Source organism: Lissotriton vulgaris, chromosome 6 (genome assembly GCF_964263255.1).
Source record: "Lissotriton vulgaris chromosome 6, aLisVul1.2, whole genome shotgun sequence".
Classification (NCBI taxonomy): Eukaryota; Metazoa; Chordata; class Amphibia; order Caudata; family Salamandridae; genus Lissotriton; species Lissotriton vulgaris.
The window spans coordinates 1,446,288,180-1,446,360,268 of NC_141694.1; the positions used below are offsets into that span (position 1 = coordinate 1,446,288,180).

At 43.2% G+C, this 72,089-nt stretch overlaps 1 protein-coding gene across 3 annotated transcripts; it reads right to left on the reverse strand.

Annotated features, from left to right (window-relative positions):
- Window positions 1–3,062: 3,062 nt before the first annotated feature.
- ZBTB2 (zinc finger and BTB domain containing 2) lies at window positions 3,063–32,541 on the reverse strand. 3 transcript variants are annotated; one of them, XM_086927576.1, is made up of 4 exons: window positions 31,257–31,558; window positions 21,412–21,552; window positions 20,474–20,655; window positions 3,063–7,280 (listed from the first exon to the last, which is right to left on the reverse strand). In XM_086927576.1, the coding sequence occupies exons 3-4, from the start codon at window positions 20,644–20,646 to the stop codon at window positions 5,915–5,917; spliced, it is 1,539 nt and encodes a 512-aa protein (XP_086783702.1). In that variant the 5' UTR covers window positions 20,647–20,655; window positions 21,412–21,552; window positions 31,257–31,558; the 3' UTR covers window positions 3,063–5,914. The 3 variants fall into 3 exon arrangements, with proteins under 3 accessions (XP_086783702.1, XP_086783703.1, XP_086783701.1); XM_086927577.1 differs by lacking the exon at window positions 31,257–31,558 and adding an exon at window positions 32,228–32,541 and having other exon boundaries at window positions 3,071–7,280; XM_086927575.1 differs by having other exon boundaries at window positions 3,071–7,280; window positions 31,172–31,539.
- Window positions 32,542–72,089: the final 39,548 nt, after the last annotated feature.

The following is a 72,089-nucleotide window of genomic DNA, read 5'->3' on the forward strand; positions in this document are numbered from 1 at the left end:
GTGGGAATGTCCAACCATCCGCTCCTTCTGGACAGAAATCTTGTCACAAATCAAGGACATACTGGGTTACCCTATCCCGACACTCGTGAATTTGCACTGTTCGGTTTATGACACAAATATTTGAAATATCAACCTAAAGGTGATAGAGCTCTCATGCGGATCTGCCTTGGAGCGGCTAAACTTGCAATTGCAGCTGCATGGAAAAGAAGAAAGGCTTCAGCTACGACTCAGTGGCACGCCCGCCTATTGAGGGTATTTATGATGGAAACAATGGCAGACACATTTAGGGACGATTCCAACTTTGAATACTCCAGGGGCCCATTAATAGCATACCTTTCGTAGGACATTGCTTTGATGGCTTGTTCCCGGACCACAAGGGAGCTGCTCCTCTTCCAGTTCTGATCCTTATTGCAGTACCTAGAGTTGCTCTGCTGACCCTATGCTTCTCCATACCCATAAGATTCCGAGACTAGATGTTGCCATCCGTGCTCTACCCCATTTAATTGGTTTCAATTAATGTCTTTTAGTTTGTTAGGGAAAAGAGGGACATTGGTGGTAGGGGGAGCTCTAGCTATTTTGATGTTTGAGAGGTTGTTCACTGTTGAGGAAAATGTTAGTACTGCATCATTTCCATAATTACTTTGCCACTGTATACTCTGTAGTTCTATGGTGAAAACAGCGGGAAAATGTTGTGACGCATAAAGTAATTTATACTAATTTATTCAAGGGAAGAGATGCACACCTGGTGATCCCAGTTTCATTTCCTCTTAAACATATTTGTTTGTAACAGCGTGCATTAACCTGCTTTAAGCTTCGTCTCGGTGCGCTGTATCGAATTAACTTTCAGAAGGAATCCCCGTTTCCGATTCTGTCAGGTTGCACAGCCACATTTGTAAATTGAATCAAATGAATCAATGTTATATAAGCTTCTCTCTTACTCGTTACTCGTTAATCATAGTTTTATCTGTTTCAATTAGTTTCATCTCATTTTATAGTAAATTCATTTTACTCAATGTTTGATAGACGATGAATGTACAACTTTGTTAAATACTTTATCACCTTTAAAATCAAACATCATCCATTTTATAATCATGACTGGTATCCCAAACCATTCAAACAATGATTACTCCCACAGTCACAAACATTCCCTTCTTGATTTCATCATTAGTTTAAAGCACTTTGTAAACTAGTAATCCTAACCCACTGTGTGCTACACATCGTTATTGTCTTATAAACTAATTTGCGCTTACCATGGTGGATGGGTTCCCTAGATACTTAAAATCGACCAATCCTTCATGCTTTCACAGCGTGTAGAATCGCTTCTGATGCAGATGAAATTTACTCACTGCAAGACTCTTTTCTTATCTTTTCTAAAATGGTCCCGCCCATATTCATATAAGAGTCTTGCAGTGAGTAAATGTACTTTCCGAAATGCATTGGGAGATTTTAATAAACATTATGGAATGTGAAACCTTATGGGACCCCAAGCTTTTTTGAAACATTCATCGTCTATCAAACATTTGAGTAAAATGAATTGACTATAAAACGAGAGAAAACAAATTGAAACAGTTAAAACTATGATTAACGAGTAAGAGAGAAGCTAATATAACATTGATTAATTTGATTCAATTTACAAATGTGGCTGTGCAACCTGACGGAATCGGAAACGGGGATTCCTTGTGAAAGTTAATGTGACGCATAAAGTGCCATCGTCAGTAACTTATGGAAAAGCAAAAAGAAGTTTGAGGGACAAAAAACGTCTGAAGACCTCTGCTCTAAGGATTGTTTTTGTGCAGGAATGTACCTGCTCTTGCACAAAAACAATACTACCCATAATACAGACACCCTTGCACCATGGTACAAGGGTGCCTTCGCTGGCGCAAGGCTGCCTGAAATGTGCCAGTGCTGTGAGAGAGCAGAAAAGCAACATAACTTCGATGTAGCGCATTCCTGCTCTCTTCTGGTTACGCAGTGCGGCAATTTGCCTTGCCATGTTGCGTGAAAAGGTAAGTAAATTTGGCCCTTGCTCTGTACACTGACACGTGTACCTTATCTTCCTTTGCTGATGCTGCTTCATTTCAAATTGTGCAGACAGAGCCTAACTGCCAAGTGATTGATCGATAAGTATAGCACCCAAGCTGCCATCATATGAACATGTTTTAAGAATTATTCATAGTTAAAAGATCAGAAATGATTCAGTATGGATGATTTGTGTATTGACTTCAGTGACATCAGTCAGAATCGAGACTGACTTCCTCAGCAACAAACCAAATTGGTCACATCAATACTGTCTAACTAAGGGCGCAGATTGATCCTTTAGAAAAACAGTCACAACCACTTGCAGCTTTCATCTTAACCCAAGATAGCATCATGCAGTTCTCTATGTAGAATACACATGTGCGGATTCCACATTCAGGGACTATATTGGGACTAGAGCGGAAGAGGATAAAAGAGCACCCTCCTGAGAGCCATTCTCCTCATCCAGCTCCAGGCTCTCTAGCCCACTTTGCCTCAACTAAACTGCAAGTTAAAACATCAGATTTTTGCCCAGTTAGGAGACAAGTCTATAGGGAGGGAGAAGAAAAAATACAACAAAGCGACACTACACTCACTATAATACAGTCATGAAGATGAAGCAAGACAGACATCGGTCCATTTAAACTAGAGTTTTCATGTCCAAGTGAGAAAGACAACCCTGAAATTCCAAAACCCCTTGATGTGGTTCTGGATACCTACTTTAGTGCTGAAGTCCAGAAGAGGCACAAATGTAGAAATATTTACACTATGTTAGGCACATTCATTTTCATCCCAGCTTTTAAGGTTTTGGAAGATCCACTTCAAAGCTGAACGCTGAGACCAGTAGTTTCTATCTAGAAAACAATTAAATGATTTCCAGAAATCCACATACTGTAGGCAGTCCTCACATAACAATTGCATTCAAAAGAGTAATTCATTGCACGAGCATTAGAAAGACATCATTGATGCATGACTTGTCATACCATAAAGCAATTCGCAAGGTGACTGTGACAAACAAATAAGAGAAGACGCTTTATACATCTGTTATAAAATACATTTCACAAAGTTCAGTTTTTATTCAGAGATACAATGTATAAAAAAGATACAAATCTGTAAATTTGAATGTACATAAATGGACAAAAAAGTGACATTTACTTTAAACATATGCATTGAGAATAGCTATATTCTGTATAACTATCAAACGCCTTTCCTATCTTTTTACTATTTTAACTTCAGGAAAATTATACTTTGACCCTCCCCCCTTCAACGCTTTATGGCAAAAGATGTACTAGAATTTTTTATGTACTGCTAAATGTAGATTACTAAGGCATACAAAATAAAAACATCTTTCTGTTAATTCCGTCTCTGCTTGCGCCAAATAATTAAGCTGGAAGTCAGTAAATCAGAAACGTAATATTTCACAAGAGAAGTGTCTATCAAGCCCATATTACGAAGGCACAGTCCTTTAAACCAATTTTTCTTCAGCTGCCCTACTACTGCAATGTACTTTGATGGAACTAACTTCTACAGCAGTTGAAATGGACAATGTGACGACTAAGTCTTAAAATCTCACTGAGACAAATAGAATGCCCGAATGTCTATTTATAAAGATTACATTACGAACACTTAAGCGAAAGTGGATTTGAGCAAATAATGAAAAGGCCATTTATAACCAGCATAAATGTCATTTTGGTGTAACAGTACACGTTTCATACAACTTCCAACCGGGATCAGCTCTGCTATTGATTGTACCAATGTCACACTGAGCTGTAAGTTCAACTTTTCTTTTAACTCACTGAATATTGGAAACTGAAAGGATTCACAATGTCGATTTTGCATTTTCTAAGAAATTATGATTTTTGTTTTATCTGCAAGGAGACCGTTGAACAATATCTTCTTGCTTTTTATTAAAGAAAGGTAGGATTCAAGACTCTGACCGCACTTACAGAACAAGACTAAAAAAAAAATGATGCTTTCTAACGTTTACCACATTCTATCTGCACCTTCCTTACCAGACAAAGCCTCAATTTTATACTGAAATATGGAACCATCCTTACAGAAGAATTACAGATGAAGCCAAATCTGTGTAGCAATAAAGACTTCAGTAAAAACAAATGACTGGTGATGTAAAAAAAAAAACTAGAACAGCCTGATAAATTCAGTATTCATTTTGACCCTTAGATTCTTGAATTTTAAGCTTCAATCTTAATAATTGAAGAGTTTATCTACAAAAGATCCAGTTAAATTAACTGCACTTTCTGAGTAAAAATAAATATTAGTTATCTGGAGGGAATCTGTAAATGGTTATCAAAGAAAGATACCTTTTCTCTTCCATCTGTGTATGCCTACATGCTTGTAGAGAATCAATTTCTAGAGGTGCCCAATGCACTCAATAAATGAAAGGACAAAACGAGTTTATAGTTTGGGTTAGTGATCACTACTTCATATCATATTAAGGGTATTGCCTTTATATTAGCTTACGTTTTGAAACGACTACAAATCAATCAGGTTGCTGAAAAAATCTTGTTTAACTGTACTTCAGATTCAGAGAAGACTTTGTTTTCCTTCGTCTACAGTCTTAAGATCCAAGACTTGTAAGGTCAATGTTAAACTATAACTGAGCCCAGGTTTGTCCCATGCTAGGTTCTGGGTCTCTGGGAATTTGGACACAAGCGATACTGCAGCTAAAAACAAACAGTGCTTAAAAGACATTGGCTGCTCTTCCTGCGTGGATCAATATAACATCCCTTCTACTCTTTACAACAACAAAAAAAGGATATGTTTAAAAAAATGATTCCGTCTTACACAGGCTCAAAAAACAAGCAAAAAGGATTTAAATGCATGTTTACAACGAATGAAAATACTTTTGAGATGGTATACATTCTTTTACATAAACACAAATTTGTTTAAGTAACAGGCTTCATGCAGTAGTTAGTACGGTAGTATTCTTGAAGAACTGAATATTCAGGTACAGGATGTGAAGGCAAATTAATAAGCACGAATAATCAAATATCCTGTGAAAGTCCACTTGCTTTAAACACACCTAATTGTTTATAAAAATATTCAACATGGGCAACATACTTTTTTTTCATCATGGGCCACAGCTTCAATTTCACCTAATAAAAGGCTACTATTTTTTTTTACCATACAAAAAGTAATTAAAAATTAACAATACACCTCTGGATGTTTGGATATAAGCATATAGTAAAAAAGGTTACATTAGAAATTAATATCACATTATTATGGCTAGTTTAGGCAAACTAATTTTAGCAACAAACTTTTCAAAAATATAATGTAACTGAAATGAAAGGTACCAAGAAACTTTAATGGACACTGCCTACTACTCTGCAGACATTCAGACATTTTCCCTGCTGTTTTATTCAGCTTGTGTTTTAACTTGAAGATGCACATCTATAGCATTTGTCGGGTCTTCTAAAAAGGAAGACAAAATGAGGCTACATAACTTCAATTATATATATATGTATATACAAACACACACATATATATTAACCAAAATGTTTTTGGAAGTACTTTTTCCTAAATAGACATTTTATTGAAACACTATTATTTATAAAAATCCACGATTTACTAGTACTGTTGACAATGTTAGCCAAATGCTCTGTACAGTATCCTTCAGATTAAAACCAAGTAGATTCTAATGCCAAGGCTGTTACTTTTTTCTGCAGGGGTGGAGGTACCACATTTTCCATAATACTAAGAAGCTGTATTTTATCTCAATGTCTGGTATGGCGTCAGTAAGCATGTATAAAGAAATAGACAAAATATATATTGGAGTGTATGTGTATACATCTGTTACTCATATATATGACACATACATACATTGTATATAGATATATACAAATATTCATAAATGACATATACACATACACACACTACTCTAATCCAACAACACTGTTTCGTCCTCCCGCTTAATGGATGTTAACATAGGATTTTCATTTTCGTTGGTTTCAGAGTCCCCGCTGCTTAGAAGAATGGATTTCCCTTCATCATCTAGGTCAAAGGCATCGGAATTTGGGGTTTGGCACGTGTGTTTGACCACCTCGTTGGGAGTTGAAAAAGTTTTTTCGCACACATTGCATTTGTAACGTTTGTTTGTCTGTACCATGTTATCAATTTGGCTGCTTTCATCAAAATTACAGAGTTCTAGCGTCTGTTTGTCCACTACGGTGTACGTGTCTGCACTTTTCAGGCACACATGCCTGGCAGCCTGGTTGGCTCTGCAAAAGCTTTTGTCACAGGTGCTACACTTAAATGGCTTTCCTGTGTGTATGTACATGTGTTCCCTCCAGTGGCTCTTCTGAATGAACTTGCGCCCACAGATAGAGCACTCATACTTGCGCCTCTTCACTTCTCTTTCAAGGTCAACCTGCTCCAAGTTATCAATGTCTGCAATGTCTGTTGGAGGTGGCGTGTCCGGTGGCTGATTTCCATCGATCATTGGAGAATCAGAATTCTGTGCCAGTTCACTGTCACTGAGAGCACCTCCATCAGCAGCATCCATAGAATCTTTTGTCAGTTCTGCAGCATTGCTACAAAAGGAAGGAGACATACTGGCATCACCCTGGTTGGTAGAGGTAAAGGGTATTCCTGTGTGGAGCTGGAGATGGTCACGCAGACTGCTTCTCAGATTGAATCTACGTCCACAGAGATGGCAGGCATAGTATTTTGGAAAGCTACCATTCCTTTTCATAATACTTGGTTTGACATGAGCTATTGTGAGTGATGAAGGCTGGTCTTCAGAAGGCGAGTCTTCCATACTATTTTCCTCCACTGACGGAGCAGTGGGAAGAACAGATGTCAGTTCTGGAGACAAGGGAGGCTGCAAAGTGTCTGAGAGGTTTGTGTTTTTCTGAATGGTTTGTGGCAAAATAGTACTTAGCCGGGATATTGAATTACCCTCTGGTGCTGGATCTTGGGGTATTCTGGACGGTTGCTGCCTTTGCTCCCTGCCTAATTTGTCAGCAGCAGGGACTATTTTATTGGGGTTTCTGATTTGATGGTCAGCAATTTGAATACCATATAACGAAGATGCTAAGGGAAATACTTGATCAGGATGAGAGAAGCCTCCATGGCTAGCAAGGCTTGCCTCCTGGATGAGCGGATATGCATGAAGAAATTTTATCCCCTGCTCAAGGCGGACTGGATCAATAAGCTGTGGTGCCATCTTCCCAGTGTACATCAAATGTAGGAGATAACTGAAGATGTCTGGTTGAATGTCGGTTGGTTTTAAACGCACACATTCACTGTAAAGTAGAAATGAAAACGTTAGTGCACAGAAAACACTTATGTTCATACATAATGTATCAGGATAGTGAAGAACAAAATCCTCCTATTCCTATTCCTGGATACGTAAAATTCAGACTATGACAAAATCTGGCCAGATAATCATTTGCCCTACGTTCCTTTGCTAAATAAAAATCTTTGTATAGTTCAATTTGTAGAGTTGAAGGATTCTATATCAATAACAAGTAGCATTTTCTGTTTTAAAATGGATGGCAATATGACAAACATTCAAGTAAAAATCAAATTCAAAATTTGCTATGCATATTTCTATTAAATTCACCTACTATGTGCTTCATTCTGCTGTGTGCTTATTTTCCTGCATAATTTATGGTTTAAAAATGCTTCTTGCTTTGCAAATAAAATAAAAAGTCTTGCAGCCTTCATATTAGCCTAGCTGACTTTTCATTCAGGCTACTTTGCAATAGAGACTAAACTCCCCATAAAAGATGTTTTGCTAGTCTTGATTTTAAAAAAGAAGAATTAAAAAAGAGAATATTTATAAAAGCATGAATTGGTCATTTATATATGGATATCAGCTTGTATAGTTGCAAAGACAGATGTATTGGTAAGGGAAGACAGAAGGATAGGAAAGTGAAAAAGTGGTCGTAGAAGGTTGTATGTAGAGCATTCAGAAATACAGGTATGCAGGATTTTCTAGCGCTCAACTGAATACAATTGTTGGGGCTTCAAGCTTATAACGCCTCTGTTTAGAGGTGCTCCAAAAGATGTGTATAACTCCAACTTTTTCAGTAGGATGTTTTCATGAATCAAAAATATACGATGATCCAGGCGGTTGAGCGAGAGCTCTGGCTCCAACAGCATGTTAAGCACACACAAGGAGGCACAGGGTCAAGACCGATTTGCATATTGCTGGGTCTGAACCGGGGTGGCGAAGTGAGCTAAAGAACGATGATGGATTCAACCCAGATCTGTGACTGAGGGTGAGTGTCTGTAAAGTTTCTGTGCTCTGTCCATTATCTCCTTGTGCTTGCTTTGTTTGCCCTAAGTTAGCAGGGTATGCCCAGACGTGGGTCTGTGCTCACTTTGCCACTGGATTCAAGCTATCCTGGCTGATGAGGGGTGTTAACCCGAAACCGGTCCCAGGATGCTGGTTTACGGTCCAGGGTAGACCTGACTTGGCAGTTCGGACTGGGCTGTTCCCATGAGGCACAGGGCCAAGACTTATTTGCATATAGTTGGGTCTGAACTGGGGTGGCGAAGTGAGATTAAAAATAATGATGGATTCAACCCAGATCTGTGACTGGGGGTGAGGGTCTTAAAAGTTTCTGTGCTCTATCCATCATCTCCTTGTGTTTGCTCTAACACAGCATGTGCACAAGCCAAGCCTTGAAAATATTTTGCATGTAAATCATGCAACAAACGTGGTATGGTGCCTTCTAAATTTAAAAAAATGTATTTCTTTAACTTGTGAAAGGGTTTTATTTTAGCGCAACAGATTATATCACTGATTTATGAGTATTTATTAAAAGCTATTACTGAACTGAGAGGCAAGTCCGTTGTCATGTGTACTCTATATATGCCCTAGATTCCTATTACAGTAAAGGCTATTAAGTAAACCACAAAAGGGTTTTTTGTACAAAGCACACCCTGAATTTACATGTTTGAAGGTGCCCTAATATGATAATGAACAAAAAGGAGGCTCAGTAACAAAGTATAAGCCTAGAATCACACATGTTGACCAAGCAGCGAAGTTGGAATTGATCCCAGATTTTCCAACTTTACGCTTTGAAATTTAGCCACTAGATGGATCGCTCTTGCTGACATCAATGGTTAATGTGTTGTCCATCATCCTTAGAGGATGATACTAGAAAGAGGATGAAGTGTAGATTTTATTTTGACAGTTTTATATAGCACAAACCTTACCGAAGGACATAAGAGAGATTCACAACACATACAGACTATGTTGCACATTTAAACATTTTCTTTTTTATGGCACAAAGAGACCTGCTGAGATTCTCAGGATCCTGAGTCAAGGACAGGACTCAACTGGTTTCCCCATTTCACGTGGTCCGCAGCTATGGCCACTAAGCAACATTGCCTCTGTGAAAGTTTGTTTTAAGCTTGAGGGTGTAAGAGGACCTTGAGCTGAACCAGAGCTAGGCATCTGGCTAGATCATTCAGTGGCTTGCTTACATTCACATGAACTATATACTGCTTGTCAAAGCCTGTGCTACACAGTTGTTTTGCGTGTCATATAATGTGAACATGAAACATTTAGGGAGTAACAGCCCAATGCTTGCATGAACATGCACCATCGACAGTTCCACTGGTTTGATACGTTTGCCCAATACCAAATAGATGGGCTGAAGAGAGCTGCAAACAGGAGAAAACTTATGGAGTATGAGTAACTTAGTTTGATGTTCTTCACTAGGTCTGAAGGTTATGAAAATAGTGAGAGTGGCATGAATGGTAGTCATCCCACTTATTCACTGGAGGGACAGGCTTTATGTCGCCTAATAGAAGGCACATCAATAGCATCTCCAGAGATTGCAGGAACAAAGAGAGAGGTAAAGATTGCCTCAAAGGTGGATTTCCGAGGCAGGCCATGAAGATAAGAGGCATTTATCCCAAAGTCCAGAAAAGGGTTATAGGGAGTTAGGCCAAATCGACAGAAAGGGTACGTGGGATTGAATGCTGATTAAGAGAGGGGAGTGTCAGCATTACTCGCTCTGGATATTTTCCTTCGCACAGTGCAGCAAAAGTGTGAAACTGAGGAGATATATTTTGTTTGCCGAATATTGGGTGGGCATTATATTTAGCATTTTTATATAGTGCAGAGCTCTAAAAGTCTTGTTAGCGCTTTACACAGGACAACAAGGATACACTGTCTACAGGACTTTACTCTTAGGACAGCTGGTAGTGAGCTCCATAAGAGTGGGGCAGCACCTGAGAATGATTGCTGCTGAGCATGTATGGTTATGAAAGTAAAGAATAGGTTTTTTTATTTTTTATTTCTTGATTCTCTGGGCATCCCTGATGGGCATCCCACAAATGTCAAGCCTAGTGAGAATGACGGGCTGAGATGCTGATTTAAGAAGTGGAGGGGATAACAGCGGTTTCCATTTCTTTAGGGCATTTAAGTAAACATTAGCTTATCTGGACAGTTGGTCGACCTTGAGAGTTTTGTGTCAGTGTCAACAGCGTCAGTATAACAAAATAGTGTCAGTAACGCTGGTGGTGCTACCAAGAGTACTGTTTGGTTATCAGACTGTACCCATATTTAATGCCAAACAAAACCTAAATATGAAACAAGAAAAATGCTTCAATTTCGAATGGAGATGGTAAGAGGATTAGAACAACGACTGCAACAGAGTGCACACAGAATGTGTGAGTCCCTATTTTACAACTTACTAGCAGGCAACTCAATTGAGATAATTGCTGGACCACTCCAGGGAATACCATCTAAGCCATTTGTGTTTCACTGATGACACAACAGGATACTCATGAGAAGTACCATGGGCGCACTATGGGGCCAAACAGCAGTACAAATCCCTGATCATGTGTACCATGTTGAAGTTTTCAGATACTCTAAGGGTGCAAGGGGGTCTCTCCCTTCATGCTGTGACATGGTAGATGTGTGAAAGTGAAGGACATGTTTGCCAATAAGCAGATTAAGCAGTTCAAATATCTGAAAAAAAGATTGTGGCTTAGGAAAGGCTTAACAGTCCCAATACATGCAAATCCAGCACAGGTTGCTATTCGCCACAGTTAAGAGAAGGCTTTCTGCGACCTGAAGCCATTTGAGAAGCTATTGCACAGACCAACACAGTACATATAATCTACAAACTTAGTGAAGTATGGATAGCTGAAAGATGAAGTAGCATAGACTGCCAGGAAAAGAGAATCGGGTATCTCTCTTGAAAATAATCAGTTAAAAAGCAAGTAGAAGGGCCACCTATGCAAAAGGGTTAGAATCATGCTTTACATTACAAATGGCATTTCCACCCCAACTTCATGCCACAGGAAACAAGCAGTCTGATGCTAATTTTATTTCTATTTTTTTTAGTTTGGGAGTGGATCGATCACACAATATTATGACACTGTTCATACCCGATGGACTTTTTGTCTGGGGTGCTGACTGATATAGAAAGGGTCACAGAGGTGATTAGCCATGTGGGACCCAATGGAATTTGTACTACGATTATTACTAGAAGTGAAATGGATACTAGAGGTGAAAGGGCAGAAATGCAGAGGCACCCGGAAGCTTGATGATCTTATGTAACGGTCAGCAAAACAAACATAAGGCAAGTGGGGCCTAGCTGGACTGGTATCATACAGTATTGTTTATTTTGGGAATAAAACATTTTTTCATGATCTAGCTGGGACAGAAAACAGTTTTTTGCAGACTTGGGTTCCACAGGAAGAAACTTTAAAGACTTAACATGCCCACAGACGCTGTCTTATGAGAGGTGGCTTCCTAGAGATATCTTCCATGCAGCAGGCCACAGCATTTCCTAGGGGCTGCCACATGGTACCCAAGGCAGGTGGAGGTATGCACAGTGCCTGCTTAAGAGGATATGTGGCACAAAAACAGTACATTTATGTGTAGACGGTAGGGATGACCAGTTAGATGTGGCTATGTGCGTCAGAAGGAATGGAAGAGGTTACGCCACATGGGAGTTCCAGGAAGAGAGTTGGAAAGAGTACCCCATTTCTCATTAGTACTTTCAGTTTAGCACTCATTTTCGTTTAAATAACTTTTTTTTTAAACAAACTGAATCTCCGCATGATTTCGCTGGCATTAGCATGTCTCCGTGAGAAGCAACCAAACTTGTAAATGTACTTTGTGTAGCTTCAACCATTTGACCCAATTAGCCATGAGTGAGGGCAGCTCTTTCAAGAAGGTTGTGTTAGTGCCTCAATTGACAGCCCTTGAAGAAATTTAGCCAGGACTGAACATTTCTTTTTGGTAGTGTGCAAGTCCTCTGGCACATTCATACTGCAATTATCAGTGTCTGGGACTGCCAACCTCAGCGCCTTGCAAAGACTTTCAAGTATAAAGACCCTGCTTCAATGTCCAGAGCTTGCAATTGGAAATTGGCACAAAGAGCACCAATACAAGTGTAGACATCAGGGCTGAAAGCACCAGAGCCACAGTGATCAGTACAAGTTCCAACACTGGTGGTGAAATGAGATGCGGTGAAACCAGAGCTGCCACTGAAAAATTATCTTATAGCCCTTACTCTCCGTTCATTTGCAATTGGTTGTCAATACCTCCAAAACAGATTATAGGTGGTACAGGCATTCCGAAATAGGTGAGAAGGAGGGAAGGAATGAGCGATTAAAAGAAGCAAAATGGACAAGATGAGTTAAAAATCACATATTGCTGTACAAAAATCTTGACCTGACCTCAATAATCAACAACTCTCTACAGCATGACAACCATGTTCCCAGAAGTCAGTAAAACTATGTTCTGCAGGCCTTTAAATAAAAATAAAGAAACACAAACATGAATATTAGAGTATATGGAAAATAGTAGTCTTAGGCACAAGGTATAACCAACACCACATGAATCAGCACAACGCCGACAGGTGTACTGTGCAGAGGGCATGGTGGAAGACACCATGAAAAGCAAATGCAGGCCAACTACTGTTGGCAGGGGTACTGTGAGCAAAACAAATACGTAGTAGTGTATGGTGCTAATGGAGTGCTGTGTATGGAGATACCAAAGGGGTACCACAGACGAAGCTCAGCACACAAGGTCATGTCAAAGTATCCCTGGAGCACTGCGGTGTCCTTCAGCTATGGGTTTCTGTAAAAACTGCAAGAAATCACAGAGGACAGACCGTGCCTTGGGGGCCCAATCTCCCTGTACTTAGCATGCACAGGACAATGCTGTTCTAACCTGCACTAACCAATGCCACTAAGCACCATATATAGGGCATGACTTAAAGCCTCGAACCCCAAGCCTTTACATGAAGCAGGCACATAGATTGGCTTTCATACTATGTTTAGAGCAGAGCCATAGGCCATACTCTAATTGTGACCTAAGAAATGTATAAAACATTAAAAGTATTCACTTATCAGCCGCGATAGATGGCAAAATGGAACTTGTCAATGCAATACACGAAGTTATGTATGCAGTCATGAGCCGTGCATTAGGGGAGTGATATGGTTGCCTAACAACCATAACTGATGAAATTCAGGGTTTTTTTACAAATCGTAACCACTATGTCCATTTCACTACATTTCTCATTAACAGGTTTGTTATAGCGCAAGTTAGTATAAAATTGTAATAGTGTACCTTAAACAAAAATATATACCTTTTATGCTTATCCTAAATAAAGTTTAGGATAGATTTATACAGGATATTTTTTTTTAAATATATATGTGTAACTCTGTTACAACATTTACTATTATGCTTCAAATGTCAAAGGAACCGTAAGCACACTGCTTACTATCAACCTCCTCTAATCCTTCGTTTCATTTGAGATTCCACACCATACGAGCAGAAGCTCCGATTATCAAACAAGGTTAAAACTGCAGCATTTTATACTTACGTTTGGGTCGTAAGGACCCACCTCCTAGGTGGGTCCATAGCAAGGGTCTCTAACCTTTTCTGTATGGAGAGCTACTTCTGACCAGTGAAAATCACCGTGAGTTACTGAAGTCCAAGCCACTCGTGCAATGTTAACCCCATGCCGTTTCATTGATTAAGCCTAATATCCACAGCGCCAAAGACTATGGTTTGAACAAACTACTTTGATTAGAGGCACTCTGACAGGGCTGCCATGCGTGTCGGTGAGAGTGTGGTCTTTGGGGGATGTATGAACATATGTGCGTATGAATAGGATGTATGTGTTCGGGTGAACAAGTGTGACATATGTACTTGTGGCACAGAACATACCTTTTGCCATATGTGGCATATAACGCAAAACATACAACCATTTGTTTAAATGGGAGAAATGTAAAGTGCAGAAAAATGTTCTGCAAAAAATGTTCATAATATGGAACATTTTTCTACACTTTAAATTCCTCCAGCTTCAAAAAATGACTGTATTTTTATGTTCTACATAGGACGCTGTGTCTACCAGCCCCTGGAATCACGATGCCTACTGTGTGTAAATGCCCTGTAGACATGGTGCCATGTTTACAACTGAAAAATCCAGCCATTTGTTGGAATATAAGGAATTTAAAGTGAAGAAGCAAGCTTCATAAAATACTGGATGCTTATTGGCTTAATTGAATATAGAGAAATACGTTTACTCAATGTTTCATAGAAATATTTTTAGTCACTTTAAATGTTTCCCATTTGAAACAAATTACAGTCTTTTTCAGTTTTACACATGGGGTGTCTAATGGCTACTAGGACCAAGAGGCCTGCTGTTTGTAAATTGAACACTTTGAAATGGGATAATGAAGAGTTAACTAAATCCTTTAGTTAACTCTTCATTTTAATTTTATCCCATTTAAAAACATTCAAAAACATCATTTTGTTCTCTGCTCCAATACGGAGTTGACAAGGACTTGTATTTAAGATTTAAACACCTCAGTGCTTTAGTTCCTATCCCCTGTGCCCTGGGTCATAAATCTGACGCCAACACTGCTCATTATGGGGTCCTGCTATCTGAAAATAATAATGTAAACTAAACACAAACTTTCCTTTAAAAAACAAAACAAAAATGACTCCGTGATGATTGAAAAAATGAACTGCAGGCTGTGAGCTACTATGAAGGTGACTGGTTGCGCGAGATTGACTGGTATTAGACACCTGGTCCAGAGAGTGTATGGAGGATAACTGCAACAATGTGTTCTCCCACAGGCAATAGGCAAATTAATTATAGAAAAACTGAGGAATTTAACAAGTAAATCAAGGTGTATGTTGCTAGACCGCCGCAGTATTTTAGATATCGCTCTAGACGCAAAAATGCAATAACATCTTTATCATTTAAACAGTGAGGAGACAAGTCTCCACGAAGCTCCGCAAGAGTAGAGAGATGCCATGACATTCAATTAAAATCAGTAACCTCAAAACTACCTCTTGAAGTACTATGTTTCTGTAAGTGAAGCAAAGGAGCCAAGGCTTTATGTGCCACGGTGAAGGGAGAGATGATCTGGTAACAAAATGTGGGTCAAAAGCCAGGATAAAATCAACTTAACATGGATGGAAGGCATTCAGTAGACTCTGAAGAAGTGATAACTCAAAAATAGAACTTTAGAAGTGCGCCTCAGTAAAATTACTTTAACAATGACCTCTCTGCCGTCGCAAGTACATCCTTGCACCAGTGTGGATTAGAATGACTATGCATTAGGCGGGGTGATTTCATATTCCATATGGACTACACTGCATTATCATTGAGAACATTGGGTTTAAAATTGGTACCATGCTGGAAGCACAGATATTATTTTAACTGACACTTGTTTCTTTCAACCAATATGTAGGACTCTACTGGCCAGGATAATGACTCTCATATTAACCTCATTCTGCATGGTGTATCTTTGCAAAACGCCCATATCCTTTTTTTCAGTAAACAGACTTTATAAAGAGGGAAACAAAAAAACATTCTTAACTATAAAACTCATCATTAAAAATTATTTACAACCAGGGGCTGTGAGCAAATTGTGTTCAATCTCAGGATATTTTCAGTTTATTTTTTAGTTTAACCAGGAGGAAACTGCAAGAACCAACTAGTGCATTAACGTGAACATCATGTGCTAAAACCAGTACAACAGACTAATTCTGGACACTCTTTTTCCCTTGCATGAGGCAAAACTCAGAAAAGAGTGCAAAAAATGACATGCTATCTCAACTGTTATTTTCCCAGGTGTACCTTACAACTGATGTAAACTCAGAATGAGGATATAAGTTAGTGATAAATCACAATTAGAAGAACAGGGAAGATAAAGTTAACAGATGGTGATTTTGGTATTTCCAAACTCTAACATATTAATAAGTAGAGCACGGCCATCTGGCAGAGGTGCCAAAAACTGCTTCCTAAACCAGTTATAAAACCACAGCTTAAGCGCAACTATGTTCCTGTTCCTTTCTTTTAAAAGCAAATTGGTTACGTAAACCTGGCCGAAGTTGTGACTTTTTTAAGTTCATGCCCGGGACATCACGTGTTGGATATTTTGATACATAGTATCTTAAAGTGGGCTTAGAGCCTTCATTGTTACACTCATTTGTTGGCTACTTATTTTGTTTTAGCTATGTAGGCTTTTCCAGCTCTTCTTGCGATTGTCCTGCCCCTGGAGTATGAAAGCATTATTAATATGTTAGACTCAGAGGTTCTGGTCCACTTAGGGTAGCTTGGCTCAAGGGGTCTAGGCTACACCCCAGACTACTGTGTTGTGCTTGCAGCCCACCCCGGCAGTAACCCAGCGTTTCACCACCAAAAAATTACACCACACCATACTTAGAAAAAGTAGAAAATCTTTATATTTTCTTAGATATGTTTCTTTAGTTGCTCACAGATCATGAATTTTACATTTCGGTCACTTCATTGGTTAAATCTGCTCTTATACACATGGACCATGACAAGAAGAACGTTGTGTCTTGACAACTCCAATCTGGTTAGGATATTAGAGAACCAGCTAGCTGCAAAAGAATACCTTCAGTAATGATCCCCTGCAATATACTAGGAAAATTGTAGGGCACTAGGCAAATTTCATCATTCGGTGACACCCCAAAAAGAACCTTAAGCATTGAAATTCATTACTGTAATCTCGAAAATGTATCAAGACATGTTGCTGATAAATTAAGCAGGAAAAGTTCCCACTTTGAAGCAATATCCAGAGATTTACAAAATAGGCAGTCTGTTGTCTCTTTGTGGATAATATCGCCCTCCTTAGAAACTGCCAGTCAGTATAGCCTCTAACTTCTGTGGGTAAATTCTCATATTCCTTCCCAGTCTTTTCAAATGAGGCGGAGCGTCAGATTTACCCTTTTAACATGCGTCTCCTCCCTAAGCTCTTTCACACTTCTTTAGCACCCAGAGTCTAGATTGGAGAGTTTCAGTGGGGCTCTCTTATCACCTCGGGCCCTCTCCACATTTGGCCGATCTTACCGGGCTTTCTTTGATGTCCTCCGCCCAGCCAGCTCTCCCTAGAACGTGCAGTCCGGCCAGTGAGCAGCTACTCTCTTTGCCCGCTTCTGCCCGATGACTGTCAGGCCCTTAGCGGCTGGGCCTGCGAAGAGCCGGCAGAGAGCCTCCTGATCAGCGTCCCCGCTGGCTTCCTGGTCCGCCCCTTCACCTCTTTAGAGAGGCGGAACCTCACCCGGCACAGTCTCCTCAGCTTCCAGCCTCCTCAGCTTGACGCTCGCTTCCGCAGGCCTGGGGCGGAGCTCCGCTATGCTGGCTCTTCGATCGCCTGCTTAAATTTCTGGTCTCGGGCCCCCACCTCCTACTTTCCCGGGTGACCTCTGTGGAGCTTACAGTCACTATTATCCCAGACAGAGTCGGCCGCCCAGCAGCAGGGATCTCAACGAGGCTAGCAGCGAGGAGGGGATGCACCCACGGCAAGCACCTGGGAGCCCCAGACAGCAACGGACTCCTGACCTGCGCTCCCCTTCGAGGTAGGAACTCGGGTGACTAACTGGGTGGTATGTTTGTGGGATGACGCGCTTATGCTCCAAACAGCAGCGGGAGGTGAAGGAACTAGGTTAGAGGTCCGGTGCCTTCCATAGTGTCCACAGACCGCACCTCTCTCTTCACGGGACCCTTGCCCTCTCCTCGTCTAACAGACTAGGGGTCCACTCTGAGGGGCATATAGGGGAAGAAAATAGAGAACTCTGTGGGAGGTGTCAATGCCAGGGCTTGATCAACCAGTAGGGGGTGGTTTTAGCAAAAGGGGGGTAGCCAGTCTAAACACAGCCAGAGCACCAACCACCTCACAGGCAGCCTAACTCCTACTTGACTTCTCCCCTCACGATGCTCTACCTAAAATGGCCGCCCCTCACCACCTTTTGTAGTCCAGGCCAGGTGAGTCCAGAGGGGTCCAGAAGGTTCTAGAACTCCTCATATAAACCTATGGCCCCAGATTCTGAGGTGATTTGTGTAAGCCACCATTTTATGTCTCCCTACTCTCCCACCATTTTATAGGAGCACCTGCGCTGCATCATTATGAACTAATGAGGAGGCGCCCAGAGTCCAAGGGTCAACACCAGTTTAAAAAAACAAAAGTAGTGGACACCCAAGGGAAAAAAAACAGAGGCTGAAAAGGGGATGAAAATAAATAATAATTAGGAGGGACCACCCAAAGGGCTGACAGGTCTAACAACTATGTCCTTCCACTGCTCGCTTTTTCAGATTCAACTGTTTAAGTTCTGTTTACACATTCTAAAATAGTACATGTGCTTTTTTTGACAGTTGCCTCGCTCTGGTGTGTCTTTCCCCCGCTGTACTCTGTGTTACTCTTTCCCCTCCTTGCCTTCTTCTCCTTGTACTTTCTCCTCACCAGCTCCACACTGGTCTCCTTTGCCCATCTGTCCCCCTCACTCGCAATCCCCCTATTGCTTCCCTTCACCTGCACACTGGTATTGCCTTCACCACGCACCCTACGTTGCTTTCTGCCAAATGCTTTAAAAACCCGACCCCATCCGTGCCACAGTGTTGCTTCTGCCCCTTGTCCTACTTGCTGCTGCCATACCAACATGCACCACGTGTTGCTCCCACCACCAGCTCCCCCAAAAAAACAAGCATTTGCATTGCAATCGGTCTCGCATTTGTTAAAGTTAGAGCTGTTGGCGTTGAAAATGTAAATGATTTTTACTTTTGTTTTTCTTATTTGTAGTAGAGTTATTATATTTGCGTAGCACTATTGCCAATGGTATGAAAAAGTAAAAGTAAAAAACATTGTCATTTTCAACGCAAACAGCTCTAACTTTAACAAATGTGAGACCTATTGCTTTGGAAATGCAATCGGTCTTGCATTTGTTGGAGTTATTGGCATTATACATGCCATTTTTTTTTTAAAGCCATGTTGCAGGGTGCAGTACCATATGTGGCCAAAAGAGGTCCCATGGAACATCTTTTGGCCACATATAGTACTGCACCCTGCAAAGTTGGAGTTATTGGCATAATAAATGCCAATGTTTTTTACCTAGCCATGTTGCAGAGAGACAGGGTGGTACTACAGAGTGTCCTCGTGGGAGGTTACAAGAAGAGACAGGGTGGTGCTACAGAGGGACTACTAAGCTTATCAACCGATGAAAAGCCACCATTTACAAAGGACAGGGGCCAATTATAAAGATGGGCAGAAAATGAACGGAGCTTTATGCACATATCCTGAATACAGCATGTCTCGAAGAGACAGCGCAAGCGCTGCCTAGGCGAGACCTAAATAAATAAGAAAACACATTTTATTCTTTAAGTTATTGAGCAAACTTGGATCAGTAACTAAAAAGAACAAAAAAATGGCATGCGCGCTTACCACCTGACGTGCGTGTAAAAAGCTTTTTTATTTTAATTTTATTTAGCAATGCTGCCCAATGGCAAAGCTAATAGGACTCAAAGACACAATCTATTGGTTTAGCCATTGCTTGTTTAAGATGAAACATAATGTGTTTAGAATTACCAAAATAAAGATTGCTTTACCCTGCCTAAGTCATATCTCCTTTTGCGCCATACGGTAGGACAGATTCTCAAGCAAAAAGGACAAGAAAGAAGGTTACCTTTAATGATCAATGTTATTAGGTGAGCATACTTCCAAAAACGTCTTTTATGCATTTACTGTGACAATGACAAACTGAGATGTCACTAGAGTTTAGGATAGGATCAAATACTGGAATAAGGATGTAGATAAGGCCACAAATACTGGTATAAGGATGTAGATAAGGCCACAAAGGTGATGTTCCAACGCCAACCACAAGAGTTCATGTCTGGCATATTTCAAAAGTCTGCCATGTGGGCTTTCCAGGTATTTATTTAAACATCGGTCTTGAGGAAGCATTTCCGTTATTCGGAAAAGCGAAAAAACATACTTCGGCTGAGAAACCAGGTAGGTAGAGCATATGAGAAACAACTGTATTTGCAGTACAATACAACACAAATATATATATTCCCATTTGACAGAAGAAATTCGTAGTTGTTATGCCCCGAGGCTTTACCCTGATACATTTCAGTCGCATCTCACAAAATATTGCCACTTCCCAGCTTTATACAAATATGGGCAGTTTAATTTTCATACATACCTGGTCTGGTGAACAAACAACATTTTAAAATAGTTGGAGAACGAAGCCAGGACGGATTTATGTGCCTTGAAGTACACATCGCCAATAGCAACCGTACAATCGCACAGAAAACCAAACTCCCTTTGAGCATTTAGCTGCTGCAGAAGAATAAGTCCGTGGTTGGCCAAATCCATATTTGAAATCTGCAAAGCAAAACAGTCCCCATTAGAATGTCGGAATCAGGTAATATGTAGGCCAAACAATATATTACCTCCATGTGCTCTTCAGAAATCAATAATTAACAAGAAACCTGGCCAGTATGTAGCTAACTATTTTAGCCACAGAGGCAAATTACTGTTAGATCAGAAAACACGATCAATGCAAATATATCAAAAGTGCATGATTTTGCATTCTAATTGGAATCTTCACCAAGGATCATTTTTGAAAATCCAGACGTATCAGCCTGTTACTCACTGAGAAAGCAATTTGACACTAAAAGATGAAGCCTGAAACACAGCTGTGGGAATATATACATGTTATGTGTAAACAGTACAAGGCCTCCTTGGCGGTACACATTGCTCTTTACAAATGCACCCGATACGTGTGTGTTTGTGTGCACACACACACAAACACACGGCTGGCCCTATACAGTTCTGCTAATTAATGAATGTAATAGCCACGCCATACCCTGCCCGCCTCTATGCAGGCAGAATAATTTCTCCAGCAAGGCAGGGTGAGTCTACATTTCGCAAATTGATACACATGGTTCCAGCTCCAAGTTTACTTTCGCCAAACACTAGAGTTCCAGGCTTCACAACAGAAGCTCTTAAAAATAAAAAAATGCAATCATAGTTTCAAAATAAAAAAAAACATCTGTGGTGTATTCTATATAAATAATATCAGTATGTCAATGTCAGTATTCAACAGCATGATAAAAGAATCAAAGAAAAAAAACTCACTGTCCAATGTGTCTCTTCTGCTTATAGAATCGAAAACTGTCCAGTTAATGGGGTGGAGGCAACATAGCACCAACTGCTCTGCTTGCACAGGCAGGAAAGTGCTACTGCTTCTCGGCACGAGATGTGTTCTGGTACAGAGATCTGTTGGAATAATAAAAAATTATAATTAACTACAGAGAAAGAAATTACTTAAAGGAAAAAAGAAAATCCATGCAATGCAGGGTATGCCCCTGCTATTCATTTGCCCTAATGCACTGCCTGCTGTGTTTAGGCTTTCTGATTCAGACTGCCACACTGACTGCGCACTCCTAGCATCACTCCTCCTCTTCCATTACTGTAGAGTAACTCCTCTGCTCCTCTTTTCTACACAGCCTGGCTTACAAATTATTGTTTTTCTTCTTACAATTCGTATTATATTCCTGCAATGGGTAGGTAATCTATATTGTAGAAAGCCATTACTAAAATTTTAAACATAAAATCAGATAAAAAGCGAAATGATTTTATTGAGGGTGTGGACCTATAACCAGGAGGGCGTCGCTAACTTCACAAGGACATATATCAATACACTGTTGTCCTAACTTTACAGTCTACAAGGCAGATTCAGTAATTTCGAACAGGGTTGTAATCCGCCTTTTGCATATACATATTAAATTAGCCAGATTTCTTTGCAGGTTTTATGTTGGTGCTGTCCTCTACAGCACCAACATAAAACATGTATATCACAGCGACCAAACTCCACAAATTCAACGTGCAGAAGGAATCTAAAGTGCAAATATCCAGGTGCTACTTTTATTGATATTGGAACATCTAAGTATCTTTGGGGTTATTTCTTATCCTCTTCGAATGGCAATTACTGGACTAATGTTGCAACGTTTTTTTAGAATGTTCCTTCTTAATCTGTGGATGATTTTTAAAGTAGGTTAGAAATCTTTCTTTTTGTGTAGTGCCACTGTGTATTTTTTGCTTGGTTTCAACTTTTTCCATTGGTTTATTTTTCATATTCCATTTGGTCAGGCTGCAGGTGATAGCTTGAAACAGGGAACAATATCTTATTTGCCCGAAGACTAAAAGGTGCTGCATGATAACCTCCTAATTAAACCAGCGAGTGTAAATCTTCACGCACCAGGCTTTCAGGTTCAGGACTAGGTGCTCGACAAAGACAGAAAAGTTATCAACGAAAGAGGCAAAAAATATATGTGTGTGTGCGCAAGAAACCATTTTATTATGGAAATAGAACAAAAACATTATTATTCAGTCTACTGATCACTTTGCATAAACGAAGAGGAAGTAAAACGTCCAACCAAATGTCTCTGAAATCCCTGGTTATGCTTCTGACATGCTAAGCCAAGTACGATTCCGCCACTAAATGTGTGGGTTTCATGTGTTTATCTCAGGAGCATTAAACCTGAGATCCCGTTCTACAAGTCCCAGCTTTGCCCCCTCCCCCCATTTATTGGCCAGTGATCTATGAGCACACTAAAAGTATCACCACTGATTATGGCGGCACTCTGGCTCAATATGTGTGGTGGGTATTAGGTTGCCAATTTCTGTGGATTCCGAGTCACCTGGGCTCAAATCCCCAAATCTGTCCAGACCTTAACCCAGAGTGAATGAGAAACCAGGGCAGAGGTCTAACATGTCATGCACAATTTGGTGCATTTTAATATTGCATTGGGCACCACTGTTGCATGGACGGTACATTGTTCATAAGGTCATAAAAACTTGAGACAACAGTTCCAGAAAGCAACCATGGCCATCCAACATTTCCCCAGGGAGTAACATTCACCATAGGGCTCTATGTTGTTTGTGCTTTAGTATGTATATACACACACACACATATATATATATATATATATACATACATACATACATACATACACATACTTTCATACATACGCGCACACACACACTACAATTGGGTTTGGTGCTGTACCTCAGCCCTCTAGAATGCTAAGGACACTGAAGCTTATTGTGTGATTTTTATTTTGACACCCACAAGTAAATACACTAACCATTCTTTAAAAAGAAAAGCTATGACTTGATATTGAGTTAATGAAGTCAAATTGCTTATTATATGAAATAACGGAGTTCAGTACTAACTCTATACCATCTTCCCGAGGTAAGCTTTGGCTTTTTGTCCTTGCTACGCTTAGACAGCCAGGCATACAAAGAAAGTAATTTGGTCAACCAGCTGAAGTCTGATAGCACCTCAAGGCCTGGCACATCAGTGGAAAACAACTGAACCAACTAGGGGTCAGCCCCAAATAGTCACTTATTGCTCCAGGTAACACAGAGCAGGGCTCAATCGCCAGGATTTGAGAAATTTGGAGGTGTCTTATTAGTTTCGATTTCTAGGGATAGTTTATCAACTAAAGTCTTGTAAAGCATATTACTACCTATGAGATGGCAGTTTGTGCTTAAGGTTTTATGTGAACCACCTGTACAAAAGGGTAATGATTCCAACTATGAGAAGATACTAAGGAAATGGAAGGCAAAAAGGGTTAAAACTTTATCAATAGACAACAAATCAATGATGCATTTCCAGTGGAGACATAAGGTTATAAAGGGAGTTCCTACAAAAAATTAAATGGACAAAAGTTCCCTGTAGAAATTAATGACTTTAACTAGACTTACTTGACTTGGGAACCTACTTCAACCCTCTCATTCCACCCTACCATCAAGTTTCCCTGGGCTTGGTCCGGCTTTGACTGTGGACGAATATGAAGAAAACCTCCACCGAGGTGTTGGACTACACCAGCACCAGGTATGAAACTAGAAACGTCCTACTTTTCCTTTTGGACTAATCAACAGCCATTGACATAACTGACCATGGGACACCAATATTCGCTGTGTTTACTCATAAGGGCTGCAGAGGCAAGAATCTTCGTTTGAGTTACTGTCAGATGTCACCCAAGTTATCCAGATGGAATCCATCTAATTGTGATTGGGTGCGCAATAATTAGCATTACCCCCATTACTGTTAGCATTTATATGGAACTCGGAAATGTAAAGGCTGCCATACGTGTATTCACTCATCAGCCTCCAAAACTTTTATCCAGCATGAACAGCAAAGTAATTAATTCCAGTGTCATTTGTGCTAACAAACTCTTTAAATGGCTGTGAAAAGGAGAAGCTGAACAGCTGTCTGAATAGATTTTCAGGATTGAGCATCTGCCCAATGAGCAAATCCTTCCTTGCATCAAAACACAAAAATGAAGACAGAAGGTCCACAGAATCCACATGCTGCTGTCTAGAAGATATCCAGCTGAGTAATCCCCTACCACAACTGAGGAAATTATTGTTTAAACACATTAAGCTGTTGCACTCTTGCATTCAGATGAAGGGAGCTACCCCTTCATAGTTTTCCATACTCATGCTGCCCCCCCACCCCTCCTGCCTCACACTTTAGGGGCATCCTAGATGCCACAGCATGTCTTAGTCAGGGTCTAATGAACTAGGATCACATCACTCCCATATCCTGTTGGAACTCCATTGGCTCCCCGGCCTGCTCCCACCATCTCCAAATCCAGCTACATGATTTACAAAGCCATCACAGCCAGAAACCCGCTTATCTTGCAGAAAAGCTGACCATATCCGGTGGCTCTCTACACAACTGCAGCCAGGACACCATTAAACTGGAGAATAAGAAGTGTGAAAAGAAACAAAAGAAGAAAAAAATACAGGCAGCAGGCCCTTTCCAAGAATGCACTCCGCATATGTAACATCCATGTACCCCTCAGGACCAATCCAATTTATTAAAGTGTTAGAGATGCACTAATTTCAAAAACACTAGATAACAATGCAGTAACAGTAAATTTCTTCACCCAGTTATCTCTCCTATCACAAATTGACTGTAAGCTTGTCTTTGAACTGTTACAGCACTCTGTTGTCTGGCTAGTTCGGCTCTATACAAATAGAGCACAAATAATTTATGTAAGAGAGACCCATGGAAACAACCACTCAAGCTTGTTCTACTGTTTTCTGCCCGTCAGAGACTGGAAATGAAATACGATGTAGAAACAAATCAACCCCTTTGTTTCCACACTGTTGCTGGAAATGGAATACATTAATTCACACAACGTCATCGGGTCTTCAACTGGAATTTGACGTTTGTTCACCATAGCCACCATTTAAGTTGTTAACTACACACGCATCATACTTGACAATGAGACATGTGCCTGCTCATTATTGTGGCCTCATCGGTTAACTTATAAACTATTCTATTAACCATGGAACACTTCTATACCATGTCCTGCTAAATGGAAATCAGTCGAAAGTTTCAGTGGTTTGCATAATTGCTGCCAGATCACAACTACTTTAAGCTGGTGGAATCCTCATATTCTACCCCTTGGCCCAATCGTCCTGGATCATTTATGTGCCCATCACACATACAGGTCTCCCAAAATCTACTCACTATAGTCAGACAGATTTTATCAGGGTGAGTTATTTTTGGGGCCTACTGGCCCGTTCTGGCAAGCAGATAAAGAACAGGTGTTCTGTTGTCTCAGAAAGTGAAAGAGCAATAAAGCTGCATTTAAATCCGGTCACATTTACACTGATTTCAGAGACAGAGGTCATATGTCGGTTTATGTCTTGCAATTTGCACACAAAGAAAGAAAAGTAAACAACCTCCAGGATTAAAAAGGCAGCAAAGTCAGAGGATTTTGTACATGAGCTGTGACAATTTTTAAGCTATACATAGAGTGTGAAATGAAGGACTGTAGGATTTCAGGTTCTTTTTTAACACACATTTAAATAGCTTGTATATGGGCTGTGCAAACATTTATGAAGGCATTTTTTTGTAAATATGTGTGATGAAAAAGGAGTTTTCAATCGGACGAAAAATAATCAGAACATTTTACTTGGTTTTGTGCAAATGATAAGCATTTCTGCTGAAACTCAGTTTCCACCGATTGTTTATACAATATATAGTTTTATCATTAAAACTGCATGTTAGTGGGAACGTTTTTGGCCATTTCAATGGAAAATGTGCTGTTTGTAAATGACAGTGCGCTACCAAATCATGCTTTAGTAATATATTTATTAAAAGTGAGTTTTAAACATGAACAGAAAAACATTCTTGCCCCGCACTGATGACAAAGTTATTAGTTAACTAAGAGGCAGGCATAGGGTTATATGCACCCTATGTGTGTGCTAGGTTCTTATTATACACTGAGCAGAAGTTTAGTCTATTAAGTAAAGCAAAATAGTTATTGTACAGCAGAAATGCTGAACTTTTATTTGAAGGTTCTCTCATAAGTGATGATGAAGAAAACGGCGGGTCTGTGAACCAATATTTGCTAGGATTACACAATTTGAGACCTGATTACAGGTCAGGTACATTACAGTTATGTTTAGTAAATTATTCAAGTCACTAGACCTGCAGGTCTAGTAATATTTTTATGATTTTTCTTGTCCTGCATAAACATTTATATGGCACAAATGCAGGGGCTCTTGAATGTCTCAGTTGTCTCCAGTCATCGGTATAGGAACAACAACAAATGTTCTTAAGAGTTTTCACTAAGAGCAACATATTTAAACAAATTACTGCCCATCTAGAAAATCAAGAAAAGGTCAAGATCATATTTGCATACGGCTATAGAAATTCCGGATTGGTGTCCTTAACTACTCCCTATATCATTTATACTCCTACTCGCACACAACCCACACATACAGAGAACTAGATCAGAAGGATGAGAGTTCTCTCACATCGCTCCCAAAGTGTGGAAAGCACTCCTACCCCACATGAGAACCAACTCCTCTCTTCTTAGACCTGGCTTTTCAGTTAACCAAACTCCCATTGATATGTCTAGACACACACCTGCACAGTGCCAGGATACCCTTGCGAGTGATAGTGCACTTTACAAAGAGAGCATTGTCTTTCAACATTTAGGCACAATATTTGAACAATGCTATTTGTTTCCTCTCTTTTCAGATACCCAATTACATACACTAATTAGTTGGTTTAGGTGTGCTTGAACTATGTGTGGTTAATTCACCACGTACGTCACCATTATGGACTAGGTGTGGATTGTAGTACCATAATCGCTCCTGACGAAAGCTACAAGCATTAGGGAACATAAGTGGCAGAAACATATTTTCCATAAGAGGAAGCAGGGGTAACTAGAGACACAGGACTTCCTAACTTTTATTGTTTTTAATCATACCAGCTGGAGCCCAAATTAAAACATTAAGACTAATAGGCAGGTATTTTTAAAGAGTAACCCTACCCCCACCTTTTTCAACAAAGTGTTCCTGGGCATCTCAACGGTTGTAGCATGCCCCATTCTGAAAAGGAACGGGGTGGAACTCTGATCAAGCATGCCACTACCCTTGGTGGTTGATAGCTCTTTATGGTTTAAATATTTTTATTTGCATTTCGTAACAATGGCCAACAGTGAGCTACACAAATGTTTCAACTCAAGTGTTGATAGCTCTTTAAGGCAAAGGTATTTTTTCTCTTTAGGGTTCATGGATTGAGCCAATCGAGTTGGACTCTAGAGTTTCAATAACGAGGCTGATTAAGCTCATCTCTCCTAGACCATGAAAGACATTAATTTAGCTAACTCGTGGGCTGTGGTGTATGCAATGTGCCCCCATTAAAGTATATGTTCTTCAAATTAATACACGTTCAAACCCAAATTCCAAAAACCAAACCACCTAGCATTGTTGTTTTAGATATCTTACTCATAAATGCAGCGCAGATAATTTTCTGCCTTTCCATGTGCTTTTTTAAGGCTATCTCCTCTGCACCAGAATTTTGACCAGCAACTCATGGAATCTTAACTCAGTCAAACTTGCCCAATACATTGGCCTTGCTTTTTTTTGTTTTTCATATGATGAATGAAAAATAATAGCTAACTCATCTACTCGAGTGTCATGTTGATTGCTCTTGATCACTGACCCTTTCCACCACCTTCTGCCGATCCCCGTCTTCTATTTTCTGAAACACAGATGCCCATTTGCGTTGGATCTCTACTCGTCATTATTTAATTCACTGCCCTATACTAATATTAATGCATTTCAACATATTAATTTGTAAAGAGCTCCAGTATCCCTGTTCTGGAGGCACCAGATAAAAACCATAAATAAAAATTGCTTTTGCAACATCTGAACAGTCAGATTATTCTGCAGAAAAGTGTCATCTTAGTCTTCAATCCACCTCAACTCTGGTACTGTTGGTGCCAAAAACAGAGTAGCTTGCTTTGACACAGCTCTGGAAAGAGGTGTGAAAAACGGGGACTGTCAATTTCTTTCGACAACTTACACAAAGAAAAAAAAATCCAGACAACCATGTTTGCCTGTATTACAAGTAGTCTTGATCACTGACAGCTATATCATCTCCAATACAGTATCGCCATTTTGTTTTAGCATAGTGCTCACCTGGAAAGATTTCTTTTGTTACCATTTATGCTGCATTTAGATACTTTGTTGTGCTCATGCCATTGCCATTGTCCTTTGTTGTGCTCATGCTCATGCCATTGCCACTGTCCAGGGAAACAGCCATTAACAACGCAGCTTTTTCCATACGCATTTTTACTACACATATGCTTTTACCACGCATGCCTTTACAACGAATTTCGCTGTAAAGGTATGTAAGGTAAAGACATATGTGCAGTACAAAATATATGCATATGCGTGGAAAAAGCTGTGTTAACATTGTTAGAGGGAACAGAGAGACTCTTCCGCTTCCTCACAAAGAAATGCCCCCCCCCCCCCCCCCTTACCCTCTCTCAGATGAGCCGTCTTCACAAACCATGAGGAGAGGCAAGGTGGGATTGGGCTGAGGGGGAAATCAAGAAGTTCGAGCAGGTGTAGTGAGTTTAGAGAAAGTGCCAGGGGCCAGAGGGGTTCGCACAGGGGTAGTGTTTAGGGTAGAGAAAGGGCCGGGGGCCTACAGAACGGTTTTATGGCAGGGGGCCAGGAGTGGTGTTGCCGAGGGCAGGTTTTAGGGTAGGGTAAGGGCTGGATGCCAAGGGGAGTCAGGATGGGGCAGGGTTTTAGGGCAGAGGAATGTTTTTTTAAAAGAAGGGTTGGGGTGCGCTAGGAACCGGAATTAGGGTTTAAGGTAGGGGTCAGTGAAATCTTTACCATGCATATGCTTTTATCGTACATGCTTTTACAACGAATTTCGTTGTAAAGGCAAGCATGGTAAAGCATATTCGTTGAAAAAATATATGTGGTAAAGGATTGCATTGTAATGGCATTCGCGCTGTAATGCATGCGGGGTAAGAGTGTGTTACAACAGAATGCTATGAAATGTCATACAGGCCACTGTGTAAACCAATATATTAATTAGCATGTTAACTGTTAAGAGTCACACGAAAATATAAAGGGAAAAATATATTTGATAACAGGAAACCTCATGCTAGAACTATTAATGCAATACGACAGTTTAGTGATGGTTAAAAGCACAAAGGCTAAAAGAAAATGCCATGTTCCGTAACACCAAGTACTGTATTACCGATCTCAAAGGGACCATGATCGCTATGCACTAACAATATAACATCACAAAGAACGAGTTACACTTGAAGTACCTGACCAACTTGGCTACCCAACCCTGATATTTAAATACCTTGAAAGGAAAATGTACCTATGCAAAACTCTACATCCAGGCAGTTGCAACCACGAAAATAAGATGGAGTCCAGTTGAGAAGAAAAAAAACGATTTAACAACTCCTGACTATGGACAATAGGGATGGGGACGGGGTTAGGTGCATGCTTTCATGTGTTTCACCGAGTTTACACATTGTAGCCACAAAACACATTGAACTTGGAGGGCAGGCTGCTTGAAAGCACACCGGGACCAGACGCAAAGAGATTTGTGTGAACAGTACACGGACAAATAATAAAGGTCATCTGAGGTAGGACACGGATTGCAAGAGGGGTCAAAGCCCAGTAGTTGTGGCCCCACTGAATAAACGGAGTGTTTTCAAGAGCTGTTGTGTGTGAGAGAAAAAACGGTATGGAACTTTTCTGCCCAATAAAAAAATAACAACAGTAATGTTTATTGCATTCCACACACTCAGCAATATTTAAGAAAGGGTTCAAGACTGTCCAGTTCAGGGAGCGGTCCTAGGGAGATACACTCCAGTGGACAAGTGTTGTTTTTAAACTGTTACTGGTTGCTATGGTTACGTCAGTGCACACTATCAGGATATGTTAGAGACTAGTGCAACAGTCAGGGCGCAGGTCTGTCTTTAGTTTACAGCGTAGTTTGTGGCACGGTCAATTTCCGGTTCTACTTTCACCTATATCTAGACTTATTATTTTACTTCCGTAGCTTTAAAGTACAATGTGGAAAAGTTTCCCATTATCCCAGTAATCTTTGGCTAATTAACCTTGTCATTGCTTCCCAAATTATTTCTCTTTAAGAGCGAGCGAATGGTTCGAGGTAGAGTATGTATTTATAACATAATATGAAGTCCAGAACACAAAAAGGAACCATGTCTTAATTACTCTTGGTAGGTAGGTACATAAGTACCTACCTACCACTTTCCCCAAAACTCTTCGTTTATATGTGGGTTGCTTCGGCTAGTGTATCCTGCCTGGCCTCAAATACAAGCACTATGAAGTGTTTGGCCCACGGGTTATAGTCGTTGCTTCGCCTGCCGACACCAGGAGTAGCGCAGCACCTGCCCACTGACAATACAAAAATGCTTTATTGGAACAAGTAAGAATTACAAGCGTTTTCAAACGTTATGGGTTTACAGCTCTAGCACTATATGCTCTCAAGAATATGACGGGACAGTTGGCGTACTCCCTCTAACGTGTCATCTTGCTTAAGTGGCAGCGCCTAATTCCAGCAGTGTGTGCAGTCGCAGACAGTGTTGCTAGTGCCTGACCCTGGCTATCTCTTCCTGGCCTTGGCAGTGTCTGTGCGCTGTGATGCAGATGATGCATTATTCAGCGAGCGGCGCTGCGCTCAGCCCGTCAGCCTCTCCTCTCCCATTGGTCGCGACGGCTCAGCCACCTCGGCGCACAGTGCGGCCCCCGCCCACAGGAGCGCTCACTGCCTGGAGCCTGGGCCAGCGGCGGCCGGGGGCAGCCAGCGGGACGGAGACCAGTCGTACGAGGTGCCGAAGCGGCCGTGGCCCCCTTCCCGGCCAGCAGACTCCGGCGGCAGACGCTGCTCGCCACGCCCGCCGCCTCCTCCTTCCGGAGCACCGGATATGCTGCCGCTGCCTCCGGAGTGGAGGAGGCCGCACTTCCGCCGCCCGTCACCGCAGGGGGGAGGGGAGCACGCGCTAACGAACAAAGATGGCCTCCCCCTCCTCCGGACCCCCTCCCCCCGGAGCCCGCGTGGTAGCGGCGCCGCTGGAGGCCCAGCCTGCCCAGGAAGGGAGGCGCCGGTTTGGCGGGCACCTTAACCGCGGCCTGCGGGAGTCTCTTACCAGATTCTCGGGCCTTCTGATCCAGGGGGTGGCGGCAAGGCCCGGGGGAGCTGTAGTTAAGATCCAGGGAGGGTCCCGGTCCCTGGCAACCACCGTGGTGGCCCCCTCAGAAGCGCTACGGATATGCCGGTCCACTCCAGCCACGAAACTACACGCCCTCCGTCAACAATTACACACATATTTACCGGTTTCTGCCTGGTCCGAGGCCCAGTGAAAGTTGAGGACTCCCCCATAAAAATTGCCCCCAAATCTTTGCCCCCCACTTCCCCTTACCACATGTCTCAGACGCTTCCCGCACCAGGCAGCGAGGCCCCTATTCCACCACCGGAGGACAAGGCGTCTGGGGGAGGGGGTGGAGCGTCTCGGTACCGGGGCCGCGGCACGTGCCGCCGCCTCACCCCCAGGAATCGTGCGCTTCTTACCTGGGGGGGCGTAGAGTGTTCTCCCGCGTCGCCCCTCCGGTCTCCGTACTGCCGTAGCTCCGGTGCTCGCGGCGAACTGCGGGCGGCGGCTACTGCCGGTGCTGCTGCTCCGCTCCCGTCCGGTTGCGTTAAAGGGTCACATGACCATCGGCGGCGGGGCCCCTTGTGCAGCAGCAGCTCCTCTCCCGCCGGGAGACAGGGCTGGCGGCGAGAGGCTGTGGCGGCAATCACCCCTCCCCCTCCTCTAGCGGCACCATCCCCGCCAGCAGCGCACTCACAACGCATACCGCCTGCACTCAGCCCGTGTGGCGATCACACGAGGCGCCCTCTCAGCCGCGCTCACCGGTTTAAACCCCATACACGCCCTTCAGAGTAGAAGACCTATTATGCCACAGGCCCGAGCTTGAACTGTAATTAGAAAATGCAATTAAAATGTAATTTACCATTTTGTTGTGGAGTTTTTTATTTATTGATTTTTTTTTTTTTTAGGTGGGCAATATTAGTTTGTAGAGTCCTGGGGAAACTTGATACCAGGTTGCATGTAGGAAATGGCTCTATGTTAGTCTCACGTACGCTGGATCGCTCTGGTGTAACGTTCCCCTTAAACTTGTTTCATGTGTACGTTCAGTGGTGCGGTTTCAACAACTTTATTCACTTTGAAAGCTTGTGATATGTAGATTTTTTTTCTGGCATCTGTTTTGCTCCCAGTGGTTGACTGGCACTAACCACGTGTTCCATTTTTTTTTGTCTTATTTTTTCTTTCATTTAACCGTTCACTGGTTTCGTTATGTTGTGCCATAAATTAAAAGTGCATATTGTGTACTAAATGCTCTGAATTTAAGCGTGGCTTCTGTTGCAAACCAGATGAGCTGGAACGGCAAAGACCTTTAGGAGAATACTCTTAGTGAGTGCTTATAGGAGTTGTTTATGTTCTATTATTAGTCGATCGGTATGGATGCATAAAGATGGAGTACCAGAAGACCTGAATTGAATTGGGGTACAATTTCATTTACATTATGTTTTACATTTTGGGAAGGATTTTTTTCCAGTTTGTGGAAATATAAAAGACTCATTTCTTGTTTTAAACAAACGCTTCGTATGTTTTACAAATATGTCCGTTACCTCAAGTGGCTGGCCTTGTTACTAGGAATAGGTAGATTTAGGTTGGAGGGAATTCTTTTTTGGAGAGGTGTGATTGTGGGACCTTTAATTTCCCTATGCCCTGAATGATTTTCTGATTAATCTGGTTGTTTATGTATTGTCTGCTTGTGGAATAATACCAGTATTGTCACAAAGTATGTATTGAATAGTAGTTTCTTTGTCAATTTATTGGGCGATTTTGGATATTTTCAGATACTATGTCGTTCCATATTTTGGGAGTTGATCTTAAGTAAACTTGCCCAATATTTTGTGTGTTTTGAACTTACGGATTTCAATGTGAGGTTTACAATACTAGCTTGGTCTCTTGCTGTTTTTTGTCTGCCTGTCCAAGAATGCTGCTGCTTAAAATCAGCAGCCCGCCCGCCCATGGATTTATTTTATTTGATAAGTTTTATATAGTGCTAGCTAGACCCTGGGGTATTAGAGCGCTTTACATACATAGGTGCATAAAATAGCATGACAGAGGGATGCATACAGATAAAAAGCCAAACATTCTAAATAGTCGTACATTGTATAGCAGGACATAACGGTGCATGAGCAACTCATAATTTGGCATGCAGTGATCCATCATGGACAAATAAGCAGGGAGTCAACTAGGTTATTAGAGTCTTGGTTTGTTGACTAGAGCGGTAAGTTATTTCTTGAGAATGAATTTCAGGTCCCTATTGAAGCACAGGAAGGAGGGGTTGCATCTGAGGTCAATCGGAAATGAGTTCCTTTTCTGGTACGTTACCAGAAAAGGATCGGTACAGAGTGGTTGTCTTTTTGAGTTTCGGAGGGATGAGAAGAAGTGAGTTGGAACTTTTCAGGGATCTGGATCTTCCAGCTTTGACCAGTTTGCTGTTAAGGTATTTGGGGGAATATGAGTGGAGGGTTTTGTGTGTGATGCAGGCCAATTTGTAGATTCATCTGCTTTCCAATGGGTAGCCAGTGGAGGGATGGTGTGATGTGATCAAACCTTCTAACCCCTGTTATGAGTCGAGCAGCCATGTTAGGGACTGACCTTAGAGGGGCTAGGTGAGCTTTTGGCGTCCCTGTAAGGATGGCAGTCCCATAGTCCAGTTTGCATAGGACTAGGGATTGAACAACAATCTTGAAATTGTCTTGGGGAATGAAATGTTTCATTTTCTTCAGGTGTTTTGAAGAGAACAGCACACTTTTTGTAGAGTTCTTGATGTGGTCCTTCATCGAAAAGATCTTGTCCATGGTAATGCATAGTGACTTAACTGAGTCTGTTATAGCGAGAGAGCAGTTTAGGGCATCCAGGTTCTTGAGCCAGTCATGGAAAGGAAAGTAGTTACTTTTTGTAACAAACAATATTAATTCTGTTTTGTCTTGGTTCAACTTTAAGTGGTTTGCATTAAACCAGGTTTGGATTTTGGTTAGTGTGACATTGAGGTGTTGAATGTCGCTGGGTGATTTGATTTTTTTTTTAGTAGATTTGAGTGTCATCTGCATATAGGTGAGATTTAACTCCTGCTTCTTTCAGAATGATTTTTAGGGGTTTCATGAAGAGATTGAAGAGGGCAGGGGAGAGGATCTAGCCTTTAGGGACCCCAAGTGTGACTTTTGTTGGCTTAGAGAGACAGGAGTTGATTTTAATTTGTTGAGACTGGTGCTGGAGGGTAGGAAGTGAACCATTTTAGTACCATGCCATCAATGCCAGAATGGCCCTTCAGAGTCTCAAGCCAAGCTAGGTGTTTAATTGTGTCAAAAGCCGCAGTTAGGTCAATAAGGATGAGAAGACAGGCTTTACCTTCGTCTAGGACTCTGTGTATATCGTTCGAAATATTAAGCATGGCTGTTTAAGTGCTACACCCTTTTCTGAATCCTGATTGAAAGGTGCCGAGGAGGTCGAAGTCATCAGTATGTTTTTAAGTTGTTGGATAGCGCACTTCTCCAAGGTTTTTGATAGGAACGGAAGGTTGGAGATAGGTCTGAGATTGTTGAGATCATTAGGGTCGGCTCCTGGTTTTTGAGTATGGGTGTGAATGATTCGAGCACCACTGTGATCTGGTCTAACCTTTAGGTGATAGTGATTGAATTGATGCTTAATTTAGCACATCTTTCAGTGGAGGTGAGCTGGCGTTTGAAAGTCACATGGTTGAGGCTTTTCTCCAGCCGATGCTTGATATAATTAGCAATTGTATTTTTGTATAGAAATCTTGCAGTGCTAATAGTTATTTGATGTTTATTTTCCTTGGGGTGTTGTAAAAAGCTAGTTTTTTTAAAAAACTCTTGAGTGGTTTTGCTGCAAAGTCCTTTCTTGTTCCCTGATTGTCTATTTTTTAGTTCTTGTCTGAGACAGCGCATTGTGATGTCTCTGATTGTCTATTTTTTAGTTCTTGTCTGAGACAGCGCATTGTGATGTCTATCTTTTAGGTCTTGTCTTAGACAGCGTCAGAGCTGTCACTTGTTAGATCATTTGTTACTTTGCAAAAAAACAAGGGGTTAGAGTCTGACCAATACTTACAATTGGTTGGCTTCATCGTCACTCTTATGTCTTTGCTTCTAATTGGTAAGCACATGCCGCTCTCACCTTTTTCTCCCTTGCTCGCTGGAGCGTGGACCAAGTACTGATTAATGTCTTAGTCCTTCCACTGCTTGTGCTCAGCTTCAGGTAATTTTTATTTGCTGTTGCTTTTTCTATCATTGCCTGTCTTTTATTCATTCGTTTCTTAAGGTTTTCCAAGTTGGGAGGGATGCCCTGAAAATTTTACTGTGGGAAAATCAGAACCCTATGGATATGCAAGTCATCTATTTTGGGGAAGGGGGGGTAATTTTTAATTTTAGGTATGTCCGGTGTGTTGCTCTTGCTCAGTGATACTCAAATTACGGCCAGGGGGGAGCATGCAGCCCTCCTGACCTTTACATGCTGCCCACTCAGCAGCAGCAGCAGCACTGGGCTGCAGTCTACTCGACTCCGCACTTAAATGGAAAAAAAGTTAAATATACAGTAAGGGCTTATTTAAATATTAATTTCAGTTTTGGGAAAAAGGGTAACTAGGCCTTTAACTTCAGGAACACCTTCACTTTTAATGGCAGCCACTACAAATACATGCTTTGCTTCCCCTACACCCCCTACTGGCACCAGTGTGGCCCTCGGTCACAACATAGACCAAACTTTGCGCCCCCAGGAAAATGTTTGAGAGTACCCATGCTCTGGATGTTACCTCCTTAGGCGTTGCAGTTGTGCACAGGTAGAAAGGCTACCTTCCCCAAATCCACATTGCCACGTGCAGGTCCAGTTTAATTTCTCAGCCCTTCCATCACCCCACATTAGGAGCAGCCTTCCTCATTGTGGGAGATGCTGCCATTGCGTTACATCTTTCCTTTAAATGCCCCCTAGGATGCATGAACCTGGCACTTGATGCTTCAGAAGGTCAGTGCCAGGAGCAATCCTTGAAGGGACATTTCCCAACACCTTTCTTAAATTAGCTGTAATGTTGCTGCTCAAGTGAAACAGTCACTCTTCACTAGACTTGTAGAACCACGCCTGCCATATTAGAGTATGGTAATTTATTTTGTTCAAGTAAGCCAATAGCTTGCGCGAGATCTATTGACCAGCAGCACGGCTCAAAGTAATATTTTTTAAAAAGCTATGACTCCATCAATCCTTGCTGCTTCAAAGCACTTTGTAAATTTTGTTTTTGCTTTTTCAGCCACGCTGTTGTGCAACATGGCAAAAAAAAAAAACAACACTGGCATTGCTAAATAGTAATATTGTGTGAATTTGTCAATGTTTTTCAAAATATATTATACAGCAGCAGTGCATCTGCTGTGTAGCATAATTGAAAGTAAAAAAAAACGCTATCATGCGGTCAGCATTTACAGCCTTATTGTGTTTTTTCCTGCTCAGCAGTCAGAGGAGAAACATGGTCTTAGTGCTTGAACTACTAAACTGGGTATTGATGGAATGTTTGGGGAAAAACGCTAGTCTACTGAAGGTGCCGGGCAGTCGCTCTTAAATAAAATTAATGGTTCAAGATCTACCAAGCATTTTAAAAGTTGCAAACCATCCAGTTTGGCATTTGCAGCTGTGACATGCTTTTCCTTATTCACTAATTCCATTTTTTTCATACACCTAAAATGAGATTTCGATGGGTACTAAAATGGTATATGGAGGGGCGTGTTCTAAGCATCTGCAAATTATGTATCCATGTTTTGCATCCAAAATATGGGTGCAAAACATTGATATTTTACCAACACCTTGAAGAAGCTGGTAACCAGTTTGGAAAAGGGGAGGGGGACTCTTTGGGATCCCTTCTCCTTTGTGAATGTTTATTAAAAAAAAAAAGTTTTAAGAGGCCGAAAATTGTCTACTGGCTATTTCTGAACAAAAAACCCCAATTTAAACACCGTCCTTTTTCCTTTAATGAAAACGGGCTCCAAATAAAAAAAAAATGTTTGCTTTAGTAAAAAGTATCACAGACTACTTGGTGGTGTGGTGATGCCAGAAGATCACCTTCCCTGTGATGGCTTCCAGCCATGGCGAGTAATAATTTCCAACCTATCACATTAAAATGCATGATTCCGACCCGCTGCATAAGGAATTTTAAGAGCAGTCCTATTAGTACAAGCTGGGCATTCAGCTGGGAGAGTCTTATCTTACTCAGGCAGGTGAAACGAGAGGTGGGTGCATATTCGGTCTTCTGGTTTAGAATATGTGAGTAGTCTCACATCAGCATTATCAATCAGTAGGGGGTTACTGTGGCACAGAGATTGATATCAGTTGCATTAGCTCTGTTGATGGCGTTCATGCATAATAACAGCTGGGGCCAGCTGTATTTCCCGGTTTCTTTGGATATGGATCGGTCTTTAACCCGTTGGCTGCTGCCATCGGCCGACGGCAGCACTACCTCGCTGGTGCTGCCGTCGGCCAATGGCTGACGCGACCGCGCTCGTTTTTTAAAACGGCCGCACTGCCTCAAAAAAACGGAAGCAGCCAACGGGTTACACCAGCTAGTTTGAAGCAGATTCTTTGCATCCATGATGTCAAAGTGAGTGGGCTTTGATTGGTAACATTTTTGTTTTGTATTGAACACAGAACAGTGTTTCAGTGTCAATGCGTGTTGCCACATTTTTTGTATTTATTGTAATTCTGTATGTATTTATTGAATTTCTGTATGTTTATACATTTTTTAATCCCCCCAAAATGAACAAGTTATAAATAGATTATTGGAATAGTATCGGTGTGTAAACATGTAGGGGAATAAAGTTGGCAGGGTCATTAACTCACCAGCCTTGTCGGTTCTAGGGCTGGTAAGTTAAGAACAAGGCAGGATGAATGAATCCCTAGAATATTTATATGTGCAACACACACTTAAACAGTATCTTAGCACTAATGAACTTTGGAGCTATTGGCATTGTAAATGGCAATGCCTTTAAAAAAAATTAAAAGCCATTGTCGTTTAGAATACGAAAAGCAACGCCTATTGCATTGCGCGGTGTCCGTGAAGACGGCGCATCGCTCATTAAAGTAAAAAAATATAACTAAAAAAAGAGTGAGGGGTGTAAACAAAACACTCACTCCACGCATAAGCTGAATATTAACACTACATTTAGTAGAAACGGACGGGTACATCTCTCTCTCTCTCGCTTTCTCTCTTTCTCTCTTTCACTCTCTCTTTCTCTCTTTTTCTCTTTCTCTCTTTTTCTCTCTTTTTCTCTCTTTCTCGAAGCCCTTGTGCTATACACAAGGAGGGGAGATTGCAACACTAGGCAAGACCTTAAGATGTGGCTTTTTACAACAGCTTTTTCTAATCTTGGCATAGAAAACCTTTTGTGGATTCCATTTTTTGAATAAAGGTTCAGTTAGAAGGTCCTGGGGGGCTAACTCGGGCAGTTCTTGACTTTAAGTTACCCAGACTGAATGTTAAATATGGATTGACGCTCTAAACTGACTCAAGATGGGGAGCCAAAAATGTGGTCAATTTTATGATCTCCTTGGTGAAGAGACATTAACTATGCATACCAAAGTCATTTTTCATTTCATGATGTTTATGGCATGTTTTTGCTTTGAAAATGTGTCAATGTGACTTTTTTTTTTCTTCTAAAAGTGTTGCATTTCACATTTGTTGTATAAACCCCCTCGGGCTCTGCAAGAATTTTGTTATTCTAATTAGAACATTCCGCCCTCATTGGAAGTAATGCTCTAATAGCTTTATAGCCTGCTGTAACAGCTATAGTGGACATTAAAGGCCTGATCCCTTGTTAAAGGCCCTCATCTTCGACTCAGGCCTTTAATGCTGAAGCAGACCTTTAATGGCTGGCATAGCTCGCTATGGCGGGCTATAATATAGACCATGGGCATCTGACCTTGCTCTGTGATGGTCAGTTCCAGAGCTTTCACTGACTGTACAATAGCTCCACTTTGATATATAGTGTTTTTATTGAGCACATTAGTTCTGAAAACATGGCACGAATCTGTCCCTCCCAAGTCAACACATTCTAAATTATTGCATTGTAAGCAACTGCTGCTTTATATGAATCCAGTAGCACTGTGTGGGTTCAGCCCATCGGAAGTTAGTGTAACTATATTGTAGAATCTCAGCATTTCCTGTAAATATGTTTGGGTAAATATGTTTGGGTATCACAGAAAAACACTCTCCCTGATAATCTCCACCCAGCTCACTAACTATGGTTGGTTGATTCTATTTATCCACCTTAAGAGCTTAATCACAGAAGGCTCGGTAAGCCAGGTGTCATGCGGAATGTGCGAAATGGCAGAGAGAGCAAAATTGTAGAAGCAACAACACTGGTAACGTGGCAGGAGTCCTGCAAACTTTAACAAGCATTGGCATAGCCATTAGGTCTTGCTTTTGGGACCTTATAGGTTTTTAGCCATGCAGCACATTATCCTGTGTGTTACAACTTCTGCTGTTCTTGAACATTGGCATTTTGACACTAATAGACATATTGTAGAACTGCATTGAGAAACACTTATTTACAGTGTTTTTTGTACCACTAAACTGCAGAGGAGTCAATAATAGGGGGGCAGACAGATTAGAACAGAAGGGGTTGGTATAACCTGGTCAAGAACTAAGTTCTTCTGTATACATACATACATTATAAATACAAGTGTCTATGAGTGGATTTGTCTTTCAAATTAATTCGTAGAAACATGTATTTGTGCACTAACAAAGTAAACCTACGCAATTCAAGCAGCATCTAAACTCAAGTCTTGATGAACTACTTTGCTTCCTTCTGTGGTGCTACAAAACTGAAAAAATAAGCGGTGGAGGCACGGTAAAAAACTGCTTAAATGAAGCAATGTTTAAGTGTAGTTGTTGGGCACCGTTTAAGTCTAAGGGGAATTTAACAAAATGTTTTACTATGCCCCAGATAGCGTTTCCTCACGATCCCAATGGTAAATGAACAAGAAGCACAATTGGATCCCCAATAAAACATTACATTTATGGAAAAATGTAAACTATAATCAAGAGAAAGGGGGATTTGTGGAAGCTATGCAAAAGCGGAGTAAAAAGGCTTATGGAAAAAGGTGTTATAATGTATAACTGAAGGAAATGCTGTGGGGTAGGAAACTGATGTGAGAAGTGCCGCAAAGGTTAACTACCTGTGCAGGAGCCACTCGCTAGTTACTGAGGTAACCAGACGTGCTGCTGTGTCTGGACGCAGATACTTGCACTGTCCCATACTAGAAACTTCTTGAAAGACGCCATCCTTGTCAAGTGGGTTAAGCCATCGACCACTGCTGTCAGGAAGGAGCCATTCATTTCCCTAGAAAGATTCTGAAATTGTTTTGCAAATGTTGGCTAGGCGCAATGCGCAGCTGTTGGTAAATGTGACTTGGCCTGAGAGCACAAACATTACAGCCTGTTATCGTGTGCTGATACCAAAGGGGATGATGGACGGAGCGTTTGAGCAAATCAAACCCCCCCCCCCCCCCCAGTCAACTGAACTGGGTTTAATCTATCACCATTCTTTAGATCATCCACCGCCCCAGTTCAGACATGGCCATATGCAAATCAGTCTAACCCTGTGCCTCATGGGAACAGTCCAGCCCGAACTGCCAAGCCATGTCTTCCCTGGACCGGAAACAAGCATCCCGGGACAGGTTTCGGGTTCATAACCCACATCAGCCAGGCTATCTTGAATCCAGTGGCAAAGTGAGCGACGGACCCACATCTGGGCATACCCTACCAACTTAGGGCGAACAAAGCGATACCAAAGGGGATGGTGGACGAAGCGTTTGAGCAAAGCAAACACTCACCCCCAGTCAACTGGATTTAGGCCTAGATCTCTGTACTGGGGTGAATGTATGACATTGTTCTGCATCCTGTCCATCAACTGTTGTTTTGCATTTTTCACCCCAAGTGAGACGGGTATGCTCAGACGTGAGTCCCGTGCGCTCCATGCCACTGGAATCAAGCTATCCTTGCTTATGAGGCCCGAAGCCGGTCCTAGGATGCTTGTTTCCAGTCCAGGGAGGACCTGGCTTGGCAGTTTGGGCTGGACTGTTCCCATGGGGCACAGAGTCAAGACTTATCTGCACTTGGCTGGGTTCGAACTGGAATGGCATGGTGAGCAAAAAAACGATGGATTTAGGCCCAGATCTCTGTACTGGGGTGAATGTATGACATTCATCTGCATTCTATCCTCCAACTGTTGTTTTTGCATTTGGTATTGTGTGTCAGCCGAGCTGCAATCTCGTTTGCAGCATTAGAAATCAAGATGACAGGTGCCGCTTTGGAATCTGTAATAATTGTGAGTTCCAAACAAGTGCTAGCCATTTTAAATGCTGATATGGAATGGAGAGGATGTGGCGCCTCTAGAGCAGGCTGTGATGATGCTGTCCCTAGAACCTGCCACTACATCTGTGACCATTTCGGTAACATTCTGGTCTGGGTCTACATGGTGGTCCCTGCAGGGCCTGTCCAGACATTTTCATGACTCCTAGAGCCTGCCGCTGCCTCTGAGCGCCTTGTCCTAGGATATGCTGTGCACCGTTTGAAAGGAGCTTACCATAGTCTCCCCTACCGTTACAAAGAGCCATGGTTCTGAAGGGACAAGAGGCAGTGCCCGCCCTTCTCTGAGAGCAGGTAACCCTCTGTGTCTGTGGGAATGGCTAATTTTGGGAAGCTGTCTGGGGGGTTACTTCCACGGGGGGGAGGCACTCTTTGCTGAACTTGCCTCTCTAGGGAAACGTCTAAAATTAAAAATGAAAACAAGTCAGAAAGGGTTGGGGTGACATAGATGGTTTCTTCCACTCTGACACTTTCCAGTCAGAAACTTCAGGGCGCTGGAGGGATGGAACTTGGGATGTAAACTCGCAAAATAGAATTCCTAATTCAAACAAACACAGACCGGGTGACTCAGCAGTGGAACACATTAAAAAAAGCACCTTGAAAGCTTGAAATATAAACAAGAAAGCGGAAAGAAAAAGTAGAGTGCTGAATAGTAAACATATGGCTGATAGTGAAAGGATCCATGTAGCAGGGGTGGTCTTCAGGGTGGGAACAAAACAGTCAAATGATGGGACAAATGTAAGCTATTCACCAACAAAACTAAAGGAATTTTGAAAGCGAGACAAAAAAGCTGATGAAAATCGTTGACATATTGAAAGCCCATAGAGTGAATACAGCATGTCTCGAAGACCGCGCATGCGCTGCCTAGACTAGCCCTAAAAACCAGAGATTGTGCCATCTGCTGTGCATTTACATCCATGATTGAGATGATAATCTGAAAAGCAGTAATAGTTGACAACATGAGCAGAAAATACACGCTCTTATAAAGGCCAATATTTCACCTCGTTCTCCAAGTCTGAAACGTAGAATTTTGAGCGGGCGTTTGCTTCCCAAGCCACGTTTTAGTAGTTCACTTGCAAAACAAGAATCATTCATCCACTTCTGTGTAACCCACATCTGCCATTTTAGATGATAGAAAACCTTCTATATTCTTGTTTGCATGGCGTGCGTTGTCTTGCCTTTCTTCCTAGTATTTTCCTATTCAATTCTTTGTTGTGAATGGCATTTCATGACAAAGGAAACAAGCATTGGAAATGCAATAGGTCTCGCATTAGGAAAGTTTGAGCTATTGGTATTGTAAATGACACTTTTTTTATTTATGTGTTGGTTTTGAAAGTAGCAAAATTAATAGCTTTGTCAGTTACAATGTCAATAGTTTTAACTTTTGCAAATGTGACACCTATAGCATTTGTAATGCAATGTGTGTTGTATTTACGTGACTTAGATGTATTGATATTACAAATAACAATGGCTTTTAATTTTGTAAATAATTAATACTTAAATAAAAGTTATTGTAATTTATAATGGCAATAGCTTAAACGTTTGTAAATAACTTTTGTGAAGATTATGTTCAGTGTATTTTATTGTGACGAAAATCCAAGAACAATGCATTTGCACCTACACACACACAGAGCCACACACATATAGATGTGGTGGTGGTGGATCTGGGGGATATGGTGGTGGTGGATGTGGTGGTGGTGGTGGATGTGGTGGTGATGTGGTTGTGGTGGTGGTGGTGGATGTGGTGGTTGTGGATGTGGTGGTAGATGCGGTGGAAGTGGTGGATGTGGATGCGGTGGTGGATGTGGTGGTGGTGGATGCGGTGGTGGTGGAAGTGGTGGTGGTGGATGCGGTGGTGGTGGTGGATGTGGTGGTGGTGGTGGATGTGGCGGTGGATGTCATGGTGGATGTGGAGGTGATGGTGGTTGTGGTGGTGGTGGTGGATGTGATGGTGGATGTGGATGTATTGGTAGTGGATGCGGTGGAAGTGGTGGATGTGGTGGTGGTTGATGCGGTGGTAGTGGTGGATGTGGATGCGGTAGTGGATGCGGTGGTGGATGTGGTGGTGGTGGAAGTGGTGGTGGATGTGGCGGTGGAAGTGGCGGTGGATGTCATGGTGGATGTGGATGTGGTGGGGGATGTGATGGTGGATGTGGTGGTGAAGGTGGATGTGGTGGTGAAGGTGGATGTGGTGGATGCGGTAGATGTGAATGCGGAGGTGGTAGTGGTGGATGCGGTGGTGGTGGTAGTGGTAGTGGTGGATGGGGTGTTTGTTGTAGTGGATGTGGTGGTGGTGGTGGGTGTGGTGGTGGTGGATGCGGTGGTGGTGGTAGATGTGGTGGTGGATGTGGTGGATGTCATGGTGGATGTGGTGGAGGTGATGGTGGATGTGGTGGTGGATGCGGTGGTGGCGGTGGATGTGGTGGTGGATGTGGTGGTGGATGCGGTGGTGGTTGTGGTGGTGGATGTAGTGGTGGTGGTGGTGGATGCAGTTGTGGTGGTGGATGCGGTGGTGGTGGAAGTGGTGGTGGATAGGGTGGTGGTGGTGGTGGTGGATGTGATTGTGGTGGATGTGGCGGTGAATGTCATGGTGGATGTGGAGGTGATGGTGGATGTGGTGGTGGATGGGGTGGTGGTTGTGGTGGATGTGGTGGTGGTGTTGGATGTGGTGGTGGTGTTGGATGTGGTGGTAGATGTGGTGGTGATGGTGGATGTGGTGGTGGTGGATGTGGTGGTGATGGATGTGGTGGTGATGGTGGATGCGGTGGTGGTGGATGCGGTGGTGGTGGATGTGGTGATGGTGGATGCGGTGGTGGTGGTGGATGGGGTGGTGGTTGAGGTGGTGGATGTAGTGGTGGTGGTGGTTGATGCGGTGGTGGTGGATGCAGTGGTGGTGGATGCAGTGGTGGTGGATGCGGTGGTGGTGGAAGTGGTGGTTGATGTGGTGGTGGTGGATGTGATGGTGGTGGATGTGGCGGTGGATATCAATGGTGGATGTGGAGGTGATGGTGGATGTGGTGGTGGTGGTGGATGTGATGGTGGATGTGGTGGTGGATGTGGTGGTGATGGTGGATGTGGTGGTGATGGTGGATGTGGTGGTGATGGTGGATGTGGTGGTGGTAGATGCAGTCCTGGTGGAAGTGGTGGTGGTGGATGTGGAGGTGATGGTGGATGTGGTGGATGTGGCGGTGGATGTCATGGTGGATGTGGAGGTGATGGTGGTGGTGGTAGTGGTGATGGTGGATGTGGTGGTGGATGCAGTGGATATGGTGGATGCGGTGGTGGTGGTAGTGGTGGATGTGGTGGTGGTTGTAGTGGATGTGGTGGTGGATGTAGTGGTGGTGGGTGTGGTGGTGGGTGTGGTGGTGGATGTCATGTTGGAGGTGATGGTGGATGTGGTGGTGGTGATGGTGGATGTGGTGGTGGTGATGGTGGATGTGGTGGTGGATGCGGTGATGGTGGATGCGGTGGTGGTGGTGGATGCGGTGGTGGTGGTGGATGTGGTGGTGGTGGATGCGATGGTGGTGGATGCGATGGTGGTGGAAGTGGTGGTGGATGCGGTGGTGGTGGATGCAGTGGTGGTGGAAGTGGTGGTGGTGGTGGATGTGGGGGTGGTGGATGTGATGGTGGTGGATGTGGAGGTGATGGTGGATGTGGTGGTGGATGGGGTGGTGGTGGTGGATGGGGTGGTGATGGTGGATGTGGTGATGGATGTGGTGGATGCGGTGGTGGTAGTGGTGGATGGGGTGGTTGTGTATATTGTCTAGAAGCCTTGTATCACCAGAGCTGAGCATTATTGACATAACAGCAGTGGCACAGAGGTGGGTAACATGCACGTGACCTGGTGACCCTGGAGGCGTGAGTGGTAGGACATTGTTACACCCCTACAGTGTGCGTCTGTGTGGTGTGGCGTGGTGCGTGTCTGTCCGTTTTCACTTGCATTTATTCTGGGAAGGTCTGTGTGTCTCTGTCAGTCTTTGTTAGAAAATGGTTGAAGGGACATCTGTTGCAGAAGTGTTTGTGTGTTTGCGGGTGTTAATCATCATCTGTGGGAGTCTCTTTGCAAAACGACATGTATGTTCGTGTGTATGTGTGCTCGCACGTGCCTGCGTTAATGTGAATGTGCGTGCTATTGTGTGTAGTGTGTGTGTCTATATGCGTGCGAGTGTGTTTCTCTGTATGTGTCTGTGCGCGCGCGTTTGCACCATTGTGTGCGTGTCCGTGGGCGCGTGTGTGTTGAGCTAAAAACCGGTTTCCAGTCTCAATTTATTTAAAAATTGCCGAGATTCGACTGGCTGCAGTGAACCCCGAGGCGTTCACATTTAAAGCACACTTTAGCAAAGCATTCGAAGGCCAGTTCACTTTGCAGCGTGTTATGTAATTTTACCACCCTCGATTTATAAATCCCCGATACCTGCCAGAGCAAACACACAAACCGGACCTCGCATCATGTGTGCGTCTTGTGTAATTGTACACATGACAATTCACAGTGATCAATATCGACAGATTTGGAAAAGCACTGCATTTTTGTTCTTGAAAAAGAAAACTAAAAAAAAACTTTCTAATTCAGCACAAAGCTTTGAAACACCGTGGAGCTGAGGAATTCATGGCTCGCGCGCAAAAAATATTCCAGCTGGAACCTTTCAAAAAAAGGCCGGGCCGAGATGAAAAAGCGCATTATCCTGAGTTGTAATGTTGCAGCTTTGCTTTGTTTTTTACTATAAATCGCAGGTAACGGCTTGCTGTGCACACGGTACACACTAGAACAAGTGTTCCCCTGGAGTGTAAAATAAATATGTGTACACTCTTCGCAAATATCCGTCCCGTTTGTCCAAATAAAGCCCGCTATTCGGGTGTATTTTGGGATAAGGCCGTTTCCTGGACACAGTCTGCAGACGTCTCCCAACAAACGCCCCTTTGCTTTAAAAGAAGACGATGCGGGGCTCCCAGACACTTGAGGGCGTTGCTGTGGGGAGGGGGGAGGAGAAATGCGACACGGCGGGCAGGGGAGAGGGTGTGAAGCAGCAGGGGCATTTGAAGTGAAGCTAAGCTTCACTTCAAAGGTGTGGGAGGAGTGCGGCTGAGGGAACAGACGGCGATTTGGTGCTGTGCACGCGCATTTTAGGTCAATGCGCTTGCGCATTGACCTAAAAGCCACGGGCACAGCACCAAATCGCCCAGTTAGGTAAAGTCTGTTTAAGACGCTATAGTCTCGCTCTGCTCAATGCGCTTGCGCATTGAGAGGCGAGACCTAAAAACAGACCTAGGACAAGCAATATTGTAGAGATAGGAACCTACCCTGCTAAAATCAGCAAGGACTTCAACATGGCATAGATTTAGTAAGGTGATAATGTTTTTAATGTTAGGCTCTTCTCATAAAGACACAATCATCCAAGGACCATCAAAAAGCCCTGGAGAGAAGAATGTGTTTTTTTTTGTTAATGGTGTTCCTCCCCCAAAGTGCTGGCAGAAGTTACTGTTTTACCGCAGCTAGTGTTTTTGTTTTAAAGTATGGTAATTTACTTCATGGCTATGAATGTTTTACAAGTAAGGTCATGAGATCACCCAATGTGCGCCAGACATATCTATTCTAATTTGCAAACCCATGTACAAGGGAATGTCCTATTTAACCATGGAAATGACATGATGTACTAGTGCAAGTTATTCACAACAGGTGACTCAAATCCTTTTACTCATGTATAATACAGCGCCAGGACACCGATCGGTATTTGCGTTCTCTATAAGTGTTAAAAATAAATAAAATACAATATAATTCAACAGTGGCGTAGTACTGAAAACAATTAAATTTCACAACAATAGTGGGAAATGGCTTGTTTCAGGACCGGTATGGCCTATACAGTTTGAGAGCACCTGCAAAATTAACCGTTAGTGAGTATTCTCAAACTGTTTCAGGACCATTCCTGTCCTGGTTGTAGTTGGATATTTAATCCTGGTATTCGCAGGAAAACTATTTTCCATATAATGGCATTTCGTCATGTAAATCTATACATTGTCCAATTACACATGCAGAAGTGCCTCTGCATAGTCGCAAATGCTGATTCCACCAACTTTCCAGCAGTATGCTTGTAAACCTGCATCTGTCACTGGTTTCTAGGCATGCGTCTGGAAATCTTTGCCAATTCCCTAAAATCATGGGTTTCATGTCACCATATCAAGGGCAACAATATTGACCCACTTTTCTATTGCATCTACTACATCGACATACCATTACTTTGTAGGGTAAGTATATCTTTACTATTCATAGTTCCATCCATACTTATACTGGAATACTTAATTTACAATATAGTGGTAAACTTGTGAAGTTAATGCAGTATGTGAAGTTACAACAAATACATGTGCACCCATAATAATCCGCAACCAAGTGTCATGACCAAATTGTTCCAAGAGTGTGGCTATCGAGATCATTTCCTCCCTCCCTCCCTCTCACGGTAGACAACCCCTTGCACTGGACCAAGGATGTTTCAGAAGACGCAGGCTATGGGGAAGCAGGTTTTAGAGGGCGAAAGATTGCCACTTTCTACAGGCTGGCATTTAGAGAACCTAGAATGAATTTTGGAGGCACAGCGTCTTGTGACCAAGTAAAGGATTTCAAGGTCTTCACCTATGGGTGAGAGAATAATTACTAGGGGGACAGCAGCATCGAACATATATTAGACTTGAAGGTAACACAGTGCGGAACTTACTTGGTGCAAGCAGATCGGACACTGTAAATAGCCCCTGGTGTACTGCAGACCAGACAGGAGCTGAAGATGGAAACCCACACTGCACGTGGAGACCGGAGGGCACCAAAAAATTCCTGCTATGCTATTCATGTTTTTTTGAAAAAGCAATGAGCTACTGAAAACTAGCCCGTCTGCTCTGACGGTTCACAGATGAGTCACACTAGAAAATAACTGACACTGCAACTCTGGGAATGGAATCAATTTAAAATGCTTTCTGCATTCAAGAATTCTCAAAAGGTGTGTATTGAGTAGGTTTATCTATGAAGGAGTAGTTAGTCTTAATGTCTTTGGCCACAAGAAGCTCACATCCTATATGGTGGTGTACTGCAAATCATGTACCTTTTTTATAGGTCACACTTGCATTATAAGAAAAAACAAAGCAAAACATGAAACTTAATTCAAATTAAATTCTCACATTTTATTAATGTGTCAGACTTGATATACAACATCATCTGCAGAGTCTGACAGTAGAAAGGACTTCAGACCAACGTAGAGCTAGCTCCTATGATTCACTTACACATGTTCTTCCTAAGGATGCATGTATAATTGTTAGAAATAGGGTAACATGGTGCAGAGCGGGGGGGCCAAACTCCAGAAGACATGTGCAAAGCATCCACGCAGTACACTCAGGCGACACACAAGGCACACCACAAAAAGAGACCACACCAGATTAGGTGCAAAGAATAACTTTTGTATTGCATCCAACATACAATAGCAACCACGTATGTAACCACAGTAGTCTGGACTGCGCCAACTGGCGCCAGGGCAATATGTACAAGGGATTATTTACAGGGCAGGGCCTATTGGGCTGCTGGCAGATCCATCGAAAAAGGACTAAGGATAACGGTAAGGGTGGAGGATAAAGGTGAACTCTTTCACTAAATATACAGATCACATTAGTCATCTGACAGTAGGCACGAAAACTCTAGCCCATTATGCATATCTGTAACGGCATACATCATGTGGTCCAACGCTGTAGCCGTAGGGGGAAACAACAACACATTTGCCATAGATAACATTGGTATACAACCTGCATAATCTCATGCGATAGGCCACAGGAGCATGGGTGCTTTAGGCATTAAATCATGAGTAGGGGACTGAGTCCTAACATAAATCCCGCCCGGCGTTGGGCAAAATCCTGGGAGCTCGTGGGTATCAGGCACACGGTACTTGGCATAACACAGGGGCTAAAAACCTTCCTTGGCACGAACACATTCCCCATGGGGGCATATACCATCAGCATAAACACATTGGCAATCTGGGCATGGCCCTTTAACGGGAGGCAAAAAGCGTTAAGCAGAACATTAGGGGCCTGAAGTCATCATCAGGAGGGCTATCCCCGCTATGCCAACAATTGTGCACCAACAAGGCCCACAAGGTTCCGGTCAGGCATACGGCCTCCCTTCTGGACGCAGCAATGATTTGGCGCTGTTGCAGCTGCCCACTGTCCGGCGGGGTAGCTGGGGTGGACAATCACCCATGGGCTCCACAGGTGCGAGCCCTCGGGGGAATTGGTACAGTCCCTGGGGATTTCTGTTTACGCTTCTGGCATCCAACGTTGGAGTCCCCCCCCTCGGGGACTTAGTGATTGAAGAGATGGGGCCCACACTCTAGCAGGGCAGCTGTAACCCCGACACTGGGCCCTCCGTGTATTTACAGGGGGGCGTGCCCCATCTCCACCAGTAAAGCCGGAGATCCTGTGGGCGAGCTCCGCCTCCTCCCGACATTGCTCTTTCCCTTGGTCCCTCTCCTGGGAGCCCGGGACTTCACGGACTGCACGCGGGGCTCTCCCTACCACCTGGGAGCCCTTCCAGGCACTTGCAGCACTTTATCCTTCTGCTTCTAGTCAGCTGCAGACACTGCGGGGCTCTCCTCCTCACTTGGGAGCCCCGCCAGCAGCACCTTTCCGGCGGCTTCCCCCGTCCACCGGCAGCTTGGCCCCTCACACGGGCTGGCGGCGGTTGCTGGGGAGGGGGCGCAATGCTCTGGCTCCTCCAGGGCTGCGTTCCTCACCCGGGTCCCTCTCCTGTGGGCCCGGGGCTTCACCCCGGAGCTGGCGGGCTCCGGACTCGCTTCTTGAATACCACGGGGCTCTCACACTGCACGGGAGCCCCGCGTTGGCACACGACGGGTTCCTGCCCTGGCCTCGCCCACGCCAGGCAGTCTGTCCTCCTCTCTCTTCCGGGCCGCCGTGGGCAGCACAACGGCCCTGCTCCTCTTCTGCAACCCAGGTTGCGGCGGTGATCCAGGGGCAGTTGGAAGTGCTGGGTGGGCACCCGCTCATTAAATATGCAGGATGCGGGGTAGGCACCCGCTTTTATGCACACACTGGCAATCTCCACACCCGGAGGCACCCGCTATAATGCACAAGTAAGGCCACAGGCACAAATACCACGGGGTAGGCTCCCGCTGGTTTTCAAGTCGGCAAAAAGGGCGCGGCAATCACGCGCAAGGGCAGCAATAATGCGAGGTAGGCTCCTGCGGCGCTTCGCAGTAGAACAGTTCACCTTATCCCCACAGCGCTTAGGGGATTACAGTGCTGGGTAGCACAGCGAAGGGGAGCTCAGTCCTCTCAATCCAGCGCTGTAGGCCTCAGCTCCTCTTCCCCTGGCACATCAAAGGCAGCACTCATCCAGCGCTACCCAGCACAGCGTCGCAGGTTGGGGTGGAAGCGCTCCTCGCCTCTGGTGCAGGGAATATAGCGCTGCACCCTCCAAGCGCTAGTCAGCAGGCAGATAACGCGCTCTTCTCTTCCAGGCACTTGCCAGCAGTGAGGGCCCAGGTGTAGCGCTCACGGGGCGCTAGGCAGGAGAGAAGCAAGCACAACTGGGCCAGGTCAGCAGTCAGTGGGCACTCATCAGGACAGGGTGGTAGGCTTTAAAAACCATCCTCCACTGTAGCGTGGCACTCCTCCTGTACAGCAACCTTGACTCCTGCAGTGGGACTTTCACTAGCCCTGTGGACAGCAGAGGGGTTTCAGTTGGGTGCAGGGTCCAGCACACAGGCCCAAGTGGCGGTACCCCCTGGTAGCAGGTCCCCTCACGTTCATGTCCCTGCTCTAACTGAGCACATGGTGGCACAGCCCCCCTATTTATACGCCCCTCACCCCACCTACCAGACAGTGCCAGAAGCTTCTAGAAGTGTCTGGGAACTGGTTCTAACTGGCTCAGGGGGAGGAGTAGAGAAAAGTATGTGTAGTCCAGGGATACTTTTTTGACTTTGAAGGGGTAGAGCACCCTGGGTGCCAGGCTTTCCCTCCAAAAGCTGGGATGGCTGTGAACCGAACATCTAGACTGCTAACTTACCACAGTCCGGTGGCACCACACATAGTCATGGCATCCATTTTAAAAGCGACATTTCACCAGAGTGCGTTTTTATGATGGAGGAATTATAGGTGTGCACACCATTGCAGTACATTTAACATGGAATTTCACACCACACATGGCCTATACATTCTTCTACCATGAGGGAGACATCCTAAAATAGGGGGTGAAAAGCGAAACATTTATGGAAAATGGACCAAGTCCAACAATAAGGTACACAAGCTTTCTATGCCACAAAGTACCAAGAGCATGGATACCATATCAAACAATTTTTTTTCTCTCATTATAGACACTTGTATAATCTTTTCATATTTTTGGTCGAGAACTGGCTCTATCAGTAGTTCAAGAAAAGTTTCCTAGACGCTACATTATCTAGGGTGGCCAACCACTCTGATTTCTGGTTGATGTCCAGTTGAGTTGTCAGGCCTATGTTATGTAGTAAGTTAGTCCAGATTGCTAAATGTCCTGCTTTTGACAAAGGAGTTTGTATTCCAATGTGGGAGCGTAGAAGGCAGACAAGACATATTTTTGTAAGATGCAGGGCCAAGTAACAAATGCAGGCAATTTTTATGTTTTTTGCTTGTCTTAGTTCTACAGGGCGGGATTTCTTTTTAAATCTGATTGAAGATTTAAGGAGTGTGTGATCATTCCAACTTCACAGATCTGTTAGCAGAAAACCAACAAGATTAAAGCACATATTTGCAAAGATCTTTTTGTTATAGAGCGCAAATATTGTTTTTTATTTTACATGGAAAATATTAGATGAAAGTATGATGAAGTAAAATGAAACATGGGTTAGCAATATATGTTGCAAATATTTAAGCCTTAGAGCAAATGCCTTCCTTTTAAATTATTGTGAAAGTGGGATACTAAAAACGAAAGGTGCTGATTTCAGCTTCAGTGGTCAATGCGGATGGGATTCTGACTTTGTGAATTAGCATCAAAACATCTATATTTGATAGTTCTCGGAATATTCATATACAGTTATAACACATGAAAAGGACTGTGCCCTCTTTGCACTCTTACTAATCGAGAGTTGGATGTTTCAGTTCGAGTCACAAAGAATGTAACAGTACCTAAAAGAGTACTGTAGTGCTACTACCTGTGCTCATAAATGCTTTTGTGAATCACCCTTTAGGTTTTATTCCTTGCAATCTGGGGCGTGTATTCCTAGTTTTATTTTAAGCAAAACAAAAGGGCAAAGTAAAAACTTGAAAGGAGTAGCAGGTTGTGCATAGGCCTTGGGAAACATACGTGGCCTGTCTTACTGTATCAATATGTTGTATTAATCGAAAGAAAAGGCTGCATTACGTTCACCAGTTCTAAATAAATACAAAAGTAAATATTTGAAGCAACCTGCTCATTTGCCTCGTTAAACTAACCTGCTTCTCATTATTCTATTTAAAACCCTAACCAAACTGCCTTCTTTCATCAGTGTAGTTCCAGGTGAGGCACAGAGGAATGCAAGGTCGTGGATGCGGGGAACAGGGTATGCAGGATTGGGTCAGCCATTATTTTTGTTTGCTTCCTATATATACTGGCCTAGTGGACAAAGACGTAAGGTATGGAAGGTAGGATGTTTCCTATTCCCCCTCATTTTTAGGGGCCTTAGAACCGAGGCTCATCACATACCTCCCTGGGATTACTATGTCACTACTGCCAGGCCTGCCACATCACTAAAAGTACTAAGTTAGAGATTTCTTTCAATACAAATGCAATATAACAACTGTTGTTTGAGGCACTTAGAAGTTGCAAAAACAGTAAGAAGTGCTAAATGAAAACAGTTTATTACTTTTAGAATCGTGAATTAAAAACAAGTTTTTATTATTTCCTATATGAGGTGAAGAGAGTTCACAGATTATTTACAACAGTGACTGAAACAATAGCTTTATCCCTGAATAGTAAAACCATGTGTTATTCTGGCCACTGGTACATATATCTTGATTATAAGATGTCAATAAACAGAGCACAAACTAATGAGGCATACATATTAGTATGCAATGTTGTTTTTATTGTTCAAATGCATTAAGATTCTAGTGCGTTAACATTATCAGAGTGGCACTGTCTTACATCACAAGACCTCCCTGGGCAAGAACCGCTCTTAGAGGAGCACATCTGTTTTTTTATTTGTTTCTCCATTAATTTCTTTACATGAGCTTACATTCAATATTCTTTGTTTTACACTTACAAACTCTTGTTCAGTCTACTGAAGAGTGTGGACCAGGGGTCTCCAACCTTTTTTGTAGTGAGAGCTTCTTCTGATCACTGAAAATCATTGTGAGCTACTGAAGGCTTAGCAACTGGCGCATTGTTACCAGCCACTCTCAAGCCCAGGTCCATTGACTTTAAGCCTAATGTCCATAGAACCAGATACTATTGTTTGAACAAAATAGTTTGACTAGGGGGTACAACGAAGACTTCCATGTGTGTTAGTAACAGTGTGGTCTTTCGGGATGTGTGAACATGTGGCGTATGAATGGAATAAATATGTATGGGTGACTGAGAGCCGACGTCATATGTACTTTTGGCAGTGGAATACCTTTTGCCCTATGTGGCACCATTACATGTATAATACAGACATATAACCGTTTTTTAAATAGGAGAATGTAAAGTCTAGAAAAGGTCCTGCAAAAATGTTCATGATACGGAACATTCTTCTGCAGTTTACATTTCTCCCACTTAACATAATGGCTGTATTTTCCCGTTATAAATATGGCACCATGTCTACCAGTCACTCTAAGCAAGATGCCTGCTGCAAATAAAGGAGACACTTTGAAATGGCACAAAATTAAACTGAAGAGTTAACTTAAGGATTCCATAAAACTCATCATTTTCAATTTAATCCAATGTTAGATTTACAAACACTAGTCATCTTACTCCCAGTGGATTTAATCAAGGTGCCATATTTATAACCGAAAAATACAGTTATTTGTTTAAATGGGAGGAATTTAAAGTGAAAAAAATATGCGTCATAAAACATTAAGACGTAACTGGCTTAAATGAAAGTGGAGAAAAACATTAAGACAATTTTTCATTAAAATATATTTCTTTGCTTTCAATTTTTCCCATTTAAAAAAGACAACTGTATTTTTCAGTTATAAATATGGCAAAGTGGCCATTGGCTACTGAGAGCATGAGGCATGCCATTTGTAAATGCAACACTTTGAAATAGGAGAAAATGAAGAGTTTTAATGAGGTTATTTTTAATTTAAAAACATTCAGAAACATCATTTTGTTCTCACACTCCAATACTGAGTTGGCAAGTACTTATTTAAGAGTTGACTATCTCAGTGCCTCTGTCCTTTACCTCTGTGCGATGGGTCATAAACCTTACTCCAGCACTGCTCATTATCAGGCCATGCTATCTCCAGCCTGAAAATAATAATGCAAAATAAACACAGCCTTCCCTTACATTTATAAAAAAAAATGTGACCCTGTGCTTTTTAGGTGTCGCCTAGGCAGCTATTGCGCTGTCTCTTCGAGACATGCTGTGTCTAAGATAAGGGCTTGAAAACAACACCCATCTTTTTCATTCCGTCCTGTTGCTGCCCTTTAGAAAATTGGCTTATTGGTAGTAGAGATAATCATACATTCTAGGAAAGACTCAATAGGCAGGGTGTATGGGTCACTACTGGATACACTCTCGGACGATTTAGATAAAACTGCAATTAAGTGGCAAAGTAATATCTCAAAGGAGGGATTTTTATATTCCTATCAGCTAGCCCAAACCATTCTTATTTCCACAAAACTTCAAGCACAATTTTATAAAACCTGCTTTTTTCTCTACTATACGCCGGATAAAATTGCAAAGTGGGGAACCGGCAAAGGGACTCGCTGCCCTAGATGTAATTTACCTAAAGCAGATTCTGTTCATATTCTTGCCTCTTGTCCAGTACTATTACCACTAATACAAGAAATAGAGAGGTTCTTAAGCTCAGTTCTTTGCAGAAGTGTTACTTTGTCACATGAAGCGATAGTACTTGGGTTGGAACATCCAGATAACCCCGAGAGCGGTCATTGTTTTATATTCATTGCTATGGCAGTTCTGCGGCTATGCCTAACCTCGGCCTGGCTCGACCCGCTAATACCCTCCTTTCAACAGTGGCTAGCCAGGCCTTTAGCTGTGTATAACATCGAGATAGCTATATATAAACGAAAAGGCAGATCGCGACGTAAAAGAGGCATGAAAATTTGGTCCGCTCTCACGCAATGGAGAGACGCACAAAACTAATTAATATTGATGCTGTCATGTATTTATGTTATTGTTTCTTATTTCCTGTAAATTCCATATAATGATTTTGTACATATGTCATAAACAATGTAAAGAATGTCTACCTGTCCAGGGGAGGTGGGGGGAATAAATATGTAAAAAAAAAGAAAATCCAATAAAAAGATTAAAAAAAAAAAAAGAAAATTGGCTTTTCATTGGAGACTACTCTTAGTAGTCCCCCTTTTGGAATTTTGTATCTTCCCATGAAGACTGCCCCTCTTACAGGTGTTATTACTGTTCAGGTCATCTATACTTCAGTTACCCTGCCTCTTTGCTGGTTAATTGTTCTGGTTGCCTGTGCAGTGAAACTTCTGTAGCATAATTTGCTTTCTGTGCTTTTATCAGTTCAGTTCAATTAAGCTTTATTTCGACAGAATGTCATAAAAGTTACAAATAAAATATATTGCTATTGTTTAACCCCATGCATGCGGTGCATTTTCCCGCTGTGTGCTGAAAAGTGATTTTCCCCAATATTCATGACGAGCTCAGCTCGTCATGAGCACACGACCAGTGTACTGCATGACGAGCTGAGCTCGTCATGAGCATGGAAGAGGTTAACAAAGAAGAAAACATATACAGCACATATGGTTATCATGGAGGTTGGTCCAACCAAGTAATCAGTTGAGCCCTTTAAAGTGCATGTTTCATGTTAAAATTAATAAAAAATAATAAAAACAATCAATGCTTCATTTGTGTTGATAAAAGTTGGTACAGTACTAAAAAGACATTGATACTGCCTAATCCGTACAACGGGGATTTAACAAAGAAGGTGCTTGTGCAAGGTGATTCTAGCAGCAATGTGTTGTAACCTTAAAATCCCCTCCTGCCTATGTGTAATAAAAACTGTCTATCATGAAATGGCTTTCCACCTTATGATCCATGCTTGTCCCAAAAATGTTAAAACATCAATTGATGGACAGAATGCAGAACAATGTCATACATTCACCCCAGTACAGAGATCTGGGCCTAAATCCATCGTTTTTTTGCACTCCCAAAAATGTTGCCACACAACATGTAAAGAGAGGACTGGGATCAGACCTGAGAATGCGCAGTGCTGTGTAGTGGTCCCATGTACCCAGTTACTGGCAAACTGGATTCAACCACTTGGTCTGTGATGTTTTGTACGCCAGGTAAGCAAACATTAAGTGGGCAATATTTTCTATCTTGCAACTTGGTCAGTTTTTCCCATTGCTTGCACATTTGGCTGTCACTTCGCAAACTGGAGGAGTTCCATACATAAAGTACATGTACAGCATTCTATCTCTTGGTACCTTGATTAAACCTAGGAAGGGCTCATAATGTCTAATTTGTTTATGGGAGTAAAATTCTGTTGTAGAGTAGGGTAGATTTTGCACTCCTGCTTATCAAGATTTTTCCTTTATTTAATATTACTTGATGAACCAAGTTTTAACCTGTTTTCATGCTATGCTTCACATATGCCTGCCTAGCATGTACTACTAATTATTGTTGTGGCCAGGTTTTCATCACCTGGACTCAAGCATGCACTTCTATATTGATATACTCCATTTAACAACCGATCAAATATGTTTGCCTGAACTGTTGAGCATAATTTATTTTCATACGCTTCGTATACATCGTAATCTTTTCATAATCATTTCATTTTTCATTTAAATTAAAAAAACTGTTACAAAACAATCACTGTTTTAACAATCATTGTATAAATGCTTGTGAGTCTTCGCCCAATGCATTTCGGGACGGTCGTCCCCTACATCAGGGGCAAAACCTGTTAATAAAACACAATATCAGCATTCCATGCTCATCTGAGGCATAATACACAGCAACGTATGAATATGTTTATGTTACACTACCACCAAATAAATAAATGCATAAAGGTCAGTCCCTAGTGGATAAAGCACCATTCAGCCTTTCATAACCATAATGTATAGTCAGAAAGTATGCATTCCCTCATTAACAGAAATAGAATAAACACTGAGAGAATAAACATATTGAAACCATAATGCATTGTCCCAGTCAAGTCAGTCTTATAGTGCCAATACCAAACCAAAGGTCTGAAGAACCTTCACCACTCCACATGTGTAGCGCATGCTTCATGAGGGAAACAAGTGACCCCCTCATGGCATGGCCCCCCTCCCCCTGTGATTCCCTCCGCGTGACCCCCCTCCTTGTCCGCGTGACCCCCCTGCCCGCGTGACCCCCCTGCCCGCGTGACCCCCCTGCCCGCGTGACCCCCCTGCCCGCGTGACCCCCCTGCCCATGTGACCGCCCTGCCCACGTGACCGCCCTGCCCACGTGACCACTCTGCCCACGTGACCCCCCTGCCCACGTGCCCCCCGCCTATGCAACCCCCTCTGCCCATGTGACCCCCTCCCTGCGTGACCCCCTCCCCATGTGACCCCCTCCCCGTGTGACCCCCTCCACGTGTGACCCCCCCGTATGACCCCCCTCCCCACTTGCTCCCCTTCCCCACGCGGATTCCTCCCCACGTGACCCCCTCCCTGTATGAGCCCCCTCCCCACACAAATACTTGCTCCATGTGCGACCCCCCTCCCCACGTGACCCCCATCTCCATGCGACCCCCCTACCCGGCCGACCCCCATCCCCACGCCACCCCCCATCCCCACGCTGTGGTATCGATTCTAAGCAAGGCCAAATTGTGCCGCTTTACAGCCCCCAAACCATAGAAGTGAAGTTGGCACGGAAACTGGAATAGAAAAGATAAATTTATTAGGACCTCAAGAGGTGGAACTAACGTCACACAGTACCCTTAGGCAATGCATGAAGTAGCAACCCGAATTGAAGGCACATGGTCCTTTTATACCCGCACAGGGGCTCAAAAGAAGGCGGTACACACGCTGAAATGAGTTTTATGTACATATAAGGACATTTTGAGAGCACACATTCAACAAGTGGGAGTAGCCAACATTTGTCCAGTTGGGGTAAACACATTCTTGACAGTGATGGATCAGAAACAGATGTGGCTAGACTGCGCATGCGTGTAATTAGCAGAAGCTAAATATAACTTGTTTCTAGGTAGAAAACACAAGCAGTTAACAGAGAAGTAGGACAGAGCACATGGTGAACACGAGGTAGCACATGGCATACAAAATGGCTGACAGAAATACAAAATGGCTTCCAAGAAACGGGCAAGACAACATCGGAAAACTCACTGGCTTCAGCGAATGCTAACTTACTCGCTGTCAATTTCCGACAGACGACCCTTTTAGCATTTAGCTGAAGACAGTTGTTCATTAAGGATAATCTAAATATGCATAATGTACATCTATCAGCACAATTTCGGCAATTTCCTTCTGATGGGCTTTCATTACAGTGACATTTCTTTTAACAGGGGTACAGGCAGAAATACAAATGGAGCAGAGCGTAGGACCACATTGTAGGCATACACAACATGTAAATAATATTGTAATTACATCGCATAGAGCAGTCAATATCTTCCAACCCCAAGAGGTAAATAGTGTCCATATCCAGCTCGAAAATGTCCATGTACCAGTTTCTGGATGGATTTCTGCAGCAATTTTATGCAGTTTAGAAATTGCATCATATACTGAGAGCGAATGGTCAGGGATAAAAACACAACAACTTCTTCCGATGATGCGACATGCACCACCTCGATCAGCTAACTACACATCTAAAACCATTCGGTTCTAGAGAGCAACAATTCTTGCAATTTGAAGCTCCTCTATAATATTTCCTAGTGCCATGTCTGTCTGATTGGCAACAGCTTCTACAATTCGAGTTAGTCGCCTTATCTTCCGACTGTTTAATGCAGCACCCACAAAGACGAACAAGCCTAGATTAAAATCAAAATATTTTGTAAGGTAGTATCAGTCTGGTCCACTTCATCCATACTTATTGTCCTCTTGACTCTATTGATAGAAATATCATTATACAATACAAGATTCTTGTGATATAATGCAGGTGCCAAAAATACAGGGGGTAACAGAAAAGATATGTAGCACACTCCTGACCAACCCATTGGAAGCTGATAATAACATTTATTTCCACAAATAAAATACGTATTGTGAGAAGCCGTAAAAGTACTATTGTTCGCACCTTCAATTGTCAATACGATAGTGCATTCACTACTCCCCACTAGAACTTTCCCCACACTACTAATACATAAGTCTGCTTTTGCAAATCACAAAAAGTTCATCGGTATTGATTGTCCTTGTTCTGGTGAAGACATATGGTGTCGAAACATTGTCTGGTTGGTACTCTTCCCGTTACCATTTAGTTCCTTTGGCATGAGGGTATCCATCCTTATCTTGATAGCAAACTTTATTAAGACGAAAGTTAATCCCGCCTACCGAATGTTTTCTAGACGCAAACAAAAGCGCATACCAAGCTTGACAAGAACCATTGTGAGAGAAGGGAAGAGGAATTAAAGGTGTTCCTCCCTTTTTCTGGTGGGCAGGTATCATTCCACACACCCAACAGTTGGTAGTATTCGTAGCATTGTGCGTATGATGTAACATCTGGATAAAAGTTTATGATAGGGAAGAGTAAAATGAAAATGTTCAATTAGAGCTGGAGAAGTGGCAAGCAAAAGTTGTCGAACAGGGGCCACCATCTCCACAAACCAAGCTGCTATTGCTATAACCACCATAGAAAAAACAAACCCTACAGCACAAATGAATTTTCTGTTACTCATTTGAGCAACAGTAATAAGCAAACTTTTCTACAAAACTTATTTAAGTGATCGTTGGAGCTCTTATCCCTTGGGCAGCCGTTGATTTCTTCACCGCAGGTCAAGACGGGTGTCACTACACTAAGCAGGGCTGACCCCCCCCTTGCCATATCGGCATTCCGTTTTACTACCCAGGGCGGTAGCTCAACCAGTCTTCTTTGACAAAACAGATTCTTTTCTTGGTCTCAGTTGATATCGTGATGTTCCAGGAATGGTGTGGTCCGGAAAGACCTCCTCAGCTTCGTCAGGTGCGATGGCTGGGCTCTTCCCCTTATCCAGAATATTTTGTTGGTCGGTCAGTACAGCAGGTTCCACCAAGGCAGATGACAATCTTCAACAATGGGTGCCGTATATCCACCTTTTCGGGTTCGTCACCCAAACTGCTGTCCTCGTGGCCAAGAGCACTTGTTCTGGACCTCGCCACCTCGGCTCCAAGCTGTTCGGTCTCTCAAAGACTCGGACCATAACCTGGTACCCAGGCCGACGATCGTTAGCCTCATCTGCAGATCTGTCAGGAAGAGCTTCTCGGACCTGTTGATGAATAGAAAGTAAACTGTCTGTTAATTGTGCCAAATAGTCATTCATCAAGACACAAGGTACATCATGTATAGGACGTGGCTTAGGAACTCCCCAAGTATTCATTGGCCTTCCAAATACCACCTCATAAGGTGTGAGCCCAGATCGTGAATGTAGTGAGTTACAACGGGGTAGACCCTAAGAACTCCTTGACCTAGGTCAATTAAAACAGGTACATGTATAAAGGGTCGGAGTCTGATATAAACAATAGGAAAAATCTCAAAAAGGCACTTATTTTCTCAGTGAAATACTTTCATTCTATCAAGGACATCAATGTTGCTCAACAAACGAAAAACAAGTCAATACATTCGGTGCATATTTATTTAGCACATCTTATGTTTATACACTGCATGAATTTCAACCCAAAAGGTAGATGATATTGCAATTAATGCATTGGCAATATAAGCTTAGAATCAACACATTTCCATGTTGTTAAGTCAATTCAAAAACGTGTCAATGCGCTCAAGGTGCATAGAGAAAGGGTATTTAGAGGGGATGGGTATGTGGGGGTGAAGGTGGGGACCGGGTAAAGGTGGTGTGACTGAGTTAAAATCACAGTGAGAAATGAAAAACCTTTACAGCCTATGTACAGATCTAAAGGTTCCAAAAACAATCTCAAACATAGGTTCCGTAGTTATCCATTATTTAGTCCTATGTTTGGAACAGTGAAAAGTAACGATAGTCGACGTTTCGACCCCTGAAAGGTACGGGTGATTCAGAACCTCAGGATGGGGTCTTCATCAGGACGTTGGGCTATAACAGGAGCGCCTATAAATAATGTGAAAGTGATGAATGTATCTCATACTCCTATATATTAATTAATGCACTCGAAATTGGGTAAAAAGTTACCTACTTCGCATGTGGCCCGTTTGGGCCTACAGCCTGGGGACCTTCCAAGGTTCCTTTGTGGTACGTGAGGTCTGTAATTAAGTAAAGGTGGTATCAGTATGGTGGGCTAGTCCACCGGGGATGAAGCAGAGTAACACTACACCCACAATGAAAAAGGGGGAAGAACTTGCTGGTAGCTTTTCTCAGAGTCGTTCAAATGCATGGGGTTCTGTTGTCCACTGGACCGGCCGGTCCGTGGTGGAACGCCGTATGTCTCTGAAAATGAAGTAGGGCATCACACTAAGTAGTAGAAGTTGATCTGTGTTAGCGCGCCAAAAAGGGGATTGTTTAATAAAAAGCGCGATTATTAAAGACAGGGGCCATCTGTCTCTGAAGGGAAAATAAGTCAGTGCTTCGCGTAAATCAGCGTTAACGCACCCAAAGTCACAGGGAAAGGGTGTCTAAACCGCGCGGTTTTTAGCGTATAGACTGAAGGGATCCCATTAAGGAAAGGTAACCCAGGCGGGAGAGACTCGCCATCGGTTTTGTTTCGTAAACGCGCTTCACTGAGGTTGAAGCCTGGAGTGGGGCTCACCTGATTAATCGTAGCGCTAGTCTGTCCCTTTCCTCTCCTCTGGCTGTCAGCAGTAAAGGGAGCCGCCGCGAGGTGCCGGCGCTAAATGCTGCTAGGGGGCTCGCCCTGCTCTGGCCAATCAGCCACGAGTTGCCCAGGGAGTAAGGAAAAAGAGTTGTTCTTCGATATTAAGGGGCTGTTTTTGAGCAAGGAATCGTTGATGTAATCAAACGTGGAGAGAATAGATCAGTTAGTTACATATTGAACAGGTATGTACCGGCAAGTGACATAATGCATTCCGTTTCATACATATGACCTTACTGCAATGTCCCAGGGAAGGCAACTGAAACAAAAGCAAAGCTCGTATGTAACCAATTTTATACCTGAACAGATTAAGAGCATAGTTTGCAAGCGAAATATCCACATAAACCACTAAACGCGACACCGCTCGGTGTCATCACTCAGGTGCGGAAGTGGTATACAATTATGTCCAAGCTTAATTATGCAGTCGACTGGTGCTTCAACATGACCCGAAGCAGGACATCAATTCATTGAGTGTACACATTGATTATAATGCATTTGCTCTAGTGTAAGAAACCATTATATGCACACATCATTCTCTGATATTGGTTGATACAGCGTGACACAGTGTACATATCAATGAAATACTGTATGTGTATTCAAAAACAGCCATCATTGCAGCCTACATTATGCACTGGTTCAATCCGGATCTAACAGGGCCATCTGGGAGAAAGTGGTTTCAAGTTCATTAAGGCCCCTTTGCACAGAGTCAAAAAATTGCATCCATTTGCATTCACGCACATTGAGGATAGAATTGAGATTACCACCCCGTGGGCCCAGTGTAATTTTCTCAATAACCACCCACTTGATTGATTCAGGTGTATGTGAGTGCTCCTGGAAATGCTCTACAAGGGGGGCTCCCACCGTTTTGCACCTTATTCTGCTGCAATGTTGTAGCACACGGTTCTTAATCTTTTGTTTCGTCTGGCCTATGTATATCATTCCGCAGGGGCAAAAGATAGCATAAATCACCCCCTCGGTGTTACAATTCGTGAAGGTTTTCAGGGGCACCGACAGACCATTGTGTGTTACTGTTCCAGTCTCTAGGCACAGTTGGCAGGCCTTACAGCTTCCGCATTTATGGTTTCCCAGGATGGCAGGAAGGTTCCACATTGATTGTATTGTGGGGGCAGTCGGGCTGTCTAACATGGAGCGTACTACAGAGTCTCTGATGCTCTTCGCTTTTCTGAAAGCATGCATTGGTGGATTGGGCATCTGGAGGGTGTTTGATACAATATTCCAGTACTTGTTCACTATCCTACGTACTGCGTTGCTTTTGCAGCAGTAGGTGGTCACACAGATCATTCTGTCATCCAGCGGTTGGCGCATCTTTGGTGTCAGCAAGGATTCTCTATCGTTAAACCATGCCCTTTTCCGCGCCCTCTTGACCAGCCTCTTCGGATATCCTCTTTCAATGAGTCGGAGGATCAATTCATCAGATTCATGAAAATAGTCATCCTTCATCGTACAGTTCCTCCGGATCCTGAGGAATTGTCCGAATGGTAGGTTGTCCCGAAGGGCCCGGGTGTGATGACTAGAATACTGCAGTAAGGTGTTTCTTTCTGTCGGTTTTCTGTACAGGGTGGTAAAAAGGACTCCCTCACTTTCCTTGATGGTTATATCTAGAAAGTCAATGGATTCGTTACTACAGGTGCTGGTAAACTGGATATCACTTGATTGAGCATTGAGCCAGTGTGTAAAGGCCTCCAATTCTTGCTTATTACCTTCCCATACAATCAGTATATCGTCTATATACCGACGGTATTCCAAAATTCTCTCACGGTATGGGTTGTTGGGACAAAGGACCCTATGTTGTTCGTACTCGTTCATATAGAGTATTGCCAGATCTGGGGCAAAGGCCGCCCCCATGGCTACTCCTTTCATCTGCATGTAAAAGTCATCTTGGAATAAAAAGAAGTTTTGAGTCATAGCGATCTCAAGTAAGTCAGAGATGAATTCGGTTGGAACCTCCGCTGGTTGTGGACGGGATTCCAAAGCCCTTCGTATGGTTGTCAAGGCTGGTTCTTGGGGGATGCTCGTGTATAGAGACACGATGCCCATAGTTACCAGTAATTGTTTCTGTTTGTCAAATGGGCGTTGGTCTATCAGGTTAATCACCTGCATCGTGTCTCTCAAATAGGTGTCGGTTGCTTCTGCCAGAGGCTTCAGGAACACATCTATGTATTTACAGAGGGGTTCGAGAATGGACCCACACCCCGATATAATCGGTCTTCCTGGTGGTTTGGTGGGGTTCTTGTGAACTTTGGGTAGAACATAAATCGTTGGTATGCGTGGTTGGTCCACATTGAGGTAGGCATGTTCTTTCTCAGAAAGGAAACCGGCTTCTTTTGCTTTAGTCGTGATAGCGACGATCTGCCGTCTGATCTCGTTGGTGGGGTTGGTTGTCAGGCGTCGATAGCTCACATTGTTTCTCAGTTGTGAGTATATCTCCTGTTTGTAGTCCTCCGTCCCCATAATGACGATTGCTCCGCCTTTATCCGCCGGCTTGATGACCAGCGATTTGTTGTTTTTGATGCCATCCAGCGCTGCCCTTTCATTCTTGGAGATGTTGTGTCTTATGTAGGGCCTCTCCTTCCACATCTTGAGTACGTCATTCATCACCAGGCTTTCGTACGTCAGAATACGGTGGTTAGTCATGGTAGTATAAGGTGTGAAGGTGGAGGGCGGCCGTAGTTGAGTGAACGATCTTAATTGGGTGAATGGTTTATTCAAGAAATAACCTCGTAGGCGGACCTTCCGGAAGAACCTAGTCAGTTCTGTCTTGATGGTAAAGAGATTCCCCTGGGAAGTTGGTACGAAAGAGAGGCCCTTACTCAGGACTGCTGTCTCTGCTGGAGAGAGTATCTGCTGAGATAAATTCATGATGGGGCTTGGTCTGGTTACCAGCGGTAAGTCTTCCTTCGTGTGTTGATTTCCCCGTGGTTGGCCTGTTGGAATCTCACCTGCTTGCTGGTGTTGTTGTAGCCTTGCTGCCTCGAGTCGTCCCAGTTCTGAGGGCCTTGGCCTCTGTTCGGTCGTCTGTTCCATCCACCGCCTCTCCCTCGGGGGGGTCTCCATGAGTCGTTCTCTAAAAAAGGTTGTTGTTGTCTGTTGGAGGGATCTTGTGCTGGTTCGTACCATTGCTCTTGGTTTTGATAGTTGCTTGGTCCTGCCGTCTCGTTATCACTTCCTCCACTGTACGAGGAGTCTGAAAAATTGGTGTATCTTCTCCCTCCTCGCTGGCCACCTCGGTAACCTCCTCTGCCTCGGTAGAAAAAACGCCCCTGAGTATCTTGCTTGAAAGGATTATTTCAAGCAAGATACTCAGGGGCGTTTTTGATAGGAAGTGATAACGAGACGGCAGGACCAAGCAACTATCAAAACCAAGAGCAATGGTACGAACCAGCACAAGATCCCTCCAACAGACAACAACAACCTTTTTTAGAGAACGACTCATGGAGACCCCCCCGAGGGAGAGGCGGTGGATGGAACAGACGACCGAACAGAGGCCAAGGCCCTCAGAACTGGGACGACTCGAGGCAGCAAGGCTACAACAACACCAGCAAGCAGGTGAGATTCCAACAGGCCAACCACGGGGAAATCAACACACGAAGGAAGACTTACCGCTGGTAACCAGACCAAGCCCCATCATGAATTTATCTCAGCAGATACTCTCTCCAGCAGAGACAGCAGTCCTGAGTAAGGGCCTCTCTTTCGTACCAACTTCCCAGGGGAATCTCTTTACCATCAAGACAGAACTGACTAGGTTCTTCCGGAAGGTCCGCCTACGAGGTTATTTCTTGAATAAACCATTCACCCAATTAAGATCGTTCACTCAACTACGGCCGCCCTCCACCTTCACACCTTATACTACCATGACTAACCACCGTATTCTGACGTACGAAAGCCTGGTGATGAATGACGTACTCAAGATGTGGAAGGAGAGGCCCTACATAAGACACAACATCTCCAAGAATGAAAGGGCAGCGCTGGATGGCCTCAAAAACAACAAATCGCTGGTCATCAAGCCGGCGGATAAAGGCGGAGCAATCGTCATTATGGGGACGGAGGACTACAAACAGGAGATATACTCACAACTGAGAAACAATGTGAGCTATCGACGCCTGACAACCAACCCCACCAACGAGATCAGACGGCAGATCGTCGCTATCACGACTAAAGCAAAAGAAGCCGGTTTCCTTTCTGAGAAAGAACATGCCTACCTCAATGTGGACCAACCACGCATACCAACGATTTATGTTCTACCCAAAGTTCACAAGAACCCCACCAAACCACCAGGAAGACCGATTATATCGGGGTGTGGGTCCATTCTCGAACCCCTCTGTAAATACATAGATGTGTTCCTGAAGCCTCTGGCAGAAGCAACCGACACCTATTTGAGAGACACGATGCAGGTGATTAACCTGATAGACCAACGCCCATTTGACAAACAGAAACAATTACTGGTAACTATGGACATCGTGTCTCTATACACGAGCATCCCCCAAGAACCAGCCTTGACAACCATACGAAGGGCTTTGGAATCCCGTCCACAACCAGCGGAGGTTCCAACCGAATTCATCTCTGACTTACTTGAGATCGCTATGACTCAAAACTTCTTTTTATTCCAAGATGACTTTTACATGCAGATGAAAGGAGTAGCCATGGGGGCGGCCTTTGCCCCAGATCTGGCAATACTCTATATGAACGAGTACGAACAACATAGGGTCCTTTGTCCCAACAACCCATACCGTGAGAGAATTTTGGAATACCGTCGGTATATAGACGGTTGTATGACGCTCCATCGCGTGCAACGTCCTCGCGGACGTTCGCATCGCGGACAAAACATCGCAATGGCACTTACATCGGCCATTTTCTCATCGCACGACGTTGCGCCGCAAATGCGGCCTTGAAACAGGATCGCGTGTCACATCGGCGACATAACATCGCGCGACATGACAACGCGATGTTTCACATCGGTTACAAATTTTGCTATCCAATGGGTTTGTGGGGGGGTATATATCGTCTTGCCCACCGTGTTTTCCGCCATTTGTGCCTGTGTCTTTCCCTGCGGACATCCTTTGGAACCTGCATCCTTTGAAACCGGTATGTGTGCAGTGCGCTCGTGCTTACTCATTTTATTCCCTACTCACCCCGATTGTAAATGTTTTGTAAGAAGGTGATTCGAATTGCGCTGGATTTCCCTCATCTTTGTATGTTAGTTGTGCACCCCTAGTAGCCTGTGATATCTGTTTTGTGCCACCGTGTGTTCACTCATGCCTATTCACGTAGTAGTGCACAGCGGATTTTATGTTTCCCTCCTCCCCCCTTTATCCTCACGGCTCATGTTTGAAAACGTTCAATTTAGGTTATTGTCAAGTCTGCACGTGTGTCTGCAGTGTTTCCGCGACCGTGGTTTGTTGTTTTCTAATGTTCTGATCTTTAGCAATAGGAAACCTGTGAGAAACCCGTGTTACCTCTCTTGTAGTGCGCATAAATAATAAGGCATTTGACTGTAGTGAAATGGTGTATTCACATCGGTAACCTGTGTTTTTGCGCTCGATAACTTCGTTGTGGGAATAAGAAATAATAATGTCCGCTTAATGTTTTCATTTCCCGTCCACCTGATGCATTTTTCCATTCCCGTTTCAATTCCCCGATCATCTGCAGAGTCTCATCAGGATAATGGGGCCTGTCTTGCTCGACTAACCTCAGGCAAATTAAAAGAGGGCTAGGGGTACATAAGGTTGGGCGAGGTAATGAACTCGGCAAGCAGTTAATACACACACAGGCACATTGGTCTAATGCAATGGACCCTTTAGTATAGTGTCCACTGTGCACGACTTATTGCACCAAATCTGGCACTTAATGGGAAAATCTACCCTGTGACGAAGGTTACTGTATGCCCAAAAATCAGTGATATTTTAGCATCACAAACTAGTACTCCACCAGAGAGAAACGGATAGAAATCCTATGTTATTCTTGGGTTTTTGCAGTTAAGCGTTACATGACCTGGGCCTCCTTTCCTCATGTGTAGAATTCTGTCCCTACCCGTGTTCCCCCCAGAACCCATTCGTAGCATGCTGTATGTAAATAAGGTGCTTGTAGGTCATAGCGCCCATTTACTTTTTATCACGAATAACCAAGGCAGGCACTAGATAATTCTCGGCACATTTAAGTATTAAATGAATGCATATTTCCTGGAAACAATGAAAATCGAACTCGAAAATATTTGTGCTGAAATACTTGTGCAAAAATGTTGTTTAATTTTACTTTATTCTTAGTGCAATTTGTAAATACATCGAATAGCAAAGCACATTTTTTGTAATATATTTTCTGAAGGCATTGGTTGTATGACGATCCATCGCGTGCACCGTCCTTTGCTGAATAAATGCTTAATAAGTGGCAGAACCCACTGAACCCTGACCTCATAAGCAAAGCGGAGCGCAGAACGAAAAAAAAGGCTAATGTATGAAAGTTGAGGGTGCAAAAATATTTAGCGCGTCCATCATCTACCCATCCCACCCATCCACATCCATCCATCCACCCCACCCACCCACCCACTCATCCATTAATCCACCATCATCCACCCATCCCACCCACCCACATCCATCCATCCATCCACCCATCCCACCCACCCACCCATCCATTAATCCACCATCACCCATACACCCATCCCACCCACCCACATCCATCCACCGCACCCACACACATCAATCCACCATCACCCATCCACCCATCCCTCCCACCCACCCACTCATCCATTAATTCAGCATCACCCATCCACCCATCCCACCCACATCCATCCATCCATCCACCCATCCCACCCACCCACCCACTCATCCATTAATCCACCATCATCCACCCATCCCACCCACCCACATCCATCCATCCACCCATCCCACCCACCCACCATCCATCCATTAATCCACCATCACCCATACACCCATCCCACCCACCCACATCCATCCACCCATCCCACCCACCCACATCCATCCACCCATCCCACCCACCCACATCCATCCATCCACCCATCCCACCCACTCATCCATTAACCCACCATCACCCATCCACCCATCAGACCCACCCACATCCATCCATCCACCCATCCCACCCACCCACCCACTCATCCATTAATCCACCATCACCCATACACCCATCCCACCCACCCACATCCACCCATCCCACCCACCCACATCCATCCACCGCACCCACACACATCAATCCACCAGGACCCATCCAACCCACCCGCCCATCCATCCCCCAGCACCCACCCATCCAACCATTAATCCACCACATACATCCATCCACCCGTCCCACCCACCCACCCACTCATCCATTAATCCACCATCACCCATGTACCCATCCCACCCACCCACATCCACCCATCCCACACCCACATCCATCCACCGCACCCACACACATCAATCCACTAGGACCCATCCAACCCACCCGCCCATCCATCCCCCAGCACCCACCCATCCAACCATTAATCCACCACATACATCCATCCACCCGTCCCACCCACCCACCCATCCCCTTGAGCAAATGTTCTTAAATAAACAATCCTTTAATAAAGACAATGTCCATTTTATTTATTAAATATGATGCATCCACTCAGCATAAATACATTTACTTTAATAACGACAATTTTTAAATATGATGCATCCACTCAGCATTAATGCGCACAATTCCGCTAATAAAGAATCCTTTAATAAAGACAATGTCCATTTTATTTATTAAATATGATGCATCCACTCAGCATTAATACATTTACTTTAATAAAGACAATTTTGGGTATGAGTGGAGGCTCGAACCTTGTCTTCCAGCACCAAAGTCTGGCAACCGATCCGTCAGACCACATATTTTCTTTCTTTATTTTTTTATTTAATGACGTATTGTACGTACCGGCTAATAAACAAAAGTGTCTTCAACAATTATTCTGCTGTCTTCCGATGTAATGTTCAACAAAGAAATATTCTGTTCGCAAAAGTGTTGTTAAATAAACAATCCTTTAATAAAGACAATGTCCATTTTATTTATTAAATATGATGCATCCACTCAGCTGTCAGCAGTAATACATTTACTTTAATAAAGACAATTTTTAAATGTGATGCATCCACTCAGCATTAATGCGCACAATTCCGGTAATAAACAATCCTTTAATAAAGACAATGTCAATTTTATTTATTAAACGAGTGGCGGCTCGAACCTTGTCTGCCAGCACCAAAGTCTGGCAACCGATCAGTCAGACCACATATTTTCTTTATTTATTTTATTATTTATTTATTGTCTTCCGATGTAATGTTTAAAGGCCGGATGTGTTCTTAAACAAACAAAACTGTCTTCATCTGCTCGCAAAAGGCGCACAATTCCGGTAATAAACAATCCTTTAATAAAGACAATGTCCATTTTATTTAATAAACGAGCCTCGCAAAAGTGTCTTCCGATGTAATGTTTAACGATGTAGAATGAAATGCGATGTACTTGCATGCGTTCTGACGGCATGCGATGTCATGTCGCGCACGATGTAACAGCAGCGATGCACTGTCAGCGCGATGCGACATATCCGATGTAAGCGGCGCTTCCCTATATAGACGATATACTGATTGTATGGGAAGGTAATAAGCAAGAATTGGAGGCCTTTACACACTGGCTCAATGCTCAATCAAGTGATATCCAGTTTACCAGCACCTGTAGTAACGAATCCATTGACTTTCTAGATATAACCATCAAGGAAAGTGAGGGAGTCCTTTTTACCACCCTGTACAGAAAACCGACAGAAAGAAACACCTTACTGCAGTATTCTAGTCATCACACCCGGGCCCTTCGGGACAACCTACCATTCGGA

What these genes read in the sequence shown, in the direction of transcription:
- ZBTB2 (XM_086927576.1), bottom strand. Translation starts at nt 20,646, where the DNA reads ATGGATTTGGCCAACCACGGACTTATTCTTCTGCAGCAGCTAAATGCT. An exon ending in TTGTTTGTTCACCAGACCAG is followed by an intron (nt 7,281 to 20,473) that starts GTATGTATGAAA and finishes TCTACTTTACAG; the next exon opens with TGAATGTGTGCGTTTAAAAC.